The sequence below is a fragment of the Barbus barbus genome (assembly GCF_936440315.1).
Source record: "Barbus barbus genome assembly, chromosome: 14".
Classification (NCBI taxonomy): domain Eukaryota; kingdom Metazoa; phylum Chordata; class Actinopteri; order Cypriniformes; family Cyprinidae; genus Barbus; species Barbus barbus.
In genome coordinates this window covers 4,155,150-4,227,238 of record NC_136742.1, presented here as the reverse complement: position 1 = coordinate 4,227,238, position 72,089 = coordinate 4,155,150, and the positions used below count along the sequence as shown (strand labels likewise).

General features: G+C 39.4%; 1 pseudogene across 1 annotated transcript; it reads left to right on the top strand.

The window, feature by feature from the left end:
• Positions 1 to 25,671: 25,671 nt before the first annotated feature.
• LOC306879936 (N-lysine methyltransferase SMYD2-B-like) lies at positions 25,672 to 68,540 on the top strand (annotated as a pseudogene). The gene is made up of 11 exons: positions 25,672 to 25,743; positions 48,403 to 48,480; positions 48,593 to 48,651; positions 49,198 to 49,322; positions 50,481 to 50,548; positions 55,095 to 55,201; positions 58,977 to 59,069; positions 59,320 to 59,440; positions 67,542 to 67,716; positions 67,813 to 67,921; positions 68,460 to 68,540. The product of its transcript is annotated as an N-lysine methyltransferase SMYD2-B-like (transcript).
• The last annotated feature ends 3,549 nt before the right edge of the window (positions 68,541 to 72,089 follow it).

The following is a 72,089-nucleotide window of genomic DNA, read 5'->3' as shown; positions in this document are numbered from 1 at the left end:
GTGTCATAGACAATTGGAAGAATTTTTGGGGCAGACCTGACCTGTTGAAAAGAGATGGTCTTCATCCCTCTTGGGGTGGTGCCGCTCTTCTCTCTAGAAATATGGCACATAGTCTTAGAGTTCGTACTTGACTAACTGGGGCCCAGGTCAGGAAGCAGACAGACTGGCTAAACCGACCGTCTGCTAGCTGCCTCACGTCACAGAAGTCAGTTAATTCTCAGCACATAGAGACTCCTTCACCTAGATATCACACTATAGAGACTGTGTCTGTTCCTCGAACTATAAAATACAGAAAACATCCAAACCAAAGTAAGAGTAACAATTTAATTGATGTTCAACAAATTAAAAACAGATATAATACAGATAAACAAATGATAAAGCTTCGCTTATTGAATATTAGATCCCTTTCTACAAAAGCATTTTTTATAAATGATATGATCACTGACCATAAACTAGATGTGCTTTGTTTGACAGAAACCTGGCTAAAACCAGATGACTACATTAGTTTAAACGAGTCTACCCCCCAAGATTACAGTTACAAACATGAACCGTGTCCAAAAGGTAAAGGGGGAGGTGTTGGCACAATTTATAGCAATATTTTCAGTATTTCTCAGAGGTCGGGTTTCAAGTAAAATTTGTTAGAAGTAATGGTGCTTCATATAACGTTATTCAAAGAAACAAGTGTTAATGATAAATCCCCTGAGATGTTTGTACTGGCTACTGTATGCAGGCCACCAGGGCACCATACAGACTTTATTAAATAATTTGTTGATTTTCTATCTGAGGTAGTGCTGGCTGCAGATAAAGTCCTAATTGCTGGTGATTTTAATATCCATTTTGATAATGAAAGAGATTCGTTGGAATCAGTATTTATAGACATTCTAAACTCCATTGGTGTTAAACAACACGTGTCAGGACCTACTGACACTTTCATTGTTGAAATCATACTCTAGATTTAATATTGTCATATGGAATTGATGTCAGTGGCGTTGAAATATTGCAGCATAGCGATGATATCTAAGATCATTATCTAGTTTCGTGTATATTCCATAAAGCTGTAAAGCCAACTCCTTGTTACAAATATAGTAGAACCATCACTTCTACCACTTAAACTACTTTATAAATAATCTTCCTGATTTATCTCAATTCCTCAGCATATCCAATAGCTCAGAACAACTTGATGATGAAACAGAAACTATTGACTCTAGCACTTTAAATACGGTTGCTCCTTTACGATTAAGAAAGATTAAGGAAAAAAGTCCAACACCGTGGTATAATGAGCACTCTCGGGCCCTAACGAGAGCAGCCCGGAAAATGGAGCGCAGCTGGAGAAAAACAAAATTAGAGGTATTTCGTATTGCTTGGCGGGAAAGTACCCTATCTTACAGAAAAGCATTAAAAACTGCTAGATCTGCTTACTTTACGTCTCTTTTAGAATAAAACAAACACAACCCCAAGTATTTATTTAATACAGTGGCTAAATTAACAAAAAATATAACATCAGCAGGTGCAGACATTACCCAGCAGCACAGTAGTAATGACTTTATGAACTACTTTACTTCCAAGATCAAAACTATTAGAGATAAAATTCTAACCATGCAGCTGTCAGCCACAGTATCACATCAGATAGTGCACTATAGATCCCCTGAGGAACAATTCCACTCATTCTCTTCTATTGGAAATTAAGAATTGTATAAACTTGCTAAATCATCTAAACCAACAACCTGTATTTTAGACCCTGTTCCATCTAAGCTCCTAAAAGAGGTGCTTCCAGAAGTAATAGATCCTCTTCTGAATATATATTAACTCATCATTGGATGATTACATTAGGATATGTCCCAAAAACCTTCAAACTGGCTGTTTTTAAGCCTCTAATAAAAACAAACACAACTTGACCCCAAAGAATTAATTAATTACAGACCGATCTCGAATCTCCCTTTTCTGTCAAATATATTAGAAAAGGTAGTATCATCATAACTATGTTCCTTCTTAGAGAAAAATGATATATGTGAGGATTTCCAGTCAGGTTTTAGACCATATCATAGTACTGAGACTGCTCTCATTAGAGTTACAAACGACCTGCTTGTATCATCTGATCGTGGTTGTATCTCTCTATTAGTGCTACTGGATCTTAGCGCCGCGTTTGACACTATCGACCACAACATTCTTTTAAATAGACTAGAAAATGATGTTGGCATTAGAGGAAGTGCACTGGCATGGTTCAAATTGTACTTACCTGACCTCCATCAATTTGTGGCACTAAATGAAGAGGTATCATACCAATCACAAGTACAGTGTGAAGTTCCTTAAGTCTCAGTACTTGGCCCCTTACTTTTCACGCTTTACCCTTGGGAGATATCATTAGGAAACTTGGTGTTAGCTTTCACTGTTATGCTGATGATACCCAGCTCTATATTTCTTTGCGACCTGATGAAACTTACCAGTTTGCAAACTTAACAGACTCGCAATTTCTTACTGCTAAATTCTGAAAGAAAAGAGGTGTTAATTATTGGACCAAAAACTTTTGCATGTAATAACCTAGATCACTGTCTAATACTTGATGGCTGCTCTGCAAATTCTTCGTCATCAGTTAGGAACCTAGGCGTACTTTTTGATATCATTCCTTCGAAAAACATGTTTTTAGCATTTGTAAAACTGCATTTTTCCATCTTAACAATTTATCTAAATTACGACCTATTCTCTCAATGTGAAATGCAGAAACGTTAATTCATGAATTCATGACCTCGAGGCTAGATTATTGTAATGCTTTATTGGGTGGTTGCTCTGCATGTTTAATAAACAAACTCCAGCTGTTTCAAAATGCAGCAGCTAGAGTTCTTACTAGAACCAGGAATTATGACCACATTAGCCCGGTTCTGTCAACACTGCACTGGCTCCCTATTAAACATCGTATACATTTTAAGATCTTGCTAATTACCTATAAAGCCCAAAATGGTTTGGCACCTCAGTATTTGAGTGAGTTCTTATCGCAGTATAGTCCTTCACGTCTGCTGCAATCTCAAAACTCTGGCCATTTGATAATACCTAGAATATCAAAATCAACTGCGGGCGGGAGATCGTTTTCCTATTTAGCACCCAAACTCTGGAACAATCTACCTAACACTGTTCGGGAAGCAGACACACTCTGTCAATTTAATCTAGATTAAACACCCATCTCTTTAACCTGTTTTACACATAATACACTATCGCATTTCTATAATTCAAAATAACAGCCATAACACCCTGCAGCCCAAGACTGGTTGCCCACTGAAGCTAAGTAGGGTTGAACCTGGTCAGTACCTGGATGGGAGACCTCCTGGAAAAACTAGGTTGCTGTTGGAAGAGGTGTTAGTGAGGTCAGCAGGGGGTGCTCACCCTGCAGTCTGTGTGGGTCCTAATGCCCCAGTATAGTGACGGGGACACTATATGGTAAAAAGCACCCGTCCTTCAGATGAGACATTAAACCGAGGTCTTGACTCTCTGTGCATAGGCGGAGTTTCACAGTTTTGCCTGGGGGGCACCTACCGGTAGACCATGAGCTCTGAGTTTTATTTTTTTTTACACACCGTATATACCATATTTTCTACATTTTCAATTATTTATAGCCTATATATTTTCTTCTTCATTTAAAATACATTTACAACAACGACTGGTTTTGCAGTCAAATCGTTTTCTATGTGCAGTATGGAAAGATCGGAAAATCTGTCCTTAGACATCACAGATCGGAGCCAGTTTCTGATTCTTCTCATCACTGAGAAACTTCTTTCTGATGCAGCAGAGCTAATGGGCAGTGTGAGAGCGAGCTGAAGGAGTCGGTAAAAGTTTGGATACTGATCCTTCCGCACTTCATTTGTAAGTTTTTCAAGGGTGATCAGCGAAGGGATCGCACATTTAAGAAGGTCCATTTCAGCTGTCACAAGCTGAGGGTGGATCTTAAAGCTTGCATACGTGCTTAGTAAAGGACCGATGCCGTTTTTGTCACAGCTGAACACGCCATCACAGGCCACGCTCAGGGCCATTGCATCAGTTGAGAATCGCCTGTCCAATTCAGCCAGCATAGTGTCTAAAACAGGAAGATATAACTGACATTTAAACGTCTGTGATTCTGATTCCCAGTGCATCTCATTTTCATCACGCTGGCCAAGTGTGGTTGGTACTAAGTACTGCGAAAGCCCGGCAGGTGTTCGTGAGTTTCTTTTTCGTTTTCCTCCAGTTTGAGGGGAACTCTCTGCACCAGAAAAATCCTCACAAAACCTTTTCACCTGCATCCACATTGCTTCCCATGAACTCCCCTCTCTGCAACACTGGAGATGTGTTCTCAGGCTCTTTACTGCTGAGGCTGCATCAGCCATGGTTGTACTTGCACCTTGCAGTCTTTTGTGCGTTACATGTACAACTCTGAGAACTTCCTCAAGAATAATTATGGAAGTAATGAAGCGAAGACTTGTCATGTGGTGATACAATCCACTTGCCTCCACAGACCACTTTTCTCCCTCTTCTTCCATCTCTTTCAAACAGCGAATGATGGCAGCATATTGTGATTTGACAGCATAAACACATCTGTATTTGCATGCCCACCGTTTGCATCTCCTTTGGTTTAAGAGCCAGTGTCTTCTGCATCATCAAAAACCTGAAATGGTTGCTTAGCTCTGCAAACATCCCTGCAGCATCACGAGAATTGGAACAGTCAACAAAGCAAATAAATCACTCCTTAATCTGAAGCCCATCAGTGTATCTTATGCAAACAGAAAGTTGCTCAGTCTTTGACGACTTCGCTTCATCAGTAATAACAGCAAGAAAACCGGTCTCGTGTACTTTCTTGGATATTTCTTCACGAACGAGCTCTGCACATAATGCAATAATTTCATTCTGAAAATCTCTGCTTGTGCAGTTAAAATAGTTTGACTGCATGGATTTGAAATCAGGGTCGTATTTTGAGAAAATTCGCATAAACTCAAATAATTCCCCCTTGTTTCTGTATCAGCATATTCATGGTGACCGCGGAAAGGCAGGCCTAGGTTGGCTAGCAGTTTTATGATATCAACAGATTTGCACATATACTCTCTGTTTTTTTGTACTGTGCTTTGATGGCTGTGTCACAGCTGTGCTGCCACAGACCCTGATGTAGCAGTCTGTTTGTAGCTCTCCCACATTTCCATGCTTGATAAATGTACCTGTGATGAAGCATGTTTTGTCAGCTTTTCCGACTTTTTCCAATTTCGAGCTCCCACTTTTGTAAACAGTTCGTCTGTGCATCTTGCAATATTTGAAGAAAAGTGGCGACAGCAAAAACAAAAAACTGTATCCAGTGAAACTGAGTACTCAGTCCATGTGAACTTGTTGTAGTAAAAGGGTGAGAAGACACGATTAATATCTCCAATTTGGTGCTTAGGGAAAAAAGAAAGTATGGGCTGTTTCGGCCCTGTGGCTTTCTCCCCGAGGTCGTTGACGCATCCAGATGCAGCGGCGGGTTGAGCAGGTGTCTCTGCCGACACGGTGGTGGTACTGGTACTGCAGGTTCCAGGGACGGAGGTGTTCACGGCCTCGATTGCTGTATCAGTATCAGCAGCAGTAGAATAAATATTAGAAGTGTCAAAGTTAGAGACCTCCATGCTTTTTATTGTGGGTTTATTAAAAAAATGACGAATATCCATTTTGTTCATTTAGCGTATCTTTGCAGAAAGCGGGAAGAGAACGAGAAGAGAGTCCACTCTCGTGATACTTTGAGATTTGCGAGTTGTGAGAGTAGTTTTTTTTTTTACATTAATTACAAATAATTTAGCCTTAACATACTCATTAAAATAAGATAATGCAAATACAATGAGGCAATCTGAAAATATTTTTGTATTCATAGATCTGACAAAATCGATTGGCTCTGATCTGGGGGGTCTGTTTCTTTCTTATTCCGAGGTCACCGTAGCCACCCAGATCCAGACTGTATCCAGATCAGATGGTGGATCAGGATCTAGAGATGACCTCTACAGCCAGGACACCTAGATGAGCCTCAGAGACTGATCCCCAGTGAAGACCCTGTCTCCATAACGGCCATCGGGACAAGACCACATGAACCAGATTAGTCCTTTGCACAATCTGATTCTGCTTTAGCCTAGATTTAAACTGCTGATTTTGTCTGGCCAGAGGAGAATGACACTATTTCGACAAACTATTTCCCCGTCTAAATACTGTAAAGCTGATATAAAGCCACCCAGCTTTATATCAAGCCGATTTAAAGCTGCTTTGACACAATTTGCATTGTTAAAAGCGCTACACAAATAATATTGACTTGACTTAACGTTTATTGGTGAATTTTACTGTATCTGCACCGCTTATGCTGCAGACTGTAACATTCATTGAATAGCAAGATGTTTCCTGTTTCCCAAAAGGATGTTTTTTTTCAGGAAAATAGTCTGTGTCTTTGGCAGCTTTGTGTGTCATCTGAGGCCAAAAATTAGATTCTGACAAAAGAGAATATATTTTTGACTAAAATGTTTGACTATGACCTGGAAGTTTGAAGATTGCACAAGTTGGTGTGTAGTTTTGAGATTGCGTTTATAGTTGTGAGAAAATGGTGAATTGTTTCATGAATTGTGTGTTAGCAATCGAGAAAAACTGTAATCTACAATAGGGGTGCCCAACCCTGGTCCTGATCAAACAAACCTGAACCAAATAATTATGATCTGAAGGAGCACTTGATAATTACAGACAGGTTTGTTTAGTCAGGGTTGGAACTGAACTCTGTAGGAAGGTAGATCTCCAGGAACAGGATGCGCCCCTGATCTATAACAATACGTGTTTCACTTTAAATAATTTTCAGCTACTATAACTTAAGTCTTTGGGGTAAAACTGTTATTTTACATCTGAAATGGATGCAGTCGCCACATAACTAATGTCTATATTGTCAAAAATGTACAGTAGTCAAAGGGATTTCAAATCATTGGATTTATTAAATACAAAATAGAAAACATTAAATTCAGGTTAATACAGCTACATATAGCCAAAAAACAAACAAACACAAAGCAATGTAAGATTGTAGGATTTCATCATGAGAAAGTTGATGTGTGCAAAAGTCTTATCTGTAGTACATCAATTTCCAAACACTGTCCATAGCTGAAGTTGGCTGATAGCAAATGAATAATCCAACCTCTTGTAATGAAAACACGCCACAGCTCTCAAACACCAGACTCTTCCTAACCAGGAACAAAATAGTCCAGACTATGGTCTCACGTTGAATAGAACTTTAACTCCATATTCAAACTGGACTATGATGTGGTAACCTCACCAATAAAGAGTCCTTCTAAAATGCATACAAATACACTGTCTTAAACTCTTAGCATCAATCCAAACGTAGGCCGTGCCAAAGACTATAGAATACCCAAGACGTGTCACTTGTATAGTTTTTAATGGGGAAAAATGCAACGTTTAATATGGCTGCTATAGAAACAGTCAGCCTTCTAAGACGTGCGCTCAGGACTGCGAATGCACACTGGCTGATCTTAGCCTGAAAAATAAGCACTATTTGAGCAAAAGAAACAACATTTATGACACAGTTGTTGTCAGATTTCTTTGGTGATTTCAAATATGAAATTTAATAGTTAGCTTGGTGAACAGTTTTGTAGGATTTGATGTTTCCCCATTCCAAGAGTTGCACTTGAATGCCTGAGAGGCGTTTCAAAGATGGTCGCCGAGTGACATGACTTGGCCTTAAAGGGACTGCTTAAAGGGACTTTGGCCATACATACATGTACCATCTCTACAAAAAACATCTGCAATGTACACTTTTTAAATAGAAAAAAATAACCCCTTTAGACCAGACTGGGCTTAAAATGATACATTTCCCAACCAGGACACAGCACAATGTGTTCAGTAGGTGAGCCATGCTGGCTACTGCTAGAGCCCTGCACGGGCCTCAAATTTAGGCCCTAGCCCGGCCCTGGCCCAAGACGCTCAGGCCCTAGACCGGCCCACGTCCGACAGAGTATCAGAATTACCGACCCAAGCCCGTCTTTTTTTTCCCCTTCTCCTAAAATAATTTATGCTACTGTTTCGGCTATTAAAATAGTTCAGTTTTGTGTGTAATGGCAAAACTATTATATTTAGTTTAGTTTTTTTATTAAGTTAATTTAGAAAAACGTTTGGAGCATTTTTGTTCGTTAAATAGCCTATAAGTTTTTTTTTTTTTTTAAAGTAACGACCAAGCGGCCAGCAGCATCAAGCGGAGCTGATCATAGCCTATAGTTCTTTTATAAATTAAAAAAAAAAAAAAACATGATGCGCTTTCTGCCGTCTTTAACAGGCGTGCTTCACAAAAATGAACCAAAACTGAGCGAATACATGCCTCACAGGCATGATAAATATATCTATAGAAAGCTTTAAATTATCACTTAACAAAATAAAAAAATTGAAAACAAAAACTCTTTTATTATAATTTTAATCATAATCAATAAAGATGCATTTCTCTCTAAAGGCACGTCTAATGAGGAGACTGCGAGTCAGGATCAGCAACTTCATCCTTGCAGCAACTTCATCCTTGCGACACAGACTCAGAAAACATTAGTTTATTAGTAAATAATTCAAATATCTCCTTACTATTTCCCGCAGACACATTCATGGTTATGTTTGCTGGGGTTTTGCAGCAAGCTTTAGCCTATTGCTTGCATTTGAACGCAGAACTATTCAGCTGCGCTGAAGTCACTTGCGCACCTGCTGCTGCGGGAAACTAAACACCATCGAGCTGCTCTCATGTTCATGCTCTCATGTCTCGTGTTGTTTCCACCAGCGCGGCAATTTTTTTCATCGTTAATCGATAGATGTCTACAATATAAAAAAAGGAGAAACCCAAAACAGGCCCGATGCCCAGCCCGCGTCTGAACTATGATGTGGAAATTGGCCCGAAGCCCGGCCCTAGAGGCGTAAAAAAGTCGGGGCCCGTCGGGCCCGGGCCGAAATGCAGGGCTCTAGCTACTGCTGCTTGCTATTGCTAACTCTCTCTACCAAATGGGTTTACATGAGGAAACCTAAAACACTCTAGCATCTCTAGTGGTAAGGAAGAAAACTGCCCACAAAATTCTTATTAGCAGGCTCATGTCTGGTCACAGAGAGCCTGCGGTGAGCCCAAAGCTGTGGGCCTCGCCTGGGCAAGCCCGCACTGGGCCTATTTAGGTTTGGTGTGGGCTGGCCCTAGCCCACTCTGCCCACAAAAAGCCAGCATGGGCCCCACAAGGACATGTTTGCAGGGATAGCAGATTATTGTATCTGTCTGTCTGTCTATCTATCTAGCTGTCTATCTGGCTGTCTAATTGCTGGTTATTTTCATATTATGAGTGTCTTACTCCTGTGCTTTGATGTTCTCCTGACCTACTGATTTTGTGACAGAAGGTCACCAGACAGTATACACAAACGGTACTCCAGCTGTACCTGTTATTTTCATAAAGACTAAGTGAAATAACATAGATAAGAGCGGTGCGTTTGTAGTACATGTCTGGTAATTATATTTGACCTCACAGTACCTCATAGGTTAAACTGTCTCTTTTCCATTTAGCCATCTATACAAGAAAGTAAAATGATATCTTGTAACAAATACAGGAGAGAATCAGTTTAAGCCTTGCCAGAATCTACAAGTCTAATTTGTATGGCAGCTAGACATCAAGACTACACTCTGGAAAATACATTAACTTCAAAAATAACACCAATGTGAATCTATGCAAGAGTTAGTTTGCCCCAAAAAGGTCAATTCTGTAATCAGGTATTCATCCTTGTGTTGTGAAAAAGTCCATTTTACATTTCATTTGCAGACAGTGATTTAGATTGGTAAATTATTTTCTTTTTATTGTTTCCCACACCTTAAGCAATACATGAGTACATTAATGCAAATGCTTTGTTTGTTTTTGCTGTTACAGTGAAAGCACATACTGACAAGCTCCAAAAATAGATTGAGAATATTAACGTTTATTTGAACTATTACTCAAACACCAGTGATCACATTAATTTAATTTTGACATTTTTGCACTGGCTCTGGAAATCGGGATGATCTAAAGTTCTTATGCTTACAAACACTGCACTCTATTGCCTATAGTGTATCATTTTACACTGTTGATTTATTGTTTATGTATTTTTACTAGTTTGTGATGTTTGCATTGTTTAACATGTAAAGCACTTTGTAAAGCTCATTTAAAAGGCACTATATAAAATAAAGTTTAGTTTTATTATTTATCAGAGTAATCAGATATAGGCTCATTTCAGATGTTTTAGTGTTAACAAGTACATGTAAGTGTATTCTTTTTCACTTTGTGGCATTGCAGTAGCATAGTAGAGAGTGTGCTCTACTCTTGCCCTGAGCCATTAGCCTTCATTCTCATAAATCTACTTCTCTGTGGTGAGGAGGGCACTGCACACCTGGTCAGAAACACCCACATTAAGCACTAAATAAACCAAAACATCCTGCTCTCTGCAGCACTCTAGAGGCCCCAAACGAAGCCTGTGGCTCACCAGCAGCACCCTGTATTGGGGCAGGTCGCGTCTCCTTCCCTTTTATTCATCTCTCAGTCTTTCCTCAGTCACCTGGCATCTGTTTGTATATTGTGTGGTTCATGGCTGTCCTTCGCTCAGGGCTTTAAAGCATTTTTTTCCCATTCCAATGACTTCCTGATCCCCGTGATGTCATAATGGAGGAAAGTCGGTACTAAAGTGGAGGATGCAAACACCCTTTTCCTGTCGTGTGCCAGACCCACTGATGTGAGACTTTAATTGTGGTCCTGCAAAGGAAGTGTTCCACATCTGGGACATTAGATAAAGAACATGTATTATGAGATTATAATGACTACTCAGATTTTATGGGTGATACAAACAAAATCATTCACTATCATAGGTGTTCTATTGGAAAATAAGAACACCTATGTGAGAATGCTGTTTGTGGACTACAGCTCAGCATTCAATACCATAGTGCCTGCCACACTGGTTGAGAAGCTCCAGACTCTGGGACTAAACGGATCTCTGTGCAGCTGGATCCTGGACTTCCTGACAGGCAGATGTCAGGTGGTCAGAATGGGCAACAACACTTCATCCCCGCTGACCCTCAACACTGGTGCTCCTCAGGGCTGCGTCCTCAGCCCACTCCTGTACTCCCTGTACACACATGACTGTACAGCAACACACAGCTCCAACGTCATCGTCAAATTTGCTGACGACACAACGGTGATAGGCCTGATCACTGACAACGATGAGACGGCCTACAGAGAGGAGGTGAGAACCCTGACTAAATGGTGTCAAGAGAACCACCTCTCACTCAACATCGACAAGACCAAGGAGCTGGTGGTGGATTTCAGGAGACAGAGCAGAGAACACACACCCATCACCATCGACATGACTCCTGTGGAGCGAGTAAATAGCTTCAAATTCCTCGGTGTTCACATCACTGAGGATCTCACATGGTCCGCTCACACAGATGCAGTGCTGAAGAAGACACACCAACGCCTCTTCTTCCTGAGACGGCTGAGGAAGTTTGGAATGAGCCCCAGCATCCTCAGATCATTCTACACCTGCACTGTGGAGAGCATCCTGACAGGCTGCATCACCGCCTGGTTTGGAAACAGCACTGCTGGCAACCGCAAAGCTCTGCAAAGGGTCGTGCGAACTGCCCGTCACATTGTTGGAGGTGAGCTTCCCTCCCTCCAGGACATCTACACCAGGCGGTGTATAAAGAAAGCCCGGAGGATCATCAATGACTCCAGCCACCAGTCCCACAGACTGCTCTCTCTGCTGCCCTCAGGAAGACGTCTCCGCAGCATCCGATCCCGCACTAGCCGACTGAGGGATAGCTTTTTTCCTCAGGCTATCAGGCTAATGAACAGTAAAAACTAATACACCCTACAGCACACTCCCACTTTACAATATACCACGCACTGCACTTTAATTCCAATACAGTTCAAACTGGACTACCAGTACACTACTGCACTAATACAACAATCTTTTTGCCAGCACTGGATACCATCCAATGCACATCCATGACATTTGCACACCCGGTTTATATATAATCTGCTGCATCTTCGCATATTACTGTGCGTATATAACGTAGAATGTGTACTACATACTGTGTATAATGTGTATCGTAACTGTATGTCTGTCTAATAGTACACTATGTGTACTGAGTATATGTATGTGTATATTACACATTGTCATCTGTATAAGTCTGTACGTATGTATGGTAATGTCTATATGTAAATTGTTTATATGTAAATTGTCTATATGTAAATTGTTTCTGCAGTGTCTGGAGCACGCTCTCAAGAATTTCACTCACGAAGGCACACGTGCTGTGGTGATGTGACAATAAAAGTGATTTGATTTGATTTGATTTGAAATCATTCACTATCAAATCATACCCTGTGCACAGAGGTGATGTTGCTTGTGTTATAAAAAACATCAATCCATATTCAAATAGCACATCAAAAATGTCGATATTGCATTGTGTTGCTGGTTCTCGAGTTTACGTTTTTATTCTGCTCAATCCCCATTGTTCTCTTTCTAAAGCATTAGTTATGTATCTCAACTGGATTTCACAGGGACACTTCATTTTCCTGTCTTTTTCTTCTATTATAATCCCTATTAGAGTCTTTTAATATGGGAAGATTTCTACAGTAAAGAGACACAGACACCTGTTTTAATGATCTGTCTTAATGACAGAAAGCATTTTTAAAATTATTCATCAATGCTTATAAAATCCAATAATTAATCTCATAATTCGAGAAAGGCACAACAAATAGGAGCTCCTGCAGAATATCCTCCCTGAATCCCTCCACAGCTAAAAACCGTTTACTATGTATGCTAAGATTATAATAGGCACACAAACTTGTGAAATGACAGAAAAAATCTGTTCACCTTTATTGGTGTCATCATGTCATTGGCTAAGCCAAAACAAACACAAAACAGAGCCATCAATTCAAATTAGAATGGACTGACAAATATTTGTTAAAACACTGAAAGAAACCATTTCTCAACCAGTGTACAATTATGTGAAGAAGCATCTGAATAGCCAACCCAGGCACAAGTTGACGATTTCATATTAATTCATATGAAAATGTATGATAGGTCCATGCCTAAATTCTCAGAGGAACATAAGCAGATTTTACACAAACAAATATTTGGTGGAAATGCAATCTTTGCTGTCCTTTTTTGTTGATGAGGTTTTATCCAGAGAGAGATTGTTCTTACAGTCATAGGTATATATTTATACAACAGTTTGTTGTGGTTCTCAAATCTGATTGGCTGGGAGGTCTTTCAAATCACAAGATATTCCCCAATATCACCATGGGAACCATTTCACAGTTTGGATCACTCCGCTTTACAGCATTTGTCACAGCGAGTGTCATAGCAGACGCCAAAATCCACTACAATTTTAGAAATACTGTTTTTGTGTTACCAAATGTAGTTTTAAGAGTTTTTTTAGGTGAGAATGTTGTTGATTCAACTTCAAATATGCTATTTGTTTATAAAGATAACAAGTATTTGAAAATGATCTTTGATATTTTCTGAGACTTGAGCTTCAGGGCATCAGCGGTCGCTCCAGCGCTCATGAACCTGTGGAGAAAAGCCTTACCTCAGTGAGAACTTCTGGAATTTGCTGCTGGCTCTGATGTCTCTATAGTGGTTAAACATGAGATATAAATTGTTTTAGGTAAATCTAATGGTCAGTCTTTGGTCTCATTAATGTACTAATGTACAGAGTAAATTACTTTATCTGACGGCATAGTTTCATAACTTTCTATGTTTATGTAATTTTGAGCTTTAGTACTTTTGACTGAATTGCTAACCAACTTTTATAATGGCTTTTGTTGTTGTTTATTAATGGTGCTGTATGTAATCTATTGACTGAACTAAAGCATAAAACACTATAATACATTTGCAGAAATTCAGGAAATATGCTATGTCCACATACTTGTTTCTCTGAAAAACAACGCTCCAGCCAGTTATTCTACTTTGAAAATGTGCATTTCATGTTGGAATGTCTGGGTTTTTTTTGTTTTCTTTTTGTTCTGTGTGAATTTACCCACTTACAGTTAACCCAATAATATTTCAACTAATAATATTTCACACAGCATACTGCAGCCATGGAAGCATCCATCTAAAAAAACTCTATGACCCCAGGTATGTTAATATACAGATAAATCAACTCATCAGTTTACTGTGTAAGGTTTGTTGCCTTTCATTGTCAATTGCTCTCATTTGTGTAAACCAATCTGACAACACGTGTGGGATTAGAGTCTGAGGAGGAGAGGATGGGAGAAAAAGTCTGCAGTACCCATTTCAGCCAGTAGCTATCATTATTACATACTGCACCTGTAAATATTATTGTTCAATAAACAATACTATTAACTGTTAATAAATAACAGCAGTATTTATTAATAGTATTAAATGGTGTCTGTATGGCAGTAATGGTGATTTTTGTTACATTGTTACACCATTAGATGGCGATAGACTGTCCAATAGACTGTCTTTATGAGTGAGTAGCACAGATTTTTATATTGGAAGGGACTAAAACAAGGTTGTGATCAAGGACTTTATTTTTACTTGCAACATCTTGTAAGAAGCAACTAGCAAATGCATTTAGCAGCATTATCATCTGAAATCCCCTTAAGGGTTGAAAGGCTACTACGACAAAAGGAGCTTTCACACCACGCAGTTCTAGGAACTCAATTCTAGGAACTAGCCAGCATGGACGGTGTTTCTTAGAGAACCAATTTCCCCCTCGGGCTGTGTTCAAGGTTGCTTATCTCGTCAACCTGGGCCATAGAGGACTTTTGTGGACTGTGCCATCAGGTGGACTTCAGTGTCGTTGTCCATGTCACCCTCCGCACTGGACTCTGGAACAAAATATTGACCTTGCACTCCATTTAAGTTGTTCCTCGTTTACTGTGGAGATTGCGGATGAAGTCAATATTAGTCAAGTCAATATTATTTGTATAGCGCTTTTAACAATCCAAATTGTGTCAAATCAGCTTTACATCAGCTTGATATAAAGCTGGGTGGCTTTATATAAGCTTTACAGTATTTAGACAGGGAAATAGTTTGTCGAAATAATGTCATTGTCCTCTGGCCAGACAAAATAAGTAGTTTAAATCTAGGCTAAAGCAGAGTCAGATTGTGCAATGGACTCATCTGATTCCTGTGGTCTTGTCCCGATATTCACTGGGGATCAGTCTCTGGGGCTCATCTAGGTGTTCTGGCTGTAGAGATCATCTCTAGGTGCTAATCCACCATCTGATCTGGATTCGGATTGGACCGGGTGGCTGCAGTAACCATCTGATCTGGATACAGTCTGGATTTGGGTGGCTACGGTGACCTCAGAATAAGAAAGAAACAGACTAATATTAGCGTAGATGCCATTCTTCTAACGATGTAACAAGTACATTGGGTATTTTGGGAAGTGTTCCTGGTTCTGGTTGACCTAATTAATGCAGCCTAACATTCCTTTAATAGATTTTAATTATAGAAATGCGATAGTGTATTATGTGTAAACCAGGTTAAAGGGATGGGTCTTTAATCTAGATTTAAAGTGACAGAGTTTGTCTGCTTCCTGAACAGTGTTAGGTAGATTGTTCCAGAGTTTGGGTGCTAAATAGGGAAACGATCTCCAGCCCGCAGTTGATTTTGATATTCTCGGCATTATCAAATCGCAGCGGACGTGAAGGACTATAATGCGATAAGAGCTCACTCAAATACTGAGGTGCCAAACCATTCTGGGCCATATAGGTAATTAGCAAGATCTTAAAATGTATACGATGTTTAATAGGGAGCCAGTGCAGTGTTGACAGAACCGGGCTAATGTGATCATACTTTCTGGTTCTAGTAAGAACTCTAGCTGCTGCATTTTGAACCAACTGGAGTTTGTTTATTAAACGTGCAGAGCAACCACCCAATAAAGCATCACAATAATCTAGCGTCGAGGTCATGAACGCATGAATTAATGTTTCTGCATTTGACATTGAGAGCATAGGATTTAATTTAGATATATTAAGATGGAAAAATGCAGTTACAAATGCTAGAAACAGCTTTCGAAGGAAATATTGCTATCAAAAAGTACGCCTAGGTTCGTAACTGACGAAGAATTTACAGAGCAGCTGTCAAGTATTAGACAGTGATCTAGGTTATTACATGCAAAAGTTTTGGTCCAATAATTAACACCTGTTTTTTCAGAATTTAGCAGTAAGAAATTGCTAGTCATCCAGTTTTTGATATCAACTATATATTCCGTTAGTTTTGCAAATAGGTACGTTTCATCAGGTCGCGAAGAAATATAGAGCTGGGTATCATCAGCATAACAGTGAAAGCTAACACCAGGTTTCATAATGATATCTCCCAAGGGTAACATGTAAAGCGTGAAAAGTAAGGGGCCAAGTACTGAGCCTTGAGGTACTCCATACTGTACTTGTGATTGGTATGATACCTCTTCATTTACTGCCACAAATTGATGGCGGTCAGATAAGTACGATTTGAACCATGCCAGTGCACTTCCTCTAATGCCAACATAATTTTCTAGTCTATTTAAAAGAATGTTGTGGTCGATAGTGTCAAACGTGGCGCTAAGATTCAGTAGCACTAATAGAGAGATACAACCATGATCAGATGATAAAAGCAGGTCGTTTGTAACTCTAATGAGAGCAGTCTCAGTATTAGGATATGGTCTAAAACCTGACTGGAAATCCTCACATATATAATTTTTCTGTAAGAAGGAACATAGTTGTGATGATACTACTTTTTCTAATATCTTTGACAGAAAAGGGAGATGCGAGATCGGTCTGTAATTAATTAATTATTTGGGGTCAAGTTGTGTTTTTTTAATGAGAGGCTTAATAACAGCCAGTTTGAAAGTTTTTGGGACATATCCTAATGACAATGATGAGTTAATAATATTCAGATGAGGATCTATTACTTCTGGAAGCACCTCTTTTAGGAGCTTAGATGGTCTAAAATACAAGTCAAGTCAAGTTGAGCTTTATTGTCATTCTGCTACATGTGTGGACATATAGTGGAACGAAATGTCGTGTCTCGCAGGACCACGGTGCTACATACTAGTTAAACATATAATAAACATACAACAATGCAAGTATAAGAAAAAAAACAAAAACAATAGAGCATCTGACTATACATAAACTATAAATACTATAACTACTATACCTAGTTGCCTAGACATACACAAACTGAGATTGTACAAGAACTTTACATATATACTGTACATGAATTTATGCAAAAAATAAAAATAAAATAATTGTATACTGTATATATTTCGTACATTAAATTGTTGTGCAGATTAAAGAGAGATTTTGTGGGAAGCAGCGCATAGTGCAAAAAGATTTGTAGTGCAATGCTCAAGTAAACATTATTTTGTAGTGCAATGCTCAAGTAAACATTTTCTTATTGAGTCTTTGTAGCAGGGAGTGTTCATAGAAAGTGTCTAGTGTGCATATAGTGGGATGTGTGCGTTACTACAGGTGTTTTTTTATAGCCCACTCACCTGTGTGTAGCACACTCAGAATTGCACTTAGGAAAAGTTGTAAACTTTATTAATGAGTTGGGTGGGTGGGGGGTCAGAGGGGGACAGGGAGATTGGAGTTAAGAGCTCTCACAGCCTGGGGGAAAAAGCTGTTGAGCAATCTGACAGAGTGAGTTTTGATATTCCGGTACGTTCTACCAGTGTTGGGGAAGCTACTCTGAAACTGTAGTTTGACAAGCTACAAGCTACTCGTAAGTTAAAGTAGTTAAACTACAGTCAAGCTACCCTTTTGGAAAAGTAGTTAGCTACACTACAAGTTACTATCAAAAAGTAGCTAGCTACATTGAAACTACTTTTGATTTTTTTGAACAACGTATATTATAAATAACTGAATAAGTGTCTGAGGAATGTTTTAAGTAAAATATTTAGTGTTTAAAACAATGCAATACAATTATGATTTCAAAGAGTATTGTTTTATTACACACAACACTCAAATATCTCAGACTGTTACAAAAAGTGTAACCTTTACTTGTCGTTTCTTTGAGAGACATGAACTTGGACAAATAAGGCCATGGGTAATTAACGTTAGTTGTTTCTCCATCCTCCAAATCTGCCGCCACGTCTTGCTCCATCATGGATAATATGGGTGTGTCAACCCACTTCTGTACGTCAGTGAACCGCTAGCCGCAAGATGCGTGATTAAACAACAGGTGGCGGTAATGGCAAAAAATTAGTTTGTAATCTAACAAGAAGAATATCCTTGCATCGCACTGATTCGCGCAGGCTCGACAAAACGCAATGTAGCTTTTGCTCGCGCTACACCGCTACTTGCTGCAAAAAGTAGTTCGCTACTGGAAAAGCTACACTGTTTAAAAAGCAACTGAGCTACTGCCAAGCTACTGAAAAATGTAGTTAAGTTAGTAGCGTCGCTACTTGTAGTTAACTACTCCCCAACACTGCGTTCTACCTGATGGTAGGCGCTGGAAGAGGTTGTGGGAGGGGTGGGTGTGGTCTTTCACAATGCTGGAGGCCTTGCTGGAGCATCGTGCAAGGAAAATATCCAGGATGGAGGGGAGAGGGGCACCGATGATCTTTGCAGCAGTGTTCACTGTCCGTTGTAGGGTCTTGCGGTCAGCAGCACTGCAGTTCCCATACCAGACAGTGATGCAGGTGGTCAGCAAACTCTCAATGGTTCCCCTGTAGAAAGTGGTGAGGATGGGTGGCGGGAGACTTGCCGGCGGAGAAAGTGGAGGCGCTGTTGTCCCTTCTTGTTGAGTGATGTGACATTGGTGATCCAGGTGAGATCCTCTGAGATGTGCACCCCCAGGAATTTAGTGTTGCCGACTCTCTCCACGGTTGAGCCGTCGATGGTCAGTGGGGGGTGGTCAACAGAGTTTCTCCTGAAGTCCATCACAACCTCTTTTGTCTTACTCACATTGAGGGACAGGTTGTTAGCACCACACCATTTCGCCAGCTGTGCCACTTCCTCTCTGTAGAGCGTTTCATCGTTGTTGCTGATGAGGCCTACCACAGTTGTGTCATCAGCAAACTTGATGATGTGGTTGGAGCTGGACTTGGCAGTGCAGTCGTGAGTCAGCAGCATAAAAAGCAGCGGGCTCAGCACACAGCCTTGTGGGCCACCTGTGCTCAGTGTGGTAGTGCTGGAGGAGTTGCGGCCGACACGGACTGACTGAGGTCTTGCAGTTAAAAAGTCCAGGATCCAATTACAGAGGGAGGTGTTAAGGCCCAGCAAGTTTAGTTTGTGGATGAGCTGTTGTGGGATTATAGTGTTGAATGCTGAGCTGAAGTCGATGAACAGCATTCTCACATAAGAGTCTTTCTGTTCCAGGTGAGTAAGAGCTAGGTGGAGAGTGGTGGATATTGCATCGTCCGTGGAACGGTTTGGACGGTATGCAAACTGGAATGGGTCCAGCGTGTTTGGGAGACTGGACTTGATGTGATGCATGACTAACCTCTCAAAGCACTTCATCATGATTGGGGCCAGTGCTATGGGACGATATGCATTCAGACAGGACACGGGTGACTTCTTTGGTACTGGAATTATGGAGGTGGATTTGAGACACGTGGGGACGACTGCCTGGCTCAGCGAGGTGTTGAAGATGTCTGTTAGGACATCTGTCGGCTGTGCAGCACAGTCTCTCATTACACGTCCAGGTATGTTGTCAGGGCCCGCAGCCTTTCGTGGGTTAATCCGGGACAGGGTCTTCCTTACGTCAGCTGGAGAGAGACAGAGTACCTGGTCATTTGGAGATGTGAGTAGTTTCTGTGCAGGTGTGTCGTTCTGTATTTCAAATCGTGAGTAGAGTTGAGTGCATCTGGTAAGGATGTGTCATCATCACTGGCCTGTGGCGGGGGCTTGTAGTCAGTGATGGTCTGAATGGCTTGCCACAGGGACCGAGTGTCTTTACTGTCTGTGAAGTTGTTGTTGATTTTTTTAGCATATTGTTGTTTTACCTTCTTGATGCCATGAGACAGATTGGCTCTTGCTGTTTTGAGGTCTGCTTTGTCTCCTGATCTGAATGCTTCATCTCTGGTCTTTAGCAGCCCACGTACCTCTGCTGTCATCCATGGCTTCTGGTTGGCACGTGTGGTAATGGTCTTGATGACTATCACATCATCTATGCACTTTTTGATGTAAGCAGTCACAGTTTCAGTGTACTCCTGCAGGTCTGTGTGGTTGTTGTAGGTGGCTGCCTCTTTAAACATGTTCCAGTCTGTGTCTTGGAAGCAGTCCTGCAGTGCTGAGGTGGCATTGTCTGGCCATACTGTGATCTGCTTTTGAACCGGTTTGGGAAGTTTGAGAAGTGGTCTGTATGTTGGTATTAGCATAACAGAGATGTGGTCCGAGTACCCGAGGTGGGAGCGGGGTTCAGCTTTGTATGCGTTTTTCTCTGTTGTATAAACAAAGTCCAGTGTGTTGTTTCCCCTTCTTGCAAAGTTCACATGTTGGTAGAACTTTGTTAAAACTGTCTTTAGGTTTGCATGGTTGAAGTCACCGGCTATGATGAAAAACCCGTCTGGGTTATTTGTTTGTTGCTCACTGATGGCGCTGTACTGTTCACGAAGCGCGCCTTTAGCATTTGCACACGGGGGAATGTAAACCACGACAATAACAATGGCCGTGAACTCCCGCGGCAGATAGAACGGTCGACACTTCACAACCATAAACTCCACCAGCGATGAACAGTGTTTTGATATTACCGCAGCATTGTTACACCAGTCTTTGTCGATATACACACACAATACCTCCACGCTTACCGCGCTTCCGTCCTCTCTCACACCGCTTGCGACGCTGCCTTGTGCGGGTAGCGTCAGTAGGCGAGGCCGGGGTCTTAAGGTCCAGCTCCAGCAGTAAACAAAGGCCTCGTAGCTTCTCAGTAGCCGCCGGCGAGAGTTGGTGTTTGTATGCGTTGCCGATATCCAAAAGACTTTGGCAATCATAGATGAGTTTTGGAGTGATTTCCTTATGAGTTAGCGGTAAACTGACATTATTTGGAGATGAACAGACGACATTAAAAGACATAAAAGCACCGTCTTTGGGACCCAGAGTAGCCGCTGCGTCTGACCGTGCCGCCATCTTGGATCAGATACAATACAGGTTGTTGGTTTAGATGATTTAACAAGTTTATACAATTCTTAATTTCTAATAGAAGATAATGAGTGGAATTGTTCCTCAGGGCATCAATAGTGCACTATCTGATGCGATACTGTGGCTGACAGCTGCATGGTTACAATTTTACCTCTAATAGTTATTTGTTAATATTTTTTGTTAATTTAGCCACTGTATTAAATAAATACTTGGGGTTGTGTTTGTTTTCTTCTAAAAGAGACATAAAATAAGCAGATCTAGCAGTTTTTAATGCTTTTCTGTAAGATAAGGTACTTTTTCGCCAAGCCCTACGAAATACCTCTAATTTAGTTTTTCTCCAGCTGCGCTCCATTTTCCCGAGTGTGCTCATTATACCGTGGTGTTGGGCTCTTTTCCTTAATCTTCCTTAAGCGTAAAGCAGCAACCGTATCATCGTTACATCATCAAGTTGTTCTGAGCTATTGGATATGCTTAGGATTTGAGATAAGTCAGGAAGATTATTTATAAAGTAGTCTTTTGTGGTAGAAATGATGGTTCTAACATATTTGTAACAAGGAGTTGGATTTACAGCTTTATAGAATATACACGAAACTAGATAATGATCTGAGATATCATCGCTCTGCTGCAATATTTCAACGCCACTGACATCAATTCCATATGACAGTATTAAATCTAGAGTATGATTTCAACAATGAAAATGTCAGTAGGTCCTGACATGTTGTTTAACACTAATGGAGTTTAGAATGTCTATAAATGCTGATTCCAACAAATCTCTTTCATTATCAACATGATATTAAAATCACCAGCAATTAGGACTTTATTTGCAGCTAGCACTACCTCAGATAGAAAATCAGCAAATTCTTTAATAAAGTCTGTATGGTGCCTTGTATACAGTAGCCAGTACAAATATCACAGGGGATTTATCATTAACACTTGTTTCTTTGAATAACGTTATACGAAGCACCATTACTTCGAATGAATTATACTTGAAACATGTTTGTAACTGTATTCTTGGGGGGTAGACTCGTTTAAAGTAATGTAGTCATCTGGTTTTAGCCAGGTTTCTGTCAAACAAAGTACATCTAGTTTATGGTCAGTGATCATATCATTTACAAAAAGTGTTTTTTCTAGAAAGGGATCTAATATTCAATAAGCCAAGCTTCATCATTTGTTTATCTGTAGTATATCAGTTTTTTTATTTGTTGAACATCAATTAAAATGTAAGTCACTTTGTATAAAAGCGTCTGCTAAATGAATGAATGATGCATTTATATAGCGCTTTATTGTGTATTGCTGTACACCCAAAGCGCTTTACAATCATGTGGGGGGGTCTTTCCTCAACCACCACCAGTGTGCAGCATCCGCTTGGATGATGCGACGGCAGCCACAGTACAACGGCGCCAGTGTGCTCACCACACACCAGCTACAAGTGGAGAGGAGAGAGAGTCAATGAGCCAATCAAGTGTATGGGGATTATTAGGAGGCCATATAGTGTCCCTGTCACTATACCGGGGCGTTAGGACCCACACAGACTGCAGGGTGAGCACCCCCTGCTGGCCTCACTAACACCTCTTCCAACAGCAACCTAGTTTTCACCAGAGGTCTCCCATCCAGGTACTGAACAGGCTCAACCCTGCTTAGCTTCAGTGGGCAACCAGTCTTTGGCTGCAGGGTGATATGGCTGTGAGATGGAATATAAATGCATAAATATAAATGTTACTCTTACTTTGGTTTGGATGTTTTCTGTATTTTCTAGTTCGAGGAACAGACACAGTCTCTATAGTGTGATATCTAGGTGAAAGAGTCTCTATGTGCTGAGAATTAACTGACTTCTGTGACGTGAAGTGGCTAGCAGACGGTCGGTTTAGCCAGTCTATCTGCTTCCTGACCTGGGCCCCAGTTAGTCAAGTATAAACTCTAAGACTATGTGCCATATTTCTAGAGAGAAGAGCGGCACCACCCCAGGAGGGATGAACACCATCTCTTTTCAACAGGTCAGGTCTGCCCCAAAAATTCTTCCAATTGTCTATGAAACCTATGTTATTCTGCGGGCACCACTTAAGACATCCAGCCATTGAGTGATGACAGTCTGCAATGTATCTCATCCCCCCGGTAAGCAGGGAGGGGACTAGTGTATATTACAGTGTCTGACATCGTACTTGCAAGTTCACACGCCTCTTTAACATTATTTTTATTGATCTCCGATTGGCGAAGTCGAAAATCATTAGCGCTGAAGTGAATAATAATCTTACTGAATTTACGTTTAGCATTAGCCAGCACTTTTAAATTTGCCAGGATTTCAGGCGCTCTGGCTCCCGGTAAACATTGGACTATGGTGGCTGGTGTCTCTATTTTCACATTCCGTACAATAGAATTGCCAATAACTAGAGCACTTTCATCAGGTTTCTCAGTGGGTGCGTCACTGAGTGGGGAGAACCTGTTTGATGTTTTGATCGGAATGGAAGAGTGGTGTTTTGACCCGCGACTAGGCCGCCTGACAGTCACCCAGTTGCCCTGCTGCACGGGCTCTACCGGAACCGAACAATGTACAGGACTCCCTGAGCTAGTCATATCCAAAGCAATATCTACAGCCTTCACATTCTTACTATTCTCAACTAAAGTTTTTGTCTCTAATTCTGAAATCTTCTCTGTCAGCCTAACTATTTCCCTGCATTTATCACATGTGAATCCCTTGCCGCCGACAGAGAGAGATAAACTGTACATGTGGCAAACAGTGCAAACAACAATAGCAGGAGAAGAAGACATTACTCACTGTGATTGAAGAATGATTCGGTTACCCCTGTTGTTTGATGAACTCGTGACAAATGGAGCGAGAGGGAAATGAAATGGAGCAAGTAAAAAGAAAACAATAATGCGCGTGAATAGAAGCGCGAATGGAACTGTGAGTGACAAGCTAACCGGCTAAAGAATGCTAACGCGCGGTTTTAAAAAGCAAACAATCAAATTAGTTTGATAGATAATGCCAGAAATATGGTGGGAATAAAGTAATATATATTATCACTTTAAACAACAGAGAGTGAAAGTAAGATAGAGATTCAACAGAAAAGCGAAGCTACACTGAGCTACAATCGCAAACCTCTCAGCAGAATGACAGACAGGGACAGACAGAAGCAATCGATCACTAACTCAGAAAGGAAGAAGCACCTCAGAAAGGAAGAAGCACCTGTTCCTTCTCGAAGAGAACGCAACTATCCTACAATATCCACTAAACCAGATCAACCAGATCACCCAAACATCATGCCTGCTACTCCAGGGCCTGTTTACACCATGCCTGCTACACCAGGGCCTGTTCACATCATGTCTGCCAAGCCAAAGCCTGCTCACATCATGCCTGCCAAGCCAAAGCCTGCTCACATCATGCCTGCTGCTCCAGGGCCTGTTCACACCATGTCTGCTGCACCAGGGCCTGTTCACGTCACGTCTGCCAAGCCAAAGCCTGCTCACGTCATGTCAGCCAAGCCAGGGCCTGCTCTCATCATTCCTCCCAAGACAGTGCCTGCTCTCATCATTCCTCCCAAGACAGGGCCTGCTCTCGTCATGCCTCCCAAGCCAGCGCCTGCTCACAAGATGGCCGCCACTCAAGAGCCTCTTTACACGATAGCCGCCACACCTGAGTCCTCGGACAAAATGGCCACCACACCCAAGTCCCCAGCCAAGATGGCCACCACACCTGAGTTCCCAGCCAAGATGGCCGCCACGCATGAGTCTTGTCCCGTAATGGCTGCCAACCCAGAGACTGTACATAAAATGGCTTTGTATAATATGGCTGCTGAGTCTCGTTCAGTCATGGCAACCGTTCCAATGACACCGCACATCATGTCGACCATGCCCAGAGCCATTAAGTCAGGCCCACGTTATTCGAGACTATCATCCAGTGTATATTCTGCACTTCCGATCCACGCAGATTCTACGTTTCCAAGCCATGCAGATTCTACATGCCCAAGTCACGCAGATTCAACGCTCCCAAGCCATGCAGTCTCAACGCTCCCTAACCATGTAGATTCTGCACTCTCAAGCCCAGCCATCTTAGAGGTACTTCCTGCCACCCTTTTCTGCCCTTCTTGTAATGGTGGTTGCCATTTTGAGAGTGTGGGCTGCACACTGTGCCCCAGAGACCTCTTCTGTCCATTAGTCTGTCTCAAAGGTATCTTCTGTCCATGAGTCTGCCCCAGAGATCTCTCCTGTCAATGAGTCTGCCCCAGTGGTCTCTCCTGTCCTTGAGTTAGCTCCAGAGTCTGCTCAAGTCCCTGAGTCTGCTACAGTACCTCCAGAGGTGGCGGCGTACGCTGTAGAACCTGTAACCACCATTACAGGTCTTCTATTGTTCCACTGTCTGGCTCTTCTCCATAGCCCGGGTCAGCCATTGTTCCACAGTCTGCCTCCGCTCCATGGCCCATGTCCTCCAGTGTTTCACTGTTTGCCACTGTTTCATGGCCCAGGCCCTCCAGAGTTTCACGGTCCAGGCCCATCTATGTTCCATAGTTTGACCTGCCCTTGCTCCAGGGTCAAGTCCACCATTGATCCATGACCCATGGTCTTGCCCACTGATCCATGAACCATGATCCATGCCATGATCCAAGTCCACCATTCCTCCATGACCCTTGGTCTTGTCGTCCATGTCATGAACCAGGTACTGTTCCCCTTCACGGGCCTGGCCCTCCATCCCTCCCCTTGTTCTGCCTCCGTTCTACTACCCTCTTGGACTTGTTGGGTTTTGTTTGGGTGTCTGGAGCCGCCCTTAGAGGGGGGGATATGTTACACCTGGTTTTGGGTTTTGTTTGTGGTTCATGGTTTTCATGTCTTTTATTTTGTAATTTTGTCTTTATTATGATTTCTGCCATGTGGTCTTTTTGTTCTTGTGTTTTCTCTTAATGATTGTCTTGACGATTATCAAATGGAGTAGTTTGAAAGTCTCAGCTTGAAAGTCTCGGCGCATTCGGCTGTACGCATACCCTGAGCTGCTTCAGACAGCGCAGCAGTAGTGCTTCAATAGACAACAACATACACAATTATGTCAAAATGCACGGTTTTGGCGAGTGACCTCGTAAACATGGTTTTAAATGAGTTTTAAAGTCCTATGCAACTGTAAAGAGTTGAAAGAAAACATCTCCAGTGACTGTTGTAAGCTGGGAACTCCTCCCCTTCTCCAAATTCCTGAAACCTTATAGGATAACACCAGTTCAATAAACTGGCCAATTGTCGCTGACTTTGCAAATTGCATGACAATACTGACAAGCCTGCAGGCATTATATAATGCAGTGAGAGCGACAATTGCCTTAGAAGCTTGGTGAGCTTGGCTATCTTCGCAATGTCTTGTTCCCACTCTCAGGGAACCAAGGTTAGGATGTTCCCTATTAAACATTCACTCTAGATTGTGAAACATTCAATGTGGGAACGGTGAAAATCCCGCTGTGAGAGCAATGAAGATCAGCCAGAACTAAGGCTATGACCACACCAAGCATGGGGTTCAACAACACACAATTACCACAGTACACAGTTTCTAAATTAATAGGTTGAGTAACCTACTGTAACCTGCAACAGTAGATTGGGGCTATTATGAATGATTTAAGGTTATGCTGACAATGGGCAAGTTCATCCCAGCTAACAAAAACAAGTTGTCAGAAGGTTTTGCTAACATTCCCATTAAGTTATGAAAACGTTATTTCGGAAAGTTTTGTACATGTTGAAAACGTCCAGTTTTTTTAATGTATTAAGAACGTTTTTTTGTGGTGTTTCTGCGAACGTTACAGGAACATTCCATCCTACCATTTTGAAAACGTTATGAAAACGTTATTATGAATGTTTTGTACACGTTCAAACTGTCCAGTTTTTTTTAATGTTTGAGGAACATTCTAATCTACCATTGTCATCACATTATGAGAACCTTATATTTAAATGTTCTCTCTCTGTTTGAAATACCCATATTTTATGTTATGAGAACAATTTTTAGTGATCATACAAACGTAGGACAAACACTCCCTTTGATCTTTTATACCTCTTTTGACAATGTTATTTTCAATGCTATGTAAACATTCAAAACGTTCAGGATTTTTAATGTTTGAGGAACATTTTTTCTCTGTTATGTGAATTTTACAAGAACATCCCAATCTAACATTTTCATAACTGTCAGCAGTGCGGGATGAGGCAAGGACTCATTTTATTAATAAAAACAAAACCAAAACCAAAACAAACAACAAAAACTGCCCTGTGGGGGAAAAACTCAGCTGGCAATTTGACAGGTTGGGCAGGAAAAGGCAGTGCAGGATCAGGACACAACCAGAGAACATAAGACGACGAACTGGCACAGGACTACAAACACAAGGAGAATAAATAGCGAGCAAATGAGGAGGGTAATGAGGGACAACAGGTGGTGCAACTGAACCAGTAATGAGATAACAAGATGGGCAGGGTCCAGACAATAGACATGAGAGCACATGGAAACAAGACAAAAGTGCTCACACAAAACAAAAACAAGCACATGGTCAGCAAAACAAATCACGGGCCATTTGCAAAACAAGAGGAATACGCGGATGAGCATCTCCAAAGCTGAGCCCGATGCAATATACATAACCAGTGATATGATACATTCAAGATACATATGAAGCAGCTACCGATGCGGTGAGATATGATTCACCCCTATTATGATGCAGCACGATCTGATTAAAATTCAATTCAATTCAACACAAAGCATAATTTTTTTTCCATTGCATCATATCGCAATGCAATTCAGTATGGCACAGGGATGTGCCCGAATCCGAATACAATACTCGGAAAGGAAATCACTGTACTACAGAACCCCAATGCAAATATGTTAAAAATGATGCTTCGAAATAGAAATGCCAACTTGTATCTGATGCACACTTTTTAAATTTTAAATCGCTAACTTTTATGCTGATACCCCGGTCCGAATTGGTGAATTTTACCATCCATAGAACACGCAGCTAATGAGAATACTCACAAGCCGTGTGTTCACACAAGACATGACAACATGAAAGCATGCAGCCAATGAAGAACACAAGCTGCGTGCTACACAGCACAAGACAAAACATAACATGAAAGCACATAGCCGATAAAAACACGAACTGCATGCAACAACACAAGAAAATGAGAAAAGCACATGGCCGAACATGAACCGCTACACAAAACACAACACAACTCACATGGACAGATAAGCGCACGGCCGGAGTGAACTCAAGACCGCACGCTCACACAACAAGACAGAACATGGAGCATGAGTGTCCGAACCCCGACACGGAGCCAAAACTGAGACTGAACAAGACATGAGTGCCAGGATCCGAACACCATGCTACAACATGAAACAAGGAAACAGGGCACGCAGATGAGAGTGCCCTCGAAGCCGCATGCTCACAAGAAAACAGAGACATGACGGGAGTGTCAGGAATCTCTAGACCGAAGTGACAGAACCCTGACAATAACGTTATGATAACATTATATTTCTAAAAACTTTTAAGAAAGTTTTATTTTAACATGATGAGAACAATCAAGTACAAATTACATCACAAGGATGTTCTGAGAATGTTGTTCTAAGGACATTTTCTCTAACCATTATTAGAGTATATTTAAAAATGGGTACTTTTACTCTTACTCAAGTACATTTTTAGTTAAAAAACAGTACTTTTACTTCTTTATTGTGTGCGATGCTCCTCTCGTTACTTTATCTTAATGCAATAGAAGTTAAAAATGCTTCAATTTATTCCAAACGCGCCGTCTACTTTTCTCTAGGCAATGAGCGATGCCCATTCGCGAATGATGCATTCTTTTGAGTCAATCCTGTTCAAAGGTTTGATCAAACCTTACAGTCTATGGATCAATCCAGTGAATCAGTTCGCAAATCTGTTTGAATGATTCGTTCAGTTCCCTGCCGCATGCGCTGAGTCGTTTGAAGCGGTTCTCACTCAGAGTTGTAACAGAAAGTTTAAGAACATCAAGAGCATTGAGCGCAGCAGCACGCAACCTGTTCCAGGACGAATGCCTTTGCCTAGACACAATTAATATTGATATTTTCAACAATATTTACGCTTGCAGAAATATAGGCTACATTTGTTTACATTTTGCAGTACAGATGGAAGAAGATCCGTCAATGTACATTTGTTTCGTTATGTTCAGATTGATATTCGGTAGCGGTCATGTGAGGAGTTTTCACTCTTCTCCGTGTCAGAGGTTATATATCTACATATATAATACATAATTAATATACGTTGAAATGATGCAAATCAGAATTTTCTTGTTACTCCAGTTTTTAGAGTTATATGATCCTTCAGAAATCATTCTATATTGATTTATTACCAGTGTTGGAAACAGTTTTGCTGTTTAATATTTTTTGGAACCTGTGACATTTTGTTCAGGATTCTTTGATGAAGAGAAAGCTAAAAAGAACAGCACTTATAATAAATCAACATATTGGAATGATTTCTGAAGGATTATGTGACACTGAAGACTGGTGTAAAGGCTGATGAAAATTCTGATTTGCATCACTGAAATAAATTTCATTAAAAAAAAAAAAAACAGTAAAAAATATTTTGAACGGCTGTGTGTATATACACTGAACAAAATTATAAATGCAACACTTTTGTTTTTGCCCCCATTTTTCATGAGCTGAACTCAAAGATCTAAGACTTTTTCTATGTACACAAAAGGCCTATTTCGCTCAAATATTGTTCACAAATCTGTCTAAATCTGTGTTAGTGAGCACTTCTCCTTTGCCGAGGTAATCCATCCACCTCACTGGTGTGGTATATCAAGATGCTGATTAGACAGCATGATTATTGCACAGGTGTGCCTTAGGCTGGCCACAATAAAAGGCCACTCTTAAATGTGCAGTTTTATCACACAGCACAATGCCACAGATGTCGCAAATTTTGAGGGAGCGTGCAATTGGCATGCCGACTGCAGGAATGTCCACCAGAGCTGTTGCCCGTGAATTGAATGTTCATGTCTCTACCATAAGCCGTCTCCAAAGGCGTTTCAGAGAATTTGCCAGTACATCCAACCGGCCTCACAACCGCAGACCACATGTAACCACACCAGCCCAGGACCTCCACATCCAGCATCTTCACCTCCAAGATCGTCTGAGACCAGCCACCCGGACAGCTGCTGCAACAATCGGTTTGCATAACCAAAGAATTTCTGCACAAACTGTCAGAAACCTGATAATGCATGGCCCCATGTTCCCAGTTCTTGCATGGCCAGCATACTCACCAGACATGTCACCCATTGAGCATGTTTGGGATGCTCTGGATCGGCGTGTACGACAGTGTGTTCCAGTTCCTGCCAATATCCAGCAACTTCACACAGCCATTGAAGAGGAGTGGACCAACATCCCACAGGCCACAATCAATAACCTGATCAATTCTATGCAAAGGAGATGTGTTGCGCTGCGTGAGGCAAATAGTGGTCACACCAGACTGGTTTTTGGACCCCCCCCCCCCCCCCAAACAGTAAAACTGCACATTTTAGAGTGGCCTTTTATTGTGGCCAGCCTAAGGCACACCTGTGCAATAATCATGCTGCTTAATCAGCATCTTGATATGCCACGTGGATGGATTATCTTGGCAAAGGAGAAGTGTTCACTAACACAGATTTAGACAGATTTGTGAACAATATTTGAGAGAAATAGGCCTTTTGTGTACATAGAAAAAGTCTTAGATCTTTGAGATCAGCTCATGAAAAATGGGGGCAAAAACAAAAGTGTTGCGTTTATAATTTTGTTCAATGTATGTATATATATATATATACATACATACATACATACACAGACACACACACATTACATACAAATATATATATATATATATACATATATATATATATATATATATATATATATATATATATATATATATATATATATATATATATATATATATATATATAAATAGACTTTAGATATACAGTATATAATCCAAAGTAACTAGTAACTAACTACTTGAGTAGTTTTTTTATCCCATACCTTTTTAGTCTTACTCAAGTAACTATTCAGACAATTACTTTTACTTTTACTTGAGTAAATATTTCTGTAAGTACATTTACTTTTACTTGAGTACAGTTTGTGGGTACTCTACCCACCTCTGCTTTACACACACTGCTGCGTGTACACAATCCCATAAAAGACTCAGCAATATATGTATGTTTACATGCTCATGCACTACAAATCATCCTGCACTGTTCCCCAACCAGCTGCTTTCTCTTTGCACATGTACAGTATTTGTGAAGCATTCGTATAGTTTGTATTTTTTATCTTTAATTTTTTAGTTTGTATAGGGTAAATATTTATGTGAAGCATTCGTATAGTTTGTATTTTTTATCTTTTATTTTTTTAGTTTGTATAGGGTAAATATTTATATATAGTATACTTATAGTTAAAATCTGTCAGTAGGTTAGTTGTGTATAGGTTTATAGTTTTTTTATAGGTTTATAGTGTTTTTTACTTCATTGTTGTATGCCTGTATTTATGTAGCACCGTGGTCCTGCCAGGCACGACATTTCGTTCCACTGTATGTCCCCACATGTAGCGGAATGACAATAAAGCTCGACTTGACTTGACTTGATTGGTTAAAATGATGCCACCATCATGGAGGTCAGTGTTTACTTTAGTTGGGCTCTTGACCCTTTTAACAAATCAAGCAATTGCAGTAGTGATTCATAGAAGACATTTGTGTATTGCTGAGTTAAAAGCTTGAGGTAGCAAATTATCTTAAACTTTCTGCTTATAAATCATTTGAATGAACATCATGAAGCTGTCTCTCTTTGGGTTGTTGACTGACATTCAGCTATAACTGAACTGTGGAAAAAGTTCTGTTAAACAAATGCCACTGTAATGCTTGTATATTAGAGAGAGGAAAAACCTGCATCAGCTCAGGCTTTTAGACATGAACACTTATCATATAACAGTGGTAACAATAAATTTTCATACTGCAGTGCATGATGGGAGATTTTACTATGGTGTTACCCAACATGCATTGCAGCATGAAGCATTTTGTTGATTGTCACCATTGTTGAGATTCATATGCTGGTTTGTGATGTCTGTGTGTGTCTAATTAGAATGAGAGTTTAAAAGAGTTTGTATGCATTATGTACAGTAGATTTAAAATTGATTCATTATAAATACTACACCAATGCTATTCTTGAATGCTGTAGTTTCACAGGGTTGGTTATTCAAAACCTAAACATATAAATTAAAATAAAAAAGTTGTTTTGGATATAATCAGGCCAACACCTGTTAACTATTTAGTCATATAAAAGCAACTATTAGCTGTTCACTGTAGAGGACTGATCTCCAGAGGTGGGTAGTAACGAGTTACATTTACTTCGTTACATTTACTTGAGTACATTTTTTGGGTAACTAATACTTTTAGAGTATATTTTAAAATGGGTACTTTTACTCTTACTCAAGTATATTTTTAGAGAAAAAACGGTACTTTTACTTCGTTACTGTGGGCGACTCTCCTCTCGTTACTTTATCTTAATGCAATACAAGTTAAAAATGCTTCAGTTTATTCCAAACGTGCCGTCTACTTTTCTCTGGACAATGAACAATGCCCATTCGCGAATGATTCATTCTTTTGAGTCGATTCTGTTTAAAGGCTTTATCAAACCAGTTGGCAAACCAGTGAATCGGTTCGCGAATCAGTTCGAACTGATTTGTTCAGTTCCCTGCCGCACGCGCTGAGTCTCTGAAGCGGTTCTCACTCAGATAACAGAGAGTTTAAGAACATCAAGAGCGCTGAAGACGTGGCTTTGGATCTACAGCCAGTTGAAAGCAAATCTGCAAAGGCTTGTTTGCTAGAGCTATATGAAGATCTTTATTAGATGAACACCGCGTGTGCTGTCTACTGTTCCACAGGTATAGGCCACGATACCACTATGACATTACCAGTTTGTTGTACATGTACCTTACATTAAATACAATGTATAATTTATACATTAAATAAGCTGTCACAGAGTATGAAATAAACACCCGCGAAACCCGCGTTAGCTCTGCGCAGCGGCGCGCGGCCTGTTCTAGACACAATTAATATTCATATTTTTACAATATTTACGCTTGCAAAAATATAGGCTACATTTGTTTACATTTTGCAGAACAGAAGATCCGTCAATATGCATTTGTTTCGTTATGTTCAGAGCAGTCATGTGAGGAGTTTTCAGAGGTTATAGGATAATACATAATTAATTTACTTTAAAATATAATTTAATTCAGTGATGCAAATCAGAATTTTCATCAGCTGTTAGTCCAGTTTTCGGAGTCATATGATCCTTCAGAAATCATTATAATATATTGATTTATTACCAGTGTTGGAAACAGTTTTGCTGCTTAATATTTTTTGGAACCTGTGACATTTTGTTCAGTATTCTTTGATGAATAGAAAGCTAAAAAGAGCAGCACTGATAATAAATCAACATGATTTCTGAAGGATTATGTGACTCTGAAGACTGGGGTAAAGGCTGATGAAAATTCTGATTTGCATCACTGAAATAAATTACATATATATATATATATATATATATATATATATATATATATATATATATATATATATATTGAACGGCAGTGTATGTGTGTGTGTGTATACACATACACATAACATAAATGTAATCTATATATCTAAATAAAAATAGACTATATTCACTACCTATATGACCCAAAGTAACTAGTAACTAACTACTTTAGTTTTTTTATCCGATACTTTTTTACTCTTACTCAAGTAACTATTCAGACTATTACTTTTACTTTTACTTGAGTAAATATTTCTAGAAGTACTTTTACTTTTACTTGAGTACAGTTTTTGAGTACTCTACCCACCTCTGCTGATCTCTCTGCTTTATAACACCACATGCAGTGTTACAGAGAGAGATTGCGGTGTCATCTATAGTAAAAAGGTGGCCGAAATGTAAAGATTAAGTGGATATTTGAATTAAATATTTGGTCAATAGCCTATTAAACAAGGATTTGATCATCCTGTAATTGTAACAGCAGCAATTATCAGACCTTTGGCCCCATTTGCAGGCATTTGTAATATGTAATGTTTAAAAAAAAAAAAAATGGTTTTACTGGTTATAATGGGACTTGTATTGGTTTAATGGAAACTGTTACAGATCCTGTCTGTCTTTACTGGTAATTGGTCACCTTCTATTAGTAGCTATAAATTATAATGGGTTTATTTTGAACATTAAATTGTTATGCAGTGGGCAATCAGTCTTGGGCTGCAGGGTGATATAGCTGTTGGTTGTTTATTTACATTATTTAGGCTTGATAATTTTACTTTATAGCAACCCTAGAGTACCACTGCATTAATATTTTGAATGTTTTGAAGTTATTACACAGAAATATTTGGACAGGATTATGTAAACTCACATAGATATTAAGATTCAGCGTATGAACCTCAAAAATGGTGACAATCAACAAAATATTCAGATCAACTCTGAACATCACAAAACAAGCTTTTCGTTGATTGTCACCATTGTTGAGGTTCATATCTATGTGAGTCTACATAATCCAGTCCAAATAATTTCCGTATAATGATTTAAAAACATTCAAAATATTAATGTAGTGGTATTCTAGGGCTATTACAAAGTGAAATTAGTAAGCCTAAGTAAACAACCAGCAGCCATATCACTCTACAGCCCAAGACTGATTGCCCACTGCAGCTAATCAGGAATGAGCCTGGTCAGTACCTGCATGGAAGACCTCCTGGGAAAACTAGGTTGCTGTTGGAAGAGGTGTTAGTGAGGCCAGCAGGGTCCTAACGCCCCAGTGTAGTGACGGTGACACTATACTGTAAAAAGCACAATCCTTTGGATGAGATGTTAAACTGAGGTCCTGACTCTCTGTGGTCATTAAAAATCCCAGGTGTAAGCCCGACACCCTGGCCAAATTTCTCCATTGGTCTCTTACCATCATGGCCTCCTAATCATCCCCATACACTGATTGACTTCATCACGCTGTCTCCTTTCCACCAATAAGATGGTGTGTGGTGGGTGTTCTGGCACAATATGGCTGCCGCCATATCATCCATGTGGATGATGCACATTGGTGGTGGTTGATTAGATTCCCCCCCCTTCAATGTAAAGCGCTTTGATTACCCAGAAAAGCGCTATATAAATGTAACAAATTAAATTATAATGTTCTCAGAGATCAGCCTCTGGGTGAGATCAGTGAATTGGGACACTACAAGATGACTGAATCATCAACAAGTAACCATTACCATCTGATCAGCTGGTCTTCTCACAAATTTTTCTTTAGTAAATGTGCTTCAGAAACACACAGTTACAGCAGCCAGAAGTTAAAAAGTTCAAACTTTATTATATTCAGGCTTCTTTGCAGGGTCCATAATTCGCTGGCTTTGTTGCCGGGCTTCTCTCCTTTGTGGTGGTGTGCTCCCCGATAAGTGGCTTCTCCAAGATTTTTTTTGTTGGGGGTGCTGGGGGGGCTTAACAGTTCAGAGGGCGTGCTAAAAAACTAATTAAATTGAGAGAAAGTAATGAACTCCTAACTTTAGCTATTAGTTTTTTTTATATATAGCAGCTTCGAAAAAGGCATATTTAACTTTTTTCCTGTGGTACTAAACTTCTCGTATGTCACTGTTATTAGTGTGGCATAAAGGTGTAGGAACTCAGATTACGGAGTTATCACTAATAGCGACTACGCCACCCCTGGCGAAACACCTGGGGAAATACTAAGCAAAGAAAAGCACGCAAGCTTGTTCACTCCCACAAATGACCAAATACGAGGAGGCGTGGATACAGATCAATGAAATTTAATTAAATCGTAAATAAAAGTGAAACCAGGGCAAAGGACACAATAAAATGACGACAAGTGGCCCAGAATCACAACAATAAAGAAAGACAATCACAATAAATAAATTAAACTAAATCAGAAGGGTCTACTAACTGAGCTGGGGTGTCCCAAAGAGTGGGCAGGCGAAGCACTGGGCATAACAATAGCCCACGATGAACCAGCCCTTGGTGAATTAAATCTCACAAACACCCACACACTCTAGTGGAATTACACTGCAAGCAAAAACCTACACCCCACACTTTGAACAAAAAGGGAGAGCTTCTACGCCCGTACCAACTAGCCCGCCCACTCTGGCTCACCCCGCTCCTAAAAGAGAAGAGAAAAAAAATATAGGCAGCGGCTATTACCAAGTGCAAATAGCATATTTTTTTAGTGACAGATGCTATTTACACTCCGGTCGATTGCGTCAAAAAGCATACACCTTACCATCTACGCCACTGAAACTTATGTTGACCTTGCTTCTTTTTTTAATGTTGACTAACCCCATCACACGTTAGTGGGCGGAGTTAGTGTAAATAGCCTTTGCCAACAAGATGGGCTATTTGCACTTAGTGTAAATAGACACTCCGAAAAAAATAATTACAGCCAGAGTCGATATTACTAACAAACATTGAATTAGATAGACTTTCACCAAATCAATAACAATAACAAATCAACACAAAATCAAGACAAGAAGAATACAAAATAAAATAAACTACCACTAATAATAGCAATTGTTATTACAAAAAAATTATTTCACACACACATCAAGAAACAATTCAAAACAGATTAAACTCCAATCAGAAACACTGAAACATCAAACACAGACAAAAACACCAACGGAATGCATTTCCACAAAAACAGTGAAAGTAAACAATAAGAAAAACCAAAGCAAAACAGCAATGTCGAGGCTAGGCCATGTCACAGAGCATGTCACCCTTACGAGGCTAAAATACACCAAAAGACAAATTAAAAATATATACCTTTTTGAATGCCCGTAGGGATATAAATCATTTTACATACCCTCAACTGGACTTCATCAAATATCCAGTATTCCTCTGAATGTTTTTCGGATAGAGCTGTGACGACAGATCAGATCATTTGCTGAGGAGATGTCCAAATTGGGTGACTGTAGCTGATAAGCCCTGGAATCTGTTTTTCGCCTCGTATTTGTGTGTCTTTGAACATCCTGAAAAGTGTCCAGAATGGTGGGAAGTGGTTTTTATAATTGTCCACAACTCAGAGTGCAGACATGACCAGTGTGTTTCACTAAGTTTCTTTAACCCAACTGGCAGTTCAAATGGTTCAAAGGTCCTTCTGTTTTTTTCTTGAAAAGGTCATGAACCACTGAACCAGAAAACAAAATTGTAGAGCATTTGCACAATCTCAAAAAACTGAACAGCATCTCTGTTCAGTCATAGCACTGGCCGATGCAGGCGTTGACATCAATGTTGCAATGACAAGAGAGTTCTTTTAATACACTGTAGAAGTGAATCGGCATCCAATCCATCAGCTGGCGTAAAGGATAAAAACTCCTCCATAACATTCCCAGCATGTAGGTAGCGGACTACCGAAATCTGATCTTTTTTACTTATGTCTTTACTTTAATTAAAGCAAAACAACCAGCATCCCTCAGTTTCCTTACTATATCAGCCACAATAGCGATGATCTCATTTTGCACTTCGTGGGGGGTATATTTTGCATTTGACGGATTGTCAGCTATGTTTTTAAGCAACAGTTTGATCAAACGTGCTAAAGACATTGAGGAGTTTGATAAAGTTTCCCCTGTTCGCTGACTCTCTGTGGCCACACTGAGCCTTGACATGCCATGTAGCACAAACTCTACCAAAGCCTTCGTACAGTGCTGAATCTGATTTTCTTCGACCACATTACAATGTCCCTTATCAATAATGTTCAGTATTTTTGAGCCACGTTGCATCATCTGTTTAAATTCACACCATGCCTCCATAGAAAATTAATGTGCAACACTAACATTACGTGCTTTGAAACTCTGCTGTGCTTCACGCCAGTTCTGGAATCCAGAAATACACTGAATAGTGAAAATATTGAACATTGTCACCTGCAGCGGAAAAATGTCTGCATGAAAAGCAAAATGCTGCATCCTTATCAATAGAATACTCCTTCCAACGAATACTTCTTTGCTGGTTTCCAAACATCCGTTTACAGACAGGACACCTTATAATAAAGCCTGTATATAATTTTGTTGTATATAACAACCCAACTGTCAACTTGAGATTGAATCCATGGTGGAAGGAAGTTCTGTACACATAAGGGTTTTGTAGACACTCAGTGGTTGTTATTTTATTTTATTTACATACTTTTGCCATCAAACTGTTGTATAACACAATATCACACTCCCAGCCATGTGATATAGCTCTTTATCACTCTGTCTTGTGTCAGTGAAGTCATTCAATTAATGTTCAGTGCTCTGTACAGAGACACATCCATGTATACAAATGTTCCCTTTGACACAAATTTGTTTTAAATATGTACATGCACCCAAAGAAAAATGTTTCAAATCAAACACAGATTCTTCTTGATTGTATTATTGAATTGCATTTGTGGATCAAGTGGCATGCATGCATTCACTGATGCCTTTTTCTCTCCACATAACTGTGCCGGAGTCAATCAGCTACCACTAAATGGCAGTACAGAGTTGCTATGCATCACAGAGAGCAGTTTTTAAGGTGCAATGTCATGCATTTTTGTCCTCAAATTATAATCCTTGGGGTTAATTTATAATGTTTGTAAAGTTTTCTGGCTTTCTTCTTCTTTTTTTTTATTACTTATCGTATCTGCTCATAACATCTCAAAAATTGCTTTTCAGAACCACATTTAAATATTATTTTAAGTCAGACATGAACAAAATCTGACATGAACTGTCCCATAAATGTTGTACTTTATGCTCAAATACTGTTAAAAATGTACCTGTGCACATGTGCCACCCTAAGTGTGCATCGCATGCCGTGTTACAGACAACTCGAAATCTGAGTTTTTCTCACCTTCTACTTGGAAATAATGTCTGGAACACCACTCGAAGTTTCAGTCTATGAACTCGGGAGAGATCGATCAACAAATTGGTCAAACCATCCAGACTGGAAGCTTGACGTAATACCTTAATTTTTGCTTTTTGTCAGCTGTTTTCTACGGAGCCCCTAAGAGCTCATGGTGGTGGAAAGATTTCGGGGTGGGTGAAAAAAATTTGGGGTGGGAGGAAAAAATATTTTCGCAAAAGACAACGCAAAAGATTTGAAAAATATTTTTTCCTCCCACCCCAAATTTTTTTCACCCACCCCGAAATCTTTCCACCACCATGAGCTCTTAGGGTCTCTGTAGTTTTCAAAACATATGGCTGCATTTTGTTTGGGGGGTGCGGGGGTGTGGGGGGGGTTGTTGTTGTTTTGCCATAATTGACACAAAAACATGAATTGGAAGTAGGACATTTCAACTTGGATATTCCCACTTCCAACCTCGTCAACCTCGAAACACCTGCTGTCTTGGTATGTCTATAGTGCCAAAGCCGCATTGAAAGCAAGGTTAGCAAAAAATAAAATAAAATAAAAAAAAGTGGGGGAATGCTTCGGTAGGTAGTGAAGTCTTTTAAGGAAGGTTTTTTTAATCTATGTCAATGGATTCAGTATGCATAAAGGGGTCATCAGATACCCATTTTCCACAAGTTGATATGATTCTTTAGGGTCTTAATGAAAAGTCTATAACACACTTTGGTTAAAATTTCTCAATGGAAGTGTAAAACAAAACCCTTTTTACCCTGTCAAAAGCTCTGTTTTCAGCAAGCCGTTTTAGTCCATGTTGCTTTAAATGCTAATGAGCTCTGCTCACCCTACCCCTGTCTTCCGTGGGATGATGAGCCCTGCTATGAGAGACTGTTTACTTTAGCCGCGAAACTTTCTAACTAACACGTTATTAGGAAAGGCAATACTCACTTCTGCTGTAAGTGAAGCTGGATCACAAATGATTCGCACGAACATAGATGCATTTAGGTAGATCGGCGGTGCACAAACAAAAGTAATCCACTGCGTCTTCAGCGGCTCAGATGTCAGGAGTAAATGGCGACTGCTATGTTCATTATTGCATCCAACAGAACACCTCAATCGCTATGGAGCCATTCTTGTCTACATCTGCTCCGGCAGTGAAACAATGGCGGACTGATGACAGCTCACTCAGGGAGGGTCTAAGGTAAAACGCTAGTGTCAATCAACTATCATTTAGCATCCGATGACCCCTTTAATAAACAGTTTTTTGTGAGAAAACAGCTTCTCATTTAATAAATCTAAAGTCTGTTGGTCAATTTCTGACATGTTATCCATTAAACATCCATTTTGATTGATCTATTTTTAGAGTTTACACTTAAGTTTATATGACTACAGGTAGACTTAGGATAACTCTTCCTGAAATTAAATGACATAAGGGCTGTAATATGATTAGTTATCGAGGAACACGTGATTGGCTGTTTATGCTTTCTCCAATGGTAGATTCACGGACCTTGGCATCTACATTTAAGTGAATTCATATTGTAAATCAATTAAATGCTTGGTGTTATGTTTAGGACTGAATGTGCTGTGCTTTCAACTGGAGAAGCTCCACTTGTGAAATTGTTGTTGTACTTGAGACCTGTGCTTGGGATTGGAGGTGCTGTGCTTAGAACTATTGATATTGTGCTTGGGACTGGGGGGCTTTGTGCTTGGAATTTGAAGTTCTGTGCTTTGGACTATTTATTTTGGGACTGAAGAAGCTGTGCATAAAAAAGGTGCTATGCTTTGGCTTGTGTTGCCTTGTTTTTGGGTATGGGGCTGCTGTGCTTTAGACTATTTGTGTTGATATCTTAGGACTGAAGAAGCTGTGCTTGGGACCAGAGGTGCTGTGTCCAACCCTTGGCACCTGTGAGGAATTTAGGACTGGCACCAAGTGATACAGACTTTTTTTTTTTTTTTTTTTTTTTTTTTTGTAAACAGCACACCATCATCATAAATCAAACCTACACTTTTGCCTTTTTCGGTAATCATGAAGGGCCCCAGAAAATCTCTGTCTAACTTTCCTCCTTTCCTCTGCTGGCTTCTGATGTTCCATCTGATCTGCTTTTCCCCAAGAACAAAAGTGTGACTTTCAGCCCTGGAGTCGGTAAGTTTTTTTTTCTCTCGTCTCTTGAGTCTCCATATTTTTCTTCACTGCCTCATATAGCTGGTCCTGCATCTGTATGACAGGCTTGCATATCAGTGCCTGCATCACCTTCCATTATGTTATTGACCTAGGCAACAAAAATGTTTATTTATATTGATATTTATATATATATATATTTTTTTTTTTAAGGTTTTTAATTATATTTTTTATTTAAAATTATATTTAAAATCGATTTCGAAATCAATTTGAAACAGAGCTTAGGCTTCCTGGAGGCTAAGTGAGGACTGCCCGTGCAGGCCAACGTTCTGCCAATGTTCAAATTCTCAGGGGCCCTGCGCTGGCAGCCCATAAAGGGCCAGTGCAGGCTTGTTTGCAGGGGTGTGCCTCTTTTCCAAACATATGGTAAAATGGTGAAAATGTGTAGTCAGTTGTTTTTTGGTCCTGATATTAAACAGCACAGCATCAAGGTATTTTGTCCCATATTTGTGGTTTGTCTTGGTACAGTTTTCCAAGGGCATTGAAAAACAAAAATCCACAGCAACTGCTTGCACGTTTTTAGTGCAACACTGCTTTATTAAAGCTCTATGAATGGCATTCACTTTAAGTATGCCTGCCATGTATCAACACTCATGAGTAGGTATTATTTGGGTGGTGGAGTGTTCTCAAGACATCAGTGACACTGACCTATTTGTACCATGTTAGTTTTTGTTGAACTGATATGAGTGTATCAGGCACAGCAGTGTTGTTAGGATTTCAGGCAGACTGTGTACACCTCATCCACACCTATCTTGTTAGACTAGATGTACAGTTATCAAGAGTTTTAGCCAAGTTGGTTTGGTGGACTATCAATACTGATTTTGACACTGATTTGTGCTGCACTCTGTGTAACTCACACAATCACTGCCATGCCACAATTGTGCAGATATCCATTATTTAGCATGAATACAATTACTGAATGAATGAATTAGGCATTCACTGTAAAAAAAATGTGCCGTTAAATAACAGTAATATACTGGCAGCAGAGTCTTCAGTAATGTACTGTTAATGTACAGCCCTCTATCGTTAACTTACAGCTCTTCATTTTTACAGCATGTTACTGTTACACTACCATGGAAATTTACTCTGCTCCATTAGCTTCATACAGTTAGAGTTTAAAATATTAGTATTCATATGGCGTTAGTAATGTGACATTATATATTTGAGTCCACTGAGACGAAAAATGTCTTATTATAAAACTACAAACACTTTAAATAACTACAAACATGTTTTTAACTCAAATCGTTTCAGTTCATTATCAGCTACAACACATGCATGTGCTGGAGCATTTCTTGAAAAGATCATCGCTGCTTAAGCAACTACACAGTTACTGCTTGTAAATAACGAAGCAAACAGCAGCGTTTATGTTTCATCATTGACTGAAGCACAGGCTCTACTCTCCAGCACAATGGTGACCCACAAAACTACATTAAACTAACAGATCTCTCTTGTACAAAAACACATTAATACAGTTCAGTTTAATATTTACTCTCCTTATCAGTTCATGACTTTGCATAACTGTTTTCTGTGGACCATCACTAATATTTCAGTGAAAATAACTTTTTTCTTTTGCTAACCTGACTGTTATGTTTTACAGTAAATTGCTGTTTTTCCTTGAATTAACGGTAATCTGCTGGCAGCACGGTTACCAGTAAGTAACTGTTTTTCTACAGTTTGTTGCCGTAAATTAATTACAGTTTATTGCTGTTAAATTACATTTCATGCTGGGTTTTTTCATCTTACATCTTTAACCCTTTAAACCCTGCAACAAAATCCTCAGTTTTAAATGGACACTTATAATGTGTGCACACTACAGAGTGTTAGAGTAACACTGAATCAGTGCTGAAGTTAATGAGATAATTCTGTGATTAATTAAATGATGATTGAGCATTAGTGATGAACAGATGCTGTTAACAAGCAGAATCACTGAATGAAAGAGAACAAGAACTACAACTGACTTCAGCCACAGCCTTAGATGAAATCAATTGAGATAAAGAAGACATTAAATCTCTCAAGATCTGATTAAACAACTCCTAAATCAGCATTACTTCACACATTACTAACCACACTGATGCTTTTTCTGTCAGACGTCTACAGAAATGCAAGTTTTTATTTTTTGTAACTACCATGATGGAGATCAGTGTTAGCTTTAGTTGGGCTCTTGAACCTTAACTTTTTTATTTAGCTGCTGTAAACGTGTTTTAAAATAAATTTGTTATGGCAAAAGAAACCAACGCAAAGTCTGTGATTTTATTAGTTATGTTATGTTAATGACATGACCATCATTAAATATTATATTCACTGCTTTTATTTATTTTTTCTCCAGTGTCTCATCTGTTACTCATGTAGGGAATAGGGTGTGATTTGAAACACAGTCTCTGAGTGTCGAATCTGAGCGCTGTTACTTCACAGGACTACAGAAGGATAATTTCTTTAAAACAACAAATTTTATCCATGGGGGTGCATGCCAAAATAGCTTCTTACAACACCGACCGTATACTCACATTTTTAGACAGACTAAGCATTGGACAGACTAGGTATCTGGCTCCATTATTCCAGTACCTCCCACAACACTCTCCCTTCTTTTCCTTTTTCCCTTCCACATTTTATGATCTCCGACCCCATGTTATACCCCTCATTCAAGCTATGGAGGAGTCCTGTGACCTAATAGATGCAGAGTCTGTACGAAGTCACCGTTTGAGAAGATTCTCCCCTTGCTATTTTGCAAGGTAAAGCAATGCGTAAAACACCAAAGAAGAAGAAGAACAAGAGTTCTTCAAAAACAATGAACCCTGACGTGGGCTGTGTCCAAATTCAGGGTCTGCATCCTCCTTAGGATCCATCCTACCCGGTTGAAGGAGGAGGGATCCTCCGACGTCCGCAAAACCCGGAAGTCGGTGTTTGTGAATTTGGACAGCCTACCCTTCTTTCAGTTCCCTCCCTTACCCGTTGCTCATATCCTGTCGCCTAGCAACCGTGACAGCGCCAAGCAAGAAGCGGGAAAATGGACAAACAAAGAGTTATTCTCCTCATTTTAATTCTTTTGGAAGAAATAAAGCAATTAAATAAATTAAATACTTTCTTTGCTCGTTGTCGGAGAGTTTTTTATATCAGACTACAAGACAGTCACATCCAGGTAAGCCATTATAGCCTATTTTTATTTGTTTTTAAGTATTCTACTAATTTCTCCTACAAATTCATTGAGCCGAAGCATAAACTTTAGCTTGTTTTGTCAGAGAAACTCCTCTCCCACTCCGCTACCGCTCGCTTCGTCCGCCATTACGCTCTGCCGAAAAGAATTATGGGATAGGTAGGACGGGAAAGGATCCACCACACCCATCCTTCCAATTCGGGGAAAAGGAGGACGTATTTGTGGGCCGCATTTGAAGGATCCTACGAATTTGGACAGCCTTCGTCGCGGCGCTGTGACGTAACATCCTTCAAATGAGTACTCCGAAGGATGCAGACCCTGAATTTGGACACAGCCGTGGTTGTTAGCAAGCAGCTTGCTTTTCGAGTTGTCTGTGCGCTGATTTGCAGCGAAAAACAGAAACAGAAAAAGAAAATTAAACGAATATGGAAGAGAGAATGTCCGGGACGTCGCGAGCAGCCTCAAATTTTTCGAATTTGTTTCGAATAATTGAAAAGCCTAAGTGTGTGTAAATGTATTCAGGTAGAAACTGTGTTTGTGCTTGTCATACAATAGATCAGAGATGCAAACTCCTCACCTTTCCGTGAGAACTCACTTTTTTGAGATCAAAATGGGTCACTTATTAGATTTGCTTAGTTCCAATGAGAAAGAGGGTAAATAAAGAACTGAAATATTCGGTGACGCTGGACGGAGCATACATGAATATTCATGAGTTTCCTGTTTCGCGTTAAAGCGCCACTGAAAATATTGACTGTTTTCAGAATAAGAAATGCTTCAAAGTGTGATGAAGTTCAGCAGGTATTCAGGCTACTGTTAATTTAGGCACAATAGTTTGTAGATTGTGTCGTATGTTATGTTTAATTATTACAGCTATTAATTTGTTGATATGCCTGAGGATACACTCCAACTTACGGAGCCAACAAACATTTTTGTTTATGTACCTAATTTATTTTGACAATCTTTAAAACTTTAAAACTTTAAAACACTCATTCTGTGGTGTTTCTTATTGTTTGCTCAGTTGGTAGCTTATATAAAATTTATTAACAACGTTAGTAATAAATTCATGTTTTTGTCATATATTTAAACTGTAATATAAACAGTGTTCCAAATGGTTAGAAACATGGTGTGATGATAAACGATAAAATCATTATGTGGCTATTTAGCATTTATGAATACAATAAAGACAGCAGGTTATTTTGGTTCTAGTTTTAATCGCAAATGTGTGTATAAGACAATATAACCTAACCCCTCCTCTATTTCTATTCTATTCTATTCTATTGACTGAATGGCTAGATGAGTGGTGCACACTGGATACTGCTGGTTTGTTTCACTCTATGATGTATGTTGTTCTATTACACTATAAGAGAGGGGATTTTTTCCTTTAAGATTGAAAGTTAAATTCAATGTCTTGTCAGGTAATATATCCTCAGGAAGGAACAATCCTTTATTTAAACATTGCACAGATGCGTGAAGACCTGGGTCTATGCCTTTTGAATGAATCAGGTTTTTCTTCATTATATAAAAAAGGGATGATGTATTACATGTGATAAAGAATATAATGTCACCTTGATTACCACTGGATAACCTGTGCCTGGGTTGTGGAGAACAATATCCCCACACACCAGACAAGGTAGCAACTTGGGTATGTTAGATTATTATTATTATATATAAACACTACAGTGTATTTTAAAGTTGCATTCATTTCTTTATAGTAGTAACTGTGCAAATTAATATGTGGTATGTTACTTTAGCTACTTAAATCATGTGAAATGATTTTCGCTAAGTACTACAATCTGTTATTTACCAGCGGAACAAGCAAAACTAAATATTGTATCAGATCTTTATGCCACCTTAGATATTTGTATAAGTTATCAAACAAAACTTTAAAAGACCCTGGAAAGGGTTTATAACACATGTTAAAGGCATATCCTAATGACAGGTAGGCAAATGAATTGCTGTAATCATGAAATCAAACATAACATATGCAATCTACAAACTATTATATGTATAATATAATAAAGAATAAATGAAAAAAAGACTTCCTGAAGGTAAGCTCTGATTACCACCAATTACTCAAGTACAGTGCATATTTATTACTTGGTACTTTTCAATGAAAGGAGTTCCACCATAAACAACTGCTGCAGTAATAAACTACAAACTAATTTTAATACAGTTTTGGGTTTATTTAGTTTTGTGACATCAACATTTGAACTTGTTGGGACGTGATAATATATCATGACCATGCAATGCAGTCAAGGCCTCAAGATCATACGTCGAGGGAGCAACTTTTAATGTTTAAATCTGATTATCAGAAATTGAAATTATAAATAACACAAACTCAACTTTGTTTATAAAAAAAACATTTTATTTTGAATTTAGGAAGACAGTGTGGCATTAAGATATGGCTATATTATGTTGCACATGCAACATTCAAATGAAGTTTGAATTTTTTTTCTCAATATGTTAACATGATAATAATATGTATAACATGATAATATTACATTTATATTTAGTCATTTTAGCAGATGCTTTTATCCAAAGCGACTTACAAATGAGGACAATGGAAGCAATCAAAATCAATAAAAGAGCAATGATATGCAAGTGCTATAACAAGTCTGAGCTTAAGGCAGTACACGTAGCAAGGTTTTTTTTATTATATAATAAAAAGAAAACAATTAGAATACAAAAAAATTAGAGAAGACAGTGTTAGTTTTTTTTTTAAGAAAACAAGTAGTAAATTATATATAATACACTATTCTAAGCAACATAAATACTGTACAATCATGTCAGTAAATATTTGACTATTTCTGTAGGTCTTCTCCAGCCTATGAGGAGAACATGCTGCCAACAGTTAAGCTTTGCTAAGTATTGCATCTTTTATTGGATGGGATGCCAACTTAATTTTGTATAGTTTTCCTATGGGGGTGGACATTTTTTGTTTTTCCCAAAGCAGTTTACACGCATTAAACAAGATTTAGAGATCTGAGAGTGTGTCCTTTTGATCATTTGGGGGCTATATGGTTCTTCTCCAAATAACATTTTATTTTGCCCTTCGATAAAAAGTCAGATACCTGGATGAGTTAGGAAGAGAGCTCTTCTGCCACCTTAAAAAGCCAACGGCCAAGCTTTGATAACAACAAGCAAGTTTTAATGACATGTATGGTCCTGTCTTTTTTTTACTCTTCACCTCAAAAAAAAAACAATTGCTAATAAAAGCTTTGGGACTGCTACTAACTGAGAGAAAGTGAAGGAAGCTCAAGTCAAAAACAGTTTTTTATAAATGAATGAAATGAACTTGCCTGAGATCAAATAATTGCAAAATAACCAACACATTTTTCTGCTTAAACTTGCTATTGATTCTTAAATAGTATTTTAATATTTACATTGTATTCACGGAGTTGAAAAGCCTGCAGAATGAATGGGGGGTACATAGTGCTAATTCTAAACCTAAAAACCTCTCATACAACCCCAGGCGAACACAACTCTTTAATGAATACCTATACGGCCCGAAACAAAGTGTGGAGCTATTGAATATTTAGTTACATTACAACTAACTTTGCAAAGTAATAGGCTACATTAACCACGTGCTACAACTTGATCTATTTGAAGGCAGACCCACAACGTGTGAGATTATGACCCACAATCTCTGAAATGTTACTGCCATCTAGTTGTAGCTTCATGCAGAGTTAGTGTGGCATGCTATATTTATAGGTGGATTGATTCGTGCAAGACAAAAACATTGGAGAGAGAAATTCTAAAAAAAAAAAAGGGCAGACTCAAAAAGAAGCCAAGCTTGTCACTTGATCCACGAAAAAACGATGTGAGTGAGTGCAGGTACAACTGAAGGAGAAATGACTTGAAGGAGATGAGATGGAATAGGATCAAGCGGACAGGTAGTATGATGACTGGAAAGGATTAGTTTAGAGACTAGTGGAGAGAAGGATGTGAATGAGTGTATGTGTGCTGGTAAGATATGTTTGATAGATTGTGGGTACACAAATTCAAAATAAACTTTTTTTATTTTGTGGAATATAATGCATCATAGTATAGACCAGGTCCACTGTCCTGCAGAGTTAGACAGTCATGCTGTGTATTGTGTATATGCATTCATTAGTGTTTCAGGTGTCATTTTTGTGTGTATTTGACAGAAAAAGAACTGGCCCATGCACAAGCTGGAGTGTCATGCCATGTGTGTGTTTGGAGAGAACTGGTGCCCCTCAGAGTCGGTGCGACTGGTGGCCCGAATCATCGCCAGGCTGGTCAGATACAAGCACCATTGTATTACTCTCTTTGTAGATACAGAATGAATGAGTTTTTGACGTGTATTTACTGATGCAGAGACACCAGAGAGAGAAGCCCATCAGAGAAACTGCTCTTACTGAGGGATATGGAAGCCCGTAAGTACCAGAAATCATTTAACACATCTGACAGAGAGGGCATGCTGTGTTTTGTATTTTTAATTTATTTTGTCAAATGGGCTTTCACATATCAAGTCTTGTTTTCTAGAAGTGCCCTTTTGTGATGCTATGTGCAGTGCTTTTTTTTTTTTTTTGGTCAAATTTAAGCTCGTAAAATGTCTTTTAAATGGTACAACACAAGTCTGAAATACCACTCTTTAGTTGAGGTCTTACACAGTATTTATTTATTTTTCAGTTTTCAATTTGTCCATTTTCTCCAATTCTTCATGATTCATATTTTTATAGGTTTTTACAATAGTCCAAAAATTGGCAGAATTTTATATTTGGATCAATTATTGTCAGTTACCTTTTGCCTTTGTGCTTTTTTTACCATCTAATCTAACTCCCAGTGGTTACATTTATTTTTCCCTTCTTTGAATATCCTTATCACTTGGAAATACATCACAGGAGCAGATGTCATTTTTATGTCAGTTTTAAACATGTACAGCTGTTAGATATTGTTATTATGTCTTCATTTTCTCACAGACACGGAGGATATGGGTAATGAGAAAAGAGAGATGAATGAAGCACATATAGCTGGTCTCCATCACTTCTACTCCAAACACCTGGACTTCCCTGATCATCAGGCCCTGCTCACACTTTTCTCACAGGTAAACATCCTGTAAAAGAAGAACCCTTTGCTATGCCCTTCCTTACTGCATTACTGACCAGTCCTTTAGTACATAACAATGGTGTCAGCTGACGTGTGATTTTGCTGCTGAGCATAAACCAGCATGCAACAGAAAGCAGGACATTTGCAGAAAGCTATGGATTATATGTAACGATATTTTTAATTAGTTTCAAGGTTTGACACAGACCGGTCTTTTCGCTTCATAAGCAATCAGTATATTATCAGGAGCTGTGGGTGCATAGCAAATTTTCGTTTTTGGGTGAAATATTCCTTTAAAATGTGTGAAAAAACTAATTGTGTAATATCATAAAGCTGACAATGAAATGAAATTGGAGAAAAATAAATAAATCAACAATTGGCCTTTACATTGTCATTGTACTAATATATATATATATATTGTTTTAAGTTATATTTGGAAAATATTATAACTAATTTAAAATAATTCAAATTTAATTTCATATCACCTTTCACAATAAATATTGGTCAAAAGCAACTTTTAAAAGTTTGAAAATTTAGGGAACCTTGATTTAGGAAAGACATGGGATATAATTTAGTTTATTATTGTATATAGTGATATTATGAATAGATATTTATTGATTACAGAGTTTCTTAAATAACTCTGAAAAAGAAGTCTAGGGTGAGTACTTTTTTTTGCCCTAATGAGTTTGCATTGATACTACTGGATCCAACAACCATTTGGATATTTATAATATTTTAATAACAGTTATTTTAAATGGTACAACACAATTTGATGAAACAACGATGTGTTATTAATAAATAAATGGTCCTTCTTTATGTTTGGAGCACTAGAGTAGATGAAATATATCCAGGATAAGTGTAAACATGCTCACTCCTGTACAGATATGAGATGGGGCCCAAAACAACAAATCATAAAAATGCTTTTTGCAATATTACACATCATACCACCTATTCCCCCATAAAGTGCCAATAATCTATTCTGTTGTTGACATCATGGGCATATTGTAGTGAAAATCAGACTAAATTAATTCCTTGGAGCATTTTGCAAAATATGTCTAAGCAAGCAACAGTAACCAAAGGGGGTCACTGCAAAGGGTCAGTTAAAGTAAATGATTGTTTGGAGCAATAATACATGATGTGTTGTGTCTACCTCACACAGATTCACTGTAATGGCTTTACTGTGGAGGATGAGGAACTCTCCAACTTGGGTTTAGCTATTTTTCCAGAGTAAGCACAAGCAAACACATGCACAATCTCTATAACGACGTGCCCCTCTCACAACACGTCATGCTGTCTTTGTAAGTGTTCATTTAGAACATTAGGCAGTCCAAGTCTATTTCCAGCCTCTCTTGGACATGGTTGGCTGCCTGTTTTTGAGCAGTCCTGAATGCTCATAAAACAATGTCCTTCTATTTACATCAGTGACTGTCATTCACTTTGCATGGATTGTGTCCAAAAATGGGCTTGGCTAGATATTTTATCAGCAATTGATACTAATGTCATGTAATTTTAGCCAGTAATGATGTGATAAAGTAAATACTATGTTAAACAGCCACCTACTGATCATAATTCAGCATGTTGTAAATTTATATTTAAAAAGCACTCCCTATTGGTCGTTAAATAAATGATTAATTATTGATGTTATTATCAGTGATATTGTTGATGGATTGATTATTTAAAACACAGATACCCATTTATGAATTTTATTTTGTTTTAGAGATAAGTTCATCTTGGAAATGGTTGTATATCTGTGCAGTATTGCATGAGCCTTGAAGCATCTACAGCATAAACTAGTACAGTATAATTGTAGTTGATTTAACCATATCATTTTCACATTTTTCTCTTGTAAGAAAACATTTTAAGTGCATTGAAACATCTTGCAATGTTATATTTTCCCATCATATCTACAACATTTTTTTGAATTTCGAATATTCATCAAATTTAAAATAAAAATCCACATTCGAATGCAAAGCACTGCATTCAAATTTTAGGTGTGCATCAGGCAACCTTATCAGTGCTGCACGAGATACAATGACAATGTAGGTGTCATTGCATTTTAATGCTTTTTTTTAACCTATCCAGTTGAACCCACTAGATGCGGCGCTGCTCATTCAAAATATTGCGGAAAAAGAGAACATCAATGCAGAGAAGATTTTGTTTACCTCAAAACTGAAATCAAGCCGTTCACACAGAACACATATTATCGCATTTTCTAGAGGGACATCTATCACGTTGCACTCGCGTCTCGCACAAGAGAGCCGCATGTTCAGAAAGCCATGTAAAATGAATGTAAGTTCAACTTTTGAAAAACATGTCTTGAGAATTTATGGCAGGTTTTCTGCATCCCACTGCATCTCATGTTTTTAAATGAAAAAAGTAGGCTGCTCTTTGTGATTGGTTTTCGGTCATTATAGTATTAAACTATATATACTTACACGATGCGTGTTGTTTCTAATTGTTTAAGCAACGTAATTAATTATATATGGTTTATAAACATTATTTCAAAGATACTCTTGTTTTTTTTTTTTTTTTCTTTGAAGTAACGTGTATTAGTATGGTAATATTTTGCTGGATGCGCCCTCTTGTTGCCTCAGGAGAGAAGCCAAAAGCTTTTTTCCCCAAACATAAATAATTTTTCAGCCAATTTGACAGCCCTAATCTACATTAGAAATTCCTGTAAAATTTTTTGTCTAATCTTCATTTTGTTGACAAAACAAAAAGGCTGTCAAGTGTCAACAAACATTTTTATAATTAATTGTGTTAACAAAATGAACACTGGACAAGATAAAACAAAACATCAAGTAATTCAAAAAGTTTATTAATATTTATATTAGGGCATTGTCAGGGCCGGTTCTAGACAATAGGAGGCCCTAGGCAAAAGTCATGTTGGAGCCCCCCCCCCCCCCCCCCCCCACCCCCAATAAAATGCGCTTGAAACAAATATGATCCCTAACCTTTTTATTTATACAACATTTAATTTTAAATTTAGCATATTTTTACTTATACGATACAAAAGTTTGGACACATTACTAGTTTTAATGTTTTTGAAAGAAGTCTCTTATCCTCATCAAATAATGATTTTCTATTTTACTATACTTTTAAATTTATTTCTGTGATCAAAGCTGTATTTTCAGCATCATTTCTCCAGTCTTCAGTGTCACATGATCTTCAGAATTCATTCTAATATACAGATTTATTATCAATGTTAGAAACAGTGCTTAATGTTTATTTTATAACCCGTGATATTTTTTTCAGGATTTGTGGATTATTGAGTTTTTAATATATATATATATATATATATATATATATATATATATATATATATATATCTTTTATAACAATATGTCTTTCCTATCACTTTATATCCATTTAGCACATCCTTATTTACTATTACAGTTTTTTTGTTTTGTTTTTTGTTTTTTTTTATAAAATAAATGCAGGGTTGATGAGCATATGAGAAATATCTATAAAAAACATTAAAAATAGTAATGGGTCCAAACTTTTGACCGGTACTGTATGTACATATTAATCAAACTTTATCTAAGGTGATCTCTTTTTGTTTGATGAAGATGTTGTTATTGTTGTTATTATTATTATTTTGCTGTTTTATTCAATTTATTCACACTTCCAGAATACCACTACAGTAGATGAACATCAGTGCTTTTATCATTTTTTTTTTTTTCCTAGCTGGGTATTGGCAGGATTTCGCCCTCCAATTTAATCAGTACTAACTACAGATATTTTCATATTATTAATATCAGTAATATGATATTATGTATTGGATTGTTACTTATATATATATATACACACACACACACATTGTTTTATATATATATATATATATATACACACACACAAATCAAGTAGAAGAGAGAGACTTATTTTCTAGTTTTCTAGTTAGCTGAAATTGAAATTATAAGTGTTATGTTAGAGCAGTAATATAGTAATCATCAGCAGAATTTAGAAGATACACACATCTGAGATCTTTTTTTTGAAACATTAAAAAATGTTCTTTTCTGCTTGTACTTTTGTAGCTATTTTGCTAGTGTCATTCACGATTTACGCGCAAATTCAAAGCGTCGCGTCTGGACGCATCAACGGTGCTGTGAATGATCTTTCCAGAAATGACGCTCATCGACAGAACAAGTTTATTTTTAGAAAACATCTCTCTAAAATAGATGACGACAGCTCACACATCTGCATTAGGAGCGTGACTATTTCGCACAGCTCGCAGGACCTGAAGGATGTGTTCGTTATGCCAGAAGACAGGACCCACTTTGAAACTGCAACATTAATTGGTTTCACGAGTTCACACTTACATATATTTAGCACGAGTAAGGTAATGCATATTTGGCGAGTATAGTAATGCGTAGTTGGCGTGCTGTCCTGGGGAAGGGCTCCGGGCTCAGGAATGGCCCGAACCCAGAGTACCCCCCCATCGTGTGGTGAGAACTCTAGTGATACCTCTTGAGTGGAGAAGGGGTGGTGGAGGGATGCTGATTATCCGTCAAATGAACAGAGGCATGTCAGATGTATTTATCGCTGTACATTGATTAACTTAAGTGCGAACCTCCTGTGTTAATTAGGCTAAGTATCTGACGCGCTCCTCCCGAACCTTGTTAATAAAACATTATTTAATTGCAGATGAGTGACAATTCAACAATATTCAATGAACAATGAGGCTAGAATTTGCTGCCCGTCTTGACTGGTGGACTAGCATATGGAGATGCTACGGTTATGGAGGGCCCTCCTCAAAGCCCGAGGCCCTAGGCAATTGCCTGCTCTGCCTATAGCTAGCGCCGGCCCTGGGCATTGTTAAGAGCTAGATTTTGTAGGTCGTAGAGCCTAACACAGCAAAAGAAAAGGAAGGAAAGCAAAACATTAGCCAAGAAAATAGCCATGACAAACAGTAGGCAAAAAAAGAGAAATGATAGAAAGCTTGTGATGGTTTTACACACCACAGTTGAGCAAAATGAGAAATGGTCCAGCTTGCAATGAGTTGGAATTTCAAAAGAAGTGACCATGCTTCATTGGCCATGCTTCAAGTTGCATGGGAATTTGATTTAGAGTGAAAAATCAAACAAATGATAAATTCTGCACAGGTAATTGCATTCTCAGAAGTGAGTTAATTCATAAGATGTTTACTCAAACACAATATAAATGGAATAGAAGTGTCTATTTGTCTATAAGACACATGTTGGGAATACGTTTGCAGAGGTTTATTTAAGGAATAATCCAAGCAAGCAAACTGACATTAAAAAGCTAATACTTTAATAAAACAGCAAGCTACAAGCACATGTCCTTTGGTTTTTATGTGTGCCAGTGTTTTTACGTGTACATTTTCATTACCTTGCATACTCACACGTGCCTTAAATTTTTTGTGGGTGGTAACACTCTCACGGAAAGAAACTGGTGAACATGCAAAAACAACAGATGACGAGCACTTATTCAATGGAATTAACTCTAGTATAAATGAGTACAAACACGTTTTCTCTCTAACATGTCCACATTCACAACATACTGTAGCACTGTTGGGTTACTGATTACAAATTACCAACCTAAATTGGCTAAAATAAACCCAGCTTCCTTACCCAGCATTTGTGTACTTAGAGAAACATACCCCAGAAGGTCTGAGTGGGGACATTTTTCTCATTTATCGTCTCATATTGCCATTTTCTATTTTTATCCTTTACTAGCTCTCTAAACTCTCTGAGGTTCTTTCTAACACTTTTCACCTCACACATTCCCTGTTGTGTTTCTGTTGCTCTCTCAGCATTGCCCTCTTGAACCATAGCTGCCGTCCCAACGTCATAGTCGCGTACAGAGGAATCAACGCTGAAGTAAGGGCTGTGCAGGAAAGCAGCCCAGGGCAAGAGGTCAGTATGCTAAATTATGTTAAATGTAGTCAGTAAAATTACTGACAGAATGTTCATAAACAGAATTTTTTGTATTATTATTTTGTCAATGATAACAAAGATGAGGTGAAAAAGCTCATCACATTGAAATTTCAATTAAAACATACTGACAAAATATGATATAACACCAAAATATTAACAATGCACTAACAACAGTTTTTAAGGAAAAGTCTAGCAATATGATTCTTTAAAATGATCAATAATCCTAGACTGTGTGCTTAATTAACTTACCTAAATGCATCAATTTTAGATGCTTACTACAGCATCTGCACAAAAAGATGCAAATTCACAAGTGAGCTTAAACCAAACAAAAATGTTTGTCATATAAAACCTGTATCTGAGACCCCAAAAATATTACATCTGTAGGATCCATTTCTCACAACCAAATTTACTTTTTCAAAACCCGTCACACAGATTTCCTAAACAACTTTCAGCTTGGCAAATGCTGACAAGCATGGGGTGTCAACTAACAAGTGCAATTCACCTCCATGTAACCTTCCAACAATGGGGAAGCGTGGCCTCACTTCTCCATCTCCTCTAGCAAACTTAACATTACATATATTTGGCCTGGGGTCTCAGGGCCATGTGAGAGTCTGCCGGTCCAAACTTTAGGCATGTTTCTTAATGAAGAGGGCTTGTAGATCCCCCACTGTCTTAACAGAGGTGAGCGTGGTCAGGAGGGCTGTCTTCATGGAAAGGGCACTAAGCTCAACTAACTGTAAAGCAGAGGTCTCAAACTCAATTACTGGAGGGCCACAGCTCTGCAGAGTTTAGCTTAGGAAGTTTGTGATCCTGAAGACCTTAAAGGGGTCATATGATGCAATTTCAAGTTTTCCTTTCTCTTTGGAGTGTTACAAGCTGTTCATGCATAGATAAGATCCCTGAAGTTGCAAAGACTAAAGTCTCAAAACCAAAGAGATATTCTTTATAAAAGTTAAGACTCGACCACGCCCTTCTAAAACAACTCCTTTAAAGACGCCCCCACATGTCCACGTCATGGTGTGGGAAGATTTGCAAACCACCACCCAAATGTATACGCAAAGAAAGAGGGCATGATTTTTATTCTGGCTGTAGTATTGTTGCTGCCGCTGGCGCCATGTCCTGGAGATGATGTGTTTCGTTGTGAAAGCGAAAGTACTTTGTTTGGACTTCCAAAAGAGGACACAACTAGAAATTAGTGGTTACGTTATATTTACAACACTGTTCCAGAACAGTTCAACCCAAATATTTGAGTGTGTGCAGTGCATTTTAAGGAGGACTATTTCCTGAACCTGGGAGTAGCCTGCCAGCTGTGCTCAAAGGCTGTTTCTATAAAGTGGGGCAATTCCAACGTCGCAAGGACAGGCATGTTTCGTCTGGGCACAGTTGCCAAATTGCACCATGCCTCTGAGAATGAAGATCCTTCCTCATGGGGATTCGCCAGGGAGGGGCTGACTCCATCAGCATGAGCTCTGAGAACCAAGTCTGGTTGGGCAAATACAGCGTAACCATGAACAGTGAACAAATGTGTATTTTAGCAAATATTCAGCACATAAATAAGATTTCAGCTGGTGTCATGGCTTTCCATGCCTTTTTGCACCTCCCTTTCTTCATGCGTTCAACACTTTTTCTCTGTGTCATTCCATTTTATTACACATAATTTAATTTCTGAACTCATTTGTTTTCTGTTTTGTTTCGTTGTGTTTTTGTTGTGTTTTGATTCCTTTGTATGTATGGATTACTTGGGTTGTTATTGACATCTGGTGAAAATTTCCTGTCATCAGCACCTTTAGAAATATACTTACTGAGAAAAATTGTGACGTGTTCAATACTTATTTACATATTAAAACCTACCAAACAAATATTGGATATTGCATCACGGTCCCTGAGGTTGAACAGAAGTCCCCATAGACCCATGTTGTGTCTGTGATGGGATGTCTTTGTCTGTAGGAGGGAGAAAATATTTTTAATTCTAATTTACTCTGTATGATTTCTTATAAATCATTATTGATTGTCATTGAAAATGTATTATATCTATACATACATACAGTACATGCACATATACAGTATATTTATTTATATATATATATACACACAGTGGTGTGAAAAAGTGTTGGCCCCCTTCCTGATTTTATTTATTTTTTTTGCATATTTGTCACACTTTAATGTTTCAGATCATCAAACAAATTTAAATATTAATCAAAGATAACAAGTAAACACAACATGCAGTTTTTGAATGAAGTTTTTTATTATGAAGGGAAAACAAAATCCAAACCCACATGGCCCTGTGTGAAAAAGTGCTTGCCCCCTAAAACTAATAACTGGTTGGGCCACCCTTAGCAGCAACAACTCAAGCGTTTGCGATAACTTGCAATGAGTCTGTTACAGCGCTGTGGAGGAATTTTGGCCCACTCATCTTGGCAGAATTGTTGTAATTCAGCCACATTGGAGGGTTTTCGAGCATGAATCGCCTTTTTAAGGTCATGCCACAGCATCTCAATAGGATTCAGGTCAGGACTTTGACTAGGCCACTCCAAAGTCTTCATTTTGTTTTTCTTCAGCCATTCATAGGTGGATTTGCTGGTGTGTTTTGGATCATTGTCCTGCTGCAGAACCCAAGTTCGCGTCAGCTTGAGGTCACGAACAGATGGCCGGATATTGTCCTTCAGGATTTTTTGGTAGACGGCTGAATTCATGGTTCCACTTATCACAGCAAGTCTTCCAGGTCCTGAAGCAGCAAAACAGCCCCAGACCATCACACTACCACCACCATATTTTACTGTTGGTATGATGTTCTTTTTCTGAAATGCTGTGTTACTTTTACGCCAGATGAAATGGGACACACACCTTCCAAAAAGTTCAACTTTTGTCTCGTCAGTCCACAGAGTATTTTCCCAAAAGTCTTGGGGATCATCAAGATGTTTTCTGTCAAAACTGAGACGAGCCTTTGTTCTTTTTGCTCAGTAGCGGTTTTTGGAACTCTGCCATGCAGGCCATTTTTGCCCAGTCTCTTTCTTATGGTGGAGTCATGAACACTGACCTTAACTGAGGCAAGTGAGGCCTGCAGTTTTTTAGATGTTGTTGTGGGGTCTTTTGTGACCTCTTGGATGAGTCGTCGCTGCGCTCTTGGGGTAATTTTGGTCAGCCGGCCACTCCTGGGAAGGTTCACCACTGTTCCATGTTTTCTTCATTTGTGGATAATGGCTCTCACTGTGGTTCGCTGGAGTCCCAAAGCATTAGAAATGGCTTTAGATCTCTGATAGACTGATAGGTCTCAATTACTTTCTTTCTCATTTGTTCCTGAATTTATTTGGATCTCAACATGATGTGTAGTTTTGAGGATCTTTTTACTATATGGGAGGGCAGTTCCTAAATTAGATTGACTTTTCTCATATTAATAAGTTTGCAGATTTTATTTTTTATTTTTTTTTGGACAAAAGTCAACTTTTTATGTTTATGAAAAAAAGAAGGTTGAATAAGTGTATTAAACTTAGTTGAACTGACTTTTTCATGGATTTTTGCTGAGCCAACATAACACCAGTCATTTAAACTTTTTCAAGTTGGGTTTTTTACATTGTAATGTGGTCTGATGATTCATGAGTGACCATGCTTTTGGATTACCCAACATGCCCAAAGTCGATAGCAGGTAAAACTGAAGCTGTCGTGAACCCAATGTCTCATACTCTGCAGTTATCCTTATTGTTGCCATTTAGTTACTGACAGCTTTCTCTATACTTGCTCTGTGTGTAGATATATACCAGTGTGTATATATATATACATAGACCTGCTGTACCCTACAAAGGACAGGATCGAGAGACAGCTGTGACTGCAAAGAGTACACAACCAAATCTATGGTATGTGGATGTAATATACTTTGTTGCATTTAGGAAAATTTGTCTTTGACCCAATTACACAGCAGCCTACATAATACACAACCTAATTCAAATGTCTGACTGAAGATTGGTCATCTAGCTTAAGGTAAAAATGTGTATTCATCACATGTACAAGAGAGAGATTGTAGTCAATTACATATTGTTTTGTTTTATAATATATTATTATAATATAATATGTAGATCATATAATTTTGCTCTTGTGGTTTTGTAGGATGTGCAGAAGTTGAAGGTATGGAAACTGAGTGATGAGATCAGTCAAAAGGAGATCAGGGATATGGTGCGTTACGCTCGGAATGCCATGGAAGACTTCCGCAGGGCCAACATTGAGAAAAATATCCTTTTTTGACCCTTTTGACTTCTTGTAGTGTGAAATTGCTTGATTGCTTCATTCTTAAATCTGTCAATCACATATCCAAAATATTATTATTCAGTGTATAATTCATTTTTCTTTTTAATGTTTGCCAAGTCAAGCATCACTATTACCACTGCCTACAGGGTTGTGATTTAGGAGTGATTTAAACAAACCTGTCACTTTTTTAAAACCTCAGTGTGAGAAAGCTTTAACCTGAACGCCCCCTAGTGGCACGTAGCATACATAGCTCTTTTAGGAGCGGTCATTTTGACTAAGCAGCAAGTTACAAACCAGGCTGGCTGGACTGTTTTTTCAACTTTGTATATGTTTTCTTTTCCCAGTGCGTAAATGATTACTGGTGAGTTTTCATATATATTTGAATTTGTAACCTACATTATTGTTCCGAATGTGAATATTCGCCCGTTAATTGAACGTAATTTAAACTGCGTCACAAATGAAAGTGAAACCAAGTGCTTTCATATCGGACTTTGAGCTTGCTAATAAGCGTAATCCTATTAGAATAAAAGGAGTATGTTCACTTACTTAGTTACATATCATCTGGTTTGTTTATATTGTTGAAATGTCGAATTGATGACTTTGCTTGTTCCCTGCTCGTGGTATTGAGTAAGCACAACGGTCGTGCATTCCACTTGTCATTGTTTCTTTTATTTTCTAATACAATCAGCAAATCACGTATGTTAATTAACATATTACTTAATCACTGTATTTTGTGTCATTCACTAATATATTTACCACTGTGTTCTTTGTATCTTTTCTGTTTATTATAGGACCACACATGCGTGAAGTAACATATACTAACCTCCTTTAATTAAACAAGTTAAATTGGGATTCCCTCTCCTGTTTCTCTTACCGGAAACACACACCACCATCTTGGCTGCACTACACCTGAACCCACCGAGTGTCCAGTACGCTCGTATATGGTCCTTCGAGCCGGATTAGTGCATCAAGATGGATCCTGAAACTCCCAGTGCAACTGAGCCTGTCGTCCGACCTCGCCCTCCACGAGAGAGACACCTTCCTGCTCATCTAGCCCCTTACGACGTCCAGCTCCCGCCTAACCTACATCCAGAGCCACCTCCTGCTGATTCGTCTTCACCGAGACTATCTAGACCATCAAGACATGCATCTAGATCCATTTCTTCTGGCACGGTGTCCAGTACTTCATCCAGATCGCATCATAGTACACAACGCAGATCTCCCAGACAAGGACTCTCCGATCTTCAAGCTGCCATGTTGGACGAAAGGCTAAAGACTCTGGACTTGGAAGAACTTCAAGTGCAGATCGAAGAGGACGCCATCATAGATAAAGAGTGTGAGAGACTTGATGCTCAGGCTAGAGAAGCGCAGTATAGACAGGAACAAGCCACTAAAGCTAGAGAGTTGCTAGCGAAGCAGGTAGAGAGCCGGCGGCGTCTCAAAAAGGTTCAAACTGAGCTTGAGGTTGCTAAATATGTTTGTGTACTTCTTAAACAGGAATCTCAAGATGTTAATGTTGCTGCTTCACAGTCCAGCCTAGCTGCTGATCCTCTGTCTAAGGGAAGCACTCAACAACACAGAGCTGCTACTACTGATCTTAGATCATCTGCCCAAGTAATGCCTAGTCATTCTACCCCTTGCCATGTTAACTTTGTACCTGTGTCATCAGTAATGCCTTCTCCCATATTACCTGCTGTACACATTACTGCTTCAGTAGCTGAATCCCCGTTCCGTACTGTCTCCTCAGCTGCCGAGGTAACCCAGCCCAACATAGTTACAAGGTCATTGGCTTCACTAGTTATGGCACCGCCTACCTTAATGTCTAGGCCAGATTATGCAGCTCCTTTACCCTTTAACCCAGCCTTGGTGGCAAGGTCACCTCATTACTCAGATACCTCTGTCACCTATAGTCAGACACCCCCTGTCAGTGTCCTGCCTACAGTCCCATCTACAGTTCCTGTAATATTAGGGGCTCCATTACAGTCTCAGTCCTACCAGGTCACGAATCCTAGCCCTCATTGGACAGCAGTACCGTACCCTATTCCTCCATCCGACGCTTCTCATAATCGGGCAGTGATGTACCCCTCACTGGCCCAACCTCCTGGTCTGGAAATGTTAGCTGCCTCCGCTTACGGGGTCCCGAAGCCGGCTATCCCATACTTCGATACAGGAAGGGAAAGTGACTTTGCACTACTGAAGATGGCCTTAGATAATGTAATGAATAATCAGCCTCATTTGAGTGAACATTACAAATATCAGGTCCTTTTAAGTCACTTAAAACTCCCCAGCGCTCTGCAGTTGGCCAAAGCATATATGTATGATCTCAGACCATACACAACCGCACTGCAGGCGTTGCAAGATAAGTATGGCCAACCACGTCAACTGGTGCAGTCCGAATTAGGCGTCATACTGAATGCCCCAGTAGTCAAGTTTGGAGATGCAGAAGCGTTCGATTCTTTTTCCCTATCTATACAAACCCTAGTAGGGATGCTCGGAACTTTGGAAGGCGCAAACGGGTACGAACTTCGTTGTGGTTCTCATGTTGATCGATTGCTAAGCAAGATGCCACCATCATATCGCGATGGGTTCGTTGAGTACTGTTTCAACCGAGGTATTTTGCAAACTGGCACAGACCGCACCTATACATTACCTGATCTGTCTGCATGGTTGCAGATGAAGTCACAAGCGAAATGCATTTCCAATAAAGCAGCTACCATGTATCAGAATGATATGTCTAGATCCACCAAGAAAGAACAGCAAAGGTCAGTACCTTCTCGTCCAAAGGAGAGATTCACATCTATTTTGTACTCAGCTGATGCCAGTTCAGCTTTGCAAAGACAGACGAAATCGAAGTCCCAATCTAAGATTCAACCCTTCTGCCCTTACTGTAACACCAAGGACCACTTCCTTAATGCATGTCCTGAGTTCAAGATACTGACTTCAGAGCAGATAATACAGTGGATATCCAAAGAAAAGCGCTGTTGGAAATGTGGGCGAACCCATAATCCAGACAGCTGTACTCTGAAAAGAACCTGTATAAAATGTAAAGAGTTACATCTGACCATCTTGCATGATGCAGCCTTACAGATCCAGAAAAGTGTGCTGTTGGTCAACGTTCCTACCCATCAGGTCTATTTAGACCGGCCTAACAGATCTCAAAGAGTAATGCTCAAGATAGTCAAGGTCTTACTGCATAACCAAGAGAAAGCCATCGAAGCATATGCAGTGTTGGACGATGGTTCAGAGCGTAGCATTGTTTTGTCACAGGCTGTAGATCAGTTGAACCTCCCTACTGAACCTGAAACCCTCACACTACGCACAGTCCATCAAGATGTAGTTAATCTGCACGGAGCCACTGTTTCCCTTCAGGTGTCACCCTTGCACAGACCATGCAGGAAATACCTGATCCCTCATGCATTCACCGCAGATAACCTGAGACTTTCTGAACATTCCTACCCTGTATCCACTCTTCAGCGCAAGTATGAGTATCTTAGGTCCTTGCCATTGCCCTTGATTGACCGAGCTAAACCTCTATTGCTCATTGGGTCTGACCTGCCTCATCTGCTTACTCCTGTCCAGCCAGTGCGTATGGGACCTGCAAATGGACCGATTGCCATCTGTACTAAACTTGGCTGGACCCTCCAAGGTCCCACTGGACTCAGTCAAGCAGCCCTTTCCAACCCACAGTGTCTCCACATAACCACAACCACAAATAATACTGAGTTATTCAAGAATGTGGAACGCCTTTGGCAAATTGATACCCTGCCCTATGTAAATGAGAAGACAGCCACTCGCTCCAAGCATGATCAGTATGCCCTCTCTCTTCTCCAGACACATACCACTAGGGTAGAAGTCAGTGGTGTTATGCGATACGCCACTCCCTTGCTCAGACGGCCTAACGCTGAACTTCTTAAAGCCCCTAAAGAAGCAGTGATGGCTAACCTTCGAAGCACTGAGCGTAAACTTGCTAAAGACTTTAGGCGAGCTGAGTCTTACTGTTCGGAAATGAAGAAACTGCAAGAAGCTGGCTATGTGGCAGAGATATCAACCCAAGAAGCTGAGCAATCCCCAGAGGCATGGTACATCCCTCACCATATGGTGACGCATAACAATAAGGACAGAATTGTTTTCAACTGTTCTTATTCATTCCAAGGCCATGCTTTAAATGACATCCTTCTGCCTGGGCCTGTTCTTGGTCCGTCTTTACTTGGTGTCTTGCTGAGGTTCCGAGAACATCCGATAGCCATCAGCGGAGATGTGAAAGGTATGTTCCACCAAGTTCGCCTCTTGCCCAGTGATAAGCCTATTGTACGCTTTCTATGGAGAGACATGCAGAGAACAGAACAGCCTAAGATCTACGAATGGCAAGTCTTACCATTCGGCACAACGTGCAGCCCGTGCTGCGCCATATATGCACTCCAGGAAATTGCTCAGAATCACCCTCAAGTAGACCCAGCTCTGGTGAGAACGGTCAAGAGTTCCTTCTATGTAGACAACTGTCTTCATAGCCTTCAAACTGTTGCTGAAGCTAGAGCACTAGTAGACAACCTACGGCAACTTTTGCTCACTGGCGGGTTCGAGCTCCGTCAATGGGCCAGCAACAGACCTGAAGTTATTCAGCATCTCTCCTCTGAAGCAAGATCACTGAATAGTGAACTCTGGCTATCACAGAAGAGTACTGACCTTCTAGAAGGTACACTTGGGCTACTGTGGAATTGTCTCACAGACACGTTCAGCTATAAACCCAGCCAATTTGGATCCCTTGAACCCACTCTGCGTAATGTCTACAGAGTTTTGGCATCTCAATACGACCCCCTGGGTTATCTAATTCCATTTACAACCCGAGCCAAAGTGCTGGTCCAGGATTTGTGGAAGAACAATCTAGGGTGGGATGACCTAATCACATCTGACAGCCTGTTAACCAGATGGCAAGACTGGCAACAAGAGCTCCACAGTTTGAATCAGATTGCAATCCCAAGGTGTTACACTCCATGTGAAGGGCATGCGGAAATCCTCAATCGAGATTTACATATATTCTGTGACGCATCCGAGAGGGCCTATGGCTCAGTGGCCTACATACGCACAGAAAACAATGAAGGACATGTACATGTCTCATTTGTGTTAGCCCGTTCACGAGTGGCACCTCGGAAGCAGCTGACGATCCCTCGTCTGGAACTGAGTGCGGCACTTACCGGAGCGCAGGTGGCTAATATCCTTCAAGCAGAACTAACTGTGGACATTAATCATGTCATTCTCTGGTCAGACTCAGCTACCGTCCTTCAATGGCTTAAATCTGAATCATGCAGATACAAAGTTTTTGTGGGAACCCGGGTGGCTGAAATTCAATCACTCACTGATGTTGATTCCTGGAGGTACGTAGATTCAGCAAACAACCCTGCTGATGTCATAACACGAGGCCAGTCATTAACGGATTTAACCCCACCTTGCCGTTGGATTAATGGACCAAATTTCCTACATCAGCCAGAGTCATGTTGGCCCACTTTGCCTGCAGATGAACCTGAACCAGAGGCAGAGTTGAAAAAGTCAGCAATTTGTCTGCATGTGTGCACTAGTCCAGACATTCCCCTTCCTGATATCAACCAATTTAATACCTGGTCTGAGCTGCTAAAGGCTACAGTGACATCCCTTCACGGGGCGGCTACATCTCCTATGCAGTCTTCAGATGATTCAGAGAGTTACATCTCAGCAGAGAAGCTACTCCTACAACAGGCTCAGAAAGATTCCTTTCCAGAGGACTTTAAGGCTCTCGCCTCTGAGCGACCATTACCATCTAACAGCAGATTAGCATCTTTATCACCAGAGTATGATAAAGCCAGTGGACTTATCAGGGTCGGAGGGAGGTTAAGACATGTGAAGCATATGGAATTAGACACAATACATCCCATTGTGCTTGATCCACAACACCACCTAACCAAGCTTCTGATCAAGGACTATGATGCCTCCCTTCTACATCCTGGACCAGAAAGAGTCTTTGCTGAGCTGAGAAGACGATACTGGATTCTGCGAGGAAGGGAAGCTATCAAGAAATATCAATACAGGTGTGTGGACTGCCAGAAATGGCGCGCTAAGCCTAGTGTACCCAAAATGGCTGACCTCCCATCAGCACGCCTACGCCTGTACAAACCCCCATTCTATTCCACTGGAATGGATTGTTTTGGTCCATTCACAGTGAAGATCGGTCGACGTACAGAGAAAAGATGGGGAATAGTTTTCAAGTGCCTGACCACCCGCTGTCTCCATCTTGATCTCCTAGAAAGCCTTGATACAGATGCATTTCTAATGTCTCTCCGCAGATTCATAGCACGAAGAGGGAAACCATTTGAGCTACTCTGTGATAATGGAACCAACTTTGTTGGAGGAGATAAAGAGATGAAAGCAGCCTATGTAGCCATGATGCCACAACTCAGGGAACAACTTGCAGAACAACAAATTTCATTCAGATTCATTCCACCTGGCGCCCCTCATTTCGGGGGAGCTTGGGAACGGGAGGTTAAATCAGTAAAGCAGGCTCTAAAGGTAGTGCTGAAGGATCAAACAGTGACTGAAACTGTATTGCGTACCGTGCTCACTGAAGTAGAAGGCATCCTCAATGCTAAGCCTTTGGGGTATGTGTCATCAGACGTGTCGGATTTGGACCCAATTACACCTAGCACCCTCCTAATGGGCCGCCATGATTCTTCTCTCCCACAAGTGCTCTATGATTCAAGTAACCTTTTGGGTACCAGAAGATGGAAACATAGCCAAGTACTTGCTGACCATTTCTGGTCTAGATTCATTCATTACTATCTCCCGAATCTGCAAGAAAGACAGAAATGGCGTAAAGATGGAAGAGAAATTGATCTAGACCAGGTGGTGCTGATAGTAGATCCACAACTTCCGCGAGCATGTTGGCCATTAGGAAAAGTGACCAACACTTTCCCTGGAATTGACGGGCGTACCAGAACAGTTGAAGTGCAGGTACACAATCGCACATATGTGAGACCTGTATCTCGTCTAGTCCCACTCCCTAAATTCTCTGACGATGACCCTATTGAGCCTACTAATTAGCTAGGGCTTCTCACTATTTCAAATGTCCTTACACACATTTGGGGGCGGCTGTGTGAGAAAGCTTTAACCTGAACGCCCCCTAGTGGCACGTAGCATACATAGCTCTTTTAGGAGCGGTCATTTTGACTAAGCAGCAAGTTACAAACCAGGCTGGCTGGACTGTTTTTTCAACTTTGTATATGTTTTCTTTTCCCAGTGCGTAAATGATTACTGGTGAGTTTTCATATATATTTGAATTTGTAACCTACATTATTGTTCCGAATGTGAATATTCGCCCGTTAATTGAACGTAATTTAAACTGCGTCACAAATGAAAGTGAAACCAAGTGCTTTCATATCGGACTTTGAGCTTGCTAATAAGCGTAATCCTATTAGAATAAAAGGAGTATGTTCACTTACTTAGTTACATATCATCTGGTTTGTTTATATTGTTGAAATGTCGAATTGATGACTTTGCTTGTTCCCTGCTCGTGGTATTGAGTAAGCACAACGGTCGTGCATTCCACTTGTCATTGTTTCTTTTATTTTCTAATACAATCAGCAAATCACGTATGTTAATTAACATATTACTTAATCACTGTATTTTGTGTCATTCACTAATATATTTACCACTGTGTTCTTTGTATCTTTTCTGTTTATTATAGGACCACACATGCGTGAAGTAACATATACTAACCTCCTTTAATTAAACAAGTTAAATTGGGATTCCCTCTCCTGTTTCTCTTACCGGAAACACACACCACCATCTTGGCTGCACTACACCTGAACCCACCGAGTGTCCAGTACGCTCGTATACTCAGTGTCATAAATTATATGGCTTTATGAAGAAGCGTTGCTTTCATTTTTCCAAAAGCATATCTAGAGACCGAAATATTAAATGAATATAGCCACTTAGATCAGCTTTGCAACATCCTAGCTACCACCCAGAACACTTTAGTCCACCACTGATGTTTAGTCAAAGGTCATTAAATAATCTGAAGCTTAAGTCAAACATTTATTGAATCTTGACTCGCTCACGTCCCGCTGAGCTTCTAGAGATGTGTGAGCTCAGCATTGACAAGATGAGCACTGTGTTTGATGGCGCTAACATCTACGTCCTTCATATGATGTACCAGGCCATGGGCATCTGTCTTTTCATGGAGAATTATGATGGCGCAGTTAGATATGGAGAAAACATCATGAAGCCATACACGTAAGAACACACATATTCATGTATATATTGTAATACATAAATTGTGTGATATTTATGCATTTGCCAACATATTAATGTCTGCCTTTTTATCTGTAGTGTCCTTTACCCAGCATTCTCTTTAAATATTGCATCTATGTAACTGAAGATGGGCAGACTCTACATGGCTCTGGACAGGAAGTCCACTGGCGTAAGTGCCCTTCAAAAGGTACAAACTCCTCCAAGACTGGCCCTTATGTCATTCCAAACATGTATAACTTTCTCTTGTGGAATGTAGCACACAAATCATGCTTTTTTGGTCCCGTTTCAAACTTTTTGGAGCATGACAGCCCCAGTTCCCACACATTGTGTGAAAGTCTCTTTGTGTTCCATGGGAGAAAGTGTAGAAAGCCTTAAACTGTTGTGGTGCAAAGTGATGTGTCAGTGGTTGTCAACACGGTGTTATATGGGTTTACAATGACGTGAGGGTAAATGTGAGAGTAAATGGTTTATACTATGGTTTTTTTTTTTAAATATAACAGCAAAAACTATAAATCTCGATTGACAAAGAGTATTCCAAAATGCACTCCAAGTTTGACGGTAATGGTCACACACTATTACAGCGAGGAGTTAATTCCAAAAACAATCAATTCTTTGATTCTTGATATTTTGAGAATATTTTGCTTAAAAGTGCAGACAACAGTATTTATTTATTGATTCTACTCTGTAAATGCCAGAAGTGATTGATAATTCTGTTTGTGTTACAGGCATTGACCATCATGGAAGCTGTTCATGGAAAGGACCACACATATGTAACAGAGCTCAAACAAGAAATAAGAGGGGAATAATGTAAATAGTGTGTACTGTTTAAGATTGTACTTGAATTTCGCTTTATTAAAGTAAACAAATGGAGAGACTGGTCACACTTTATTTTAAGGTCCAATTCTCTCTATTAACAAACCATTAACTATGACTTTTGCCTCAGTAAACAACTAATTTGCTGCTTATTAATAGTTAGTAAGGTAGTTGTGAAGTTTAGGTATTGGGTAGGATTAGGAATGTAGAATATGCTCATGCAGAATATGTACTTTATAAGTACTAATAAACAGTCAATATGTCAATAATAGGCATGGTAATAAACTACTAGTCATTAGTAAGAATTGGTCCCTATACTAAAGTGTTACCGAGAGACTTTCTTCAGTAATATGCTTAAGGCTGATATAGTGTTTCCATACAAGATATAACTCTCAGAAAGATGTGCAAGTGTAACAAGTCTGCAAAAAGGGAAAACTAAATAATTTATATCATTTAAGCAGCTGGGCAACAGTAACAGCAGATAAACAGACAAACAGAGCAAAGATACCATAAAACTGACCAGACATCGATACACACATCAGAAATCACAGAGAAATGAACAGAGGGACAGGCACAAGAAGAATTCTAGCAGGAAGCTACAGAAAAGAGAGATCTTATACAGCTATGCTTCAACTCAGCACCACACACATAATCTGGAAAACCAGAGGGGAAACAGACTTTGAGGACCAGGAAATTTGAGGACCGGATATTCTGTATAAATAGTCTATGTATTAATTTCACGTTTGATTACAAACACCAGTTGTTTGAAAATATTAAATATATAATAAATTAATTCTGTTTTATATTGGTGGATGTTCGCTTTACAATTTGCCTTTATCTATTTGTGAATATGATATTCCCAAAGTAATAAACAGATTAATTATAATTTTTTTAAGTATTCTTATGAATCAGACATGAATTTCAATGACGGATCAGCACAGGACAAAACACGCAGAGAGAATAAATAGGAGTGCAAACAAAGCAGGTAACAAGGAAGGACAGGTGATGCAAATGAACCAATAAACGCTAGACAGTGAATCACAAGGCACATAGAAACAAACAAAACAGGGCCATATGCTCACACAAAACATGGCAATTTGACCAGTTAGCTTTGAGCAAAGTGACACATCTCTGACACAATAAAGTCCCTGCCCCAGTTTCTCTTGCTCCAAATTAAAGGCCACTACACAGTAAAACATTTTTATGTATGTAAGGTGACCAAACGTGCCACTTCCCGGGGACATCTGTTCACTTTATTTTAATGATGACTATTAATTATAATACAAGGCAGGATGGATCCATGCTTTCATGTTCTTTACACCAAATTCTGACCCTACCATCTGAATGTCGCAGCAGAAATCGAGACTCATCAGACCAGGCAACGTTTTTCCAATCTATTGTCCAATTTTGGTGAGCCTGTGTGAATTGTAGCCTCCGTTTCCTGTTCTTAGCTGACAGGAGCGGCACCCGGTGTGGTCTTCTGCTGCTGTAGCCCATCTGCTTCAGGGTTCGATGTGTTGTGCGTTCAGAGATGGTATTCTGCATACCTTGGTTGTAACGAGTGGTTATTTGAGTTACTGTTGCCTTTCTATCTTCTCTAACCAGTCTGCCCATTCTCCTCTGACCTCTGACATCAACAAGGCATTTTCGTCCACACAACTGCCGCTCACTGGATATTTTCTCTTTTTCAGACCATTCTCTGTAACAGATGGTTGTGCGTGAAAATCCCAGTAGATCAGCAGTTTTTGAAATACTCAGACCAGCCCGTCTGGCACCAACAAGCATTCCACTTTCAAAGTCACTTAAATCCCCTTTCTTCCCCATTCTGATGCTCGGTTTGAACTTCAGCAAGTCGTCTTCACCTCATCTAGATGCCTAAATGCATTGAGTTGCTGCCATGTGATTGGCTGATTAGCAATTTGTGTTACCAAGCAATTGAACAGGTGTACCTAATAAAGTGGCCGGTGAGTGTATATACATATAATATACAAGGTTTAGAATCAATAGATAAAGCTTTAAACATGACTCCATACATAGTCTCTGAATACTTATATTTATTATCAACTATATAAACTAACTTCACAACTTTCACTTGATGTTGTGAATTTAATTAGAGTAATATTAATCATGAATTTTTAACAAGAGGTTTAATTCATTGTTTTTCAATAACAACAACAGAAAGTTTATATAGTCAGCTTTAAAAAATATTGCCCATAATGCTTTGCTAGACGGAGAGTGTGCAAGGAAAATAACTGAGTGAATGATTCAGTATGTGTGTGTGCTGGAAAAGTAAATTCATCCCTGTATAATCCTGCACAAATCTTCAGTAAACAGTTCAGTGGTCATTATTGCCTGCTAAGTGGAAGATAAGAGAAGCGTCTGGTACTGAAACCTGGGAAACTAGCAAGCAACATCCGAAATGGTAGAACGACGTAAAAGACTACTCAGAAAATGGAGAGCTGTACATGGTTCCACAATGCGACTTTTGCATGACATTGAATCAGAGGTAGACAAAGAAGATCTGGCCATTGACCGATTACGTGAACTGTTATCTGCAAAGGAGGAAACGCTGCTGGAGTTGGATATCAGAGTAGAAGAAGGGAAAAGCAAAGATGATTTGTAGAATTTAATTGTTAAGGAGTATAAAGGGTGATACAAAGAAGCAGCTCAGCCCCCTCACTGCACAGACAGTTAAGTTGCCCAAGTTGATTAACGAGAAGATTTTTGGAATCAGTTATTCACAAAAATGATGTGCTGAGCAAAATAGAGAAGTTTAATTACTTAAAGAAGTTTCTAACTGGTGCTGCTTCAAAGGCAATGGTGGGCTGATGTTAAGAGACAGTAAATGTGATCACACAATTGATCTGCTGCAGAATCGGTTCAGAAGAAAAGACCTACTTATTAACACAAATATGACCAAGGTGCTAAATCTCTGCTCAATAAAGAAATCTAATAATGTCTGAGATAACTTTATGATGAATGTGAAGTACATATCCGCAGCTTTGATACGACACCCAGCAATTCTAAGGCATATAGCAGCTTGTTGTCCCAGTTCTGTTACAAATGATTCCAGACAACATTGCTCTCCAGCACAGTCGACAGAGAGGAACCAGTGATAAATGGAAAGTCTCAGAAGTTACAGAATTCCTGCAGAAAGAGATTCTGAGCCATGCATCTCATTAAGCCAGGTAATTCCAGAGACAGCCAAAGCTACCAGAAACCCTTAAAAGACTATTTAAAAATGAAGCACAGAAAGCTCAACGTCAACAGCTACAGCACACAAAACAGAACTGTGTTCAGAAACTGATATTGCTGCATGAAAAGACAAACTTATTAAGATGGGACGATGCTTTGTGTGCTTTGGGCCAAAGAATATCACAAGATTCTGTAAGACTAAAATGTGCTGTAATGTATGTGGAAGCTGACATATTTATATATGTGAAAAAGGAGAGTAGCATATTTCTGATGGAGATGACAATTTTAATGTGGTGTCCTCCTTCACTTCACATTAAGAAAAGATACAGCTAGCTAAACAGAACAAT